This window comes from Helicoverpa armigera, chromosome 11, assembly GCF_030705265.1.
Source record: "Helicoverpa armigera isolate CAAS_96S chromosome 11, ASM3070526v1, whole genome shotgun sequence".
Classification (NCBI taxonomy): Eukaryota; Metazoa; Arthropoda; class Insecta; order Lepidoptera; family Noctuidae; genus Helicoverpa; species Helicoverpa armigera.
The window spans coordinates 12,452,241-12,524,329 of NC_087130.1; the positions used below are offsets into that span (position 1 = coordinate 12,452,241).

At 37.9% G+C, this 72,089-nt stretch overlaps 3 protein-coding genes, 1 long non-coding RNA gene, 1 other non-coding gene and 5 pseudogenes across 5 annotated transcripts; 7 read left to right on the forward strand and 3 right to left on the reverse strand.

The window, feature by feature from the left end:
- Positions 1–3,342: 3,342 nt before the first annotated feature.
- Positions 3,343–4,034, reverse strand: LOC110370150 (cuticle protein 16.5). Its single transcript, XM_021325882.3, is given in 4 exon segments — positions 3,343–3,386; positions 3,389–3,451; positions 3,454–3,784; positions 3,874–4,034. Coding segments are annotated over 4 exon segments (441 nt in total). The 5' UTR covers positions 3,892–4,034; the 3' UTR covers positions 3,343–3,357.
- Positions 4,035–12,674: 8,640 nt separating this feature from the next.
- LOC135117468 (uncharacterized) lies at positions 12,675–16,887 on the forward strand. Its single transcript, XR_010276928.1, has 3 exons — positions 12,675–12,761; positions 15,801–15,986; positions 16,605–16,887. It is a non-coding gene; the product is annotated as an uncharacterized LOC135117468 (long non-coding RNA).
- Positions 16,888–19,653: 2,766 nt separating this feature from the next.
- On the forward strand, positions 19,654–20,467 carry LOC135117561 (cuticle protein 16.5-like; annotated as a pseudogene).
- A 7,358-nt stretch (positions 20,468–27,825) lies between these two features.
- On the forward strand, positions 27,826–28,625 carry LOC135117493 (larval/pupal cuticle protein H1C-like; annotated as a pseudogene).
- Positions 28,626–29,428: 803 nt separating this feature from the next.
- LOC110370179 (uncharacterized) lies at positions 29,429–33,635 on the reverse strand. The gene is made up of 2 exons (XM_064036966.1): positions 32,869–33,635; positions 29,429–30,205 (listed from the first exon to the last, which is right to left on the reverse strand). Exons 1-2 carry the CDS (start codon positions 33,582–33,584, stop codon positions 29,524–29,526), a joined length of 1,398 nt encoding a protein of 465 aa, XP_063893036.1. The 5' UTR covers positions 33,585–33,635; the 3' UTR covers positions 29,429–29,523.
- A 1,887-nt stretch (positions 33,636–35,522) lies between these two features.
- On the forward strand, positions 35,523–35,997 carry LOC126056796 (uncharacterized). Its single transcript, XR_010276939.1, has one exon. It is a non-coding gene; the product is annotated as an uncharacterized LOC126056796 (transcript).
- Positions 35,998–38,179: 2,182 nt separating this feature from the next.
- LOC135117495 (uncharacterized) lies at positions 38,180–38,682 on the forward strand (annotated as a pseudogene).
- A 7,966-nt stretch (positions 38,683–46,648) lies between these two features.
- On the forward strand, positions 46,649–47,197 carry LOC135117494 (uncharacterized; annotated as a pseudogene).
- Positions 47,198–50,352: 3,155 nt separating this feature from the next.
- On the reverse strand, positions 50,353–51,570 carry LOC135116680 (cuticle protein 38-like). Its single transcript, XM_064036843.1, has one exon. The coding sequence runs from the start codon at positions 51,511–51,513 to the stop codon at positions 50,914–50,916; it is 600 nt and encodes a 199-aa protein (XP_063892913.1). The 5' UTR covers positions 51,514–51,570; the 3' UTR covers positions 50,353–50,913.
- A 13,770-nt stretch (positions 51,571–65,340) lies between these two features.
- LOC135117562 (uncharacterized) lies at positions 65,341–71,300 on the forward strand (annotated as a pseudogene).
- The last annotated feature ends 789 nt before the right edge of the window (positions 71,301–72,089 follow it).

The window sequence follows — 72,089 nt, forward strand, 5'->3', positions numbered from 1 at the left end:
GTTTGTGTTTTGTCTATAGATATAAAAGTAGAAGTATCGTTTAGTCAAGTTTACCGGTAACTGAGCTCATATATTATGCGAACTGTCGAACTAAAGCGAATTGTTGGTATGACAGTGATATATCGAGTGGCGAACGTTTACCAAAATGATTGACACTCATTTACTTCATGCACATTTATCAGGAAATCATTTACAATTTAATACTATATTATCAGGATAGTATTGTTAAACACGTTTTAGTCTATATTATTTTTCAGCATTGTACCTGTTTTGAATATAATTAGATATATTAGGAACTACCATTGTTACTTTTTGACAGACAACTTTTATGGTTGTGACTACATTCTTAAATTATAAACAGGTTGATGTGCTTCGTAACTTTGCGGACATGTTAATAAACGATTTTGAATTACAGGCATATTTATTTAAGGTTAGTTCAGAATTTCCACTCCACTGTGCATTAAAGCATTAAGATATTCTGTTATCGTAGTTGACCATTTAATTATTGGAACTACAGTATTTATTTTTCTTACAAAACCCCATATCTACACCATCAATACCTATTGATTGAAAGCAAGTAAACCTCACCGATTTCTGTTATTATTGTTTGTAACTTTATAAACCAGATGGTATGAATGGACAACCTTTAACTTTATCTACAATTGTTTACCTTGTAAGATAAAGTTTTAACATCGCCTCGGGTAACTTCAAAAGTTTCTATTTTGTGAATGAATTTACTATTACAAAGATTCCTAGTTATTTGTTCAGTTATTAGTACTACAAAGGGGGACCTATGCATTGGGTATGCATAGAAATAGTATGGGCTCATTGATCTAGCTTTGGTGAGGTCACAAGTATGACTATTCATAATAAATTAAATTAAAATTAAATTATTAAAGGAAAACATACAGTCATTTTTTTGTGCAGTTTTTGGTAACAGGCCAGAGTCAATACGCTCAGTAATGAATAATAGGCTCCTCCATATTACACGATATGTTATAACACCATACCGTGTACTTGAATTTTGTGATTACAAGAAATACAAACATCCGAATTCTGAACCTATTCTAGAATTGTGTTAAAGATATGATTACTTTTGATGAAAACAATAGAAAAATGTAAAAGATGATGACAACAAAATTGATTAGAAATAATATAATAATGACTACTTTAATTACTATGTTGTAACACATATCATAAAACAAACTGCAACATTTGACCTAAAAGGGCACTTAATGGTATACCGAATATTTATAGTTATATAATATTCCTATGAATGGGCATCAGTTGGACGTATTCGGCAATCAATGGTGCCCATACGCCACCTAATTGAGCATGCGCGAGTCCTGCCTAAGGAAAGTGAAACCGTCGACTACCAACATAGACGTAATACTTGCAACAGTATGAACTATATAACGACATGTAATACATTCATCGATACATTTCATCGTTGACACTCGAGTGACCGAGTTGTATTATCAAATCAAAATGTCCTGCATAAGATTAGTAAGTATTTTGTTGATTGGAGACAACTGAATCATAATTGCAATTATTGAACAAATATTAATAATTCTTTTTCTTTCTCAGGTCATTTCTACCATCGCCATCATAGCTAGCTGCAGTGCTAGTGGCATCGGTCACATCGCTCCTGCCTTCAAGTCCTTGTCAGTGGTGCGGTATGCACCATTCTACAACTTCCCAACGGAGTAAGGTCTATACACGCTGTGGCTGCGCCAGTGGCGTTACCTCCTCCGATTGCACGAGCTCCGGTGTTCGCAGCCCCTGCGCCGGTGTTCCCAGCTCCGGCCCCAGTGTTCCCAGCTCCGGCCCCAGTATTCGCAGCCCCAGCGCCCGCGCCCGTCTTCCCAGCTCCGGCTCCTGTTTTCCCACCACCAGCACCTGTATTCCCTGCCCAGCTCCCGTCTTTGCTGCTCCTCCTCCCGTTTTCCCCGCGCCTGCACCAGTCTTCCCGGCCCCTGCTCCCGTATTCCCTGCCCCAGTATATCCTAGGATAGCCCCTGCTTTCGCTCCAGCTCCTGTTTTGCTCGTGCAGTACCTGCATTGCCAGCCGCTCCGTTCTCTCCCATCGTGAGGCCTGTAGGAGTGCCGCAGCCAGCTCCGCTGTTCACTCCTAATTTCGCTCCCGCGCCTGTGGCTGTAGCCAGGGCTCCCATCAGTGTATCCCCTTCGCTCCTGTACCCTATGGCCCAGCGCCCGCCTTTAAACAATTTGCGTGGAAATGAATCTAGTCTTGTTTAGTTGTAATATAGTGTAATGATTGTTTTCTAGTTAATGTAGTCATTTTTATACCAAATTTTGTAAATAAATTATGAAAATTTATTAAATAGTGCTTTTATTTCCATTTGATATATTCCTTTATATATTTTTAAATTGTCATAAAACTCGTTAAAACAATAGCTAAGGTTCACTTTTGAACTTATAGATGAATCAATTCCCTCAGATACATAACAATTTAAAAAGTATGTAGGTTCTGAACACTTTGAAAAATATTTTAAATATTCTCTAGAAATAAACGTGTTGTTTGTTTAATTAATAGATCTTGATGCAGATTGCAAACAAGGGAAACACTCAAAGGGAAAATGCAATTAATTCCGCGCCCTCATTTCAAACTGTGTTGAATACATTTTTATAATTTTGCAACGAGAAACACGTGGCGTTTGGCACACTTTTGATTATTTTGATAGCACTAAGCAAGGCAGAGTGTCGAACGATAGCTTAACCCTAAGAGTTCAATATCCGACTAATCGAAGGGTCAATTGGAAGCGGGGAAGATTATTTTGTCAGGATCCGATGACAGGAGCTTTCCACGACAACTGAAGAGGGTATCTAGGTCGCAATTCAATTAGATAATAGATCTATCTCAAACGTTGAACTATTCCAATCATACTGATTGAAATTATGTTTAAAATCTAGATTTTCAGAAATTAAGCGCCTCTTCGAACTGATACTACTACTTATTTAATTAAGCAACTGCATCAAACTAAATAGAAGTAGGTAAATTGTTATTTTGTTATTAAATATGTTGTATTTATAGGTAAAACCGACTTCGCAGTCATTTTACTTGTAGGATTTACATTGACATTTTACTTGATTCTTCGACAAAGTAATCAAAACGTTCCCATATTTTTAAGTAATACCAAGTTTAATAGGTAAAAATGTTGTTATTAGGAAGCAGATTATCATAATTCATGTTATTTGGTATTTTGGTATAACAATGCAAACACACACATAATTTTATAACAACATATATTTCATATAAAAAGTATAAAAACATTAAATCTAATCTTTGATTCACGTCTTTTCTATAGGAAGGTCAGTCGAGTGTTCTCTTCTATTCTATCGTACGTATGCTGGGGCATAACCGAAGGAGCGGCGCGCACCAGTGGAGACGCGGCGTAAGGGTAAGGAGCGGCGGCATAGGGAGCCGGCAACCAGCGGCGTAGGCAGGGGCCGCCAATCCAGCGGCGTAGGGGCCGGGCAGGACAGGCGCAGGGCCCGCGAGGTAAGGTCCGGCTGCGTAAGGCCCAGCGGCGTACGCAGCGTAAGGCGCAGCGGCGTAAGGTGCAGCGAAAGGCGCAGCAAGCACAGGGTTAAGTGCCTTACTAACCACGCTGACCTGCGCTGCGTAAGGTGGGATGTTTTGAGGCACAGCGTGAGCATATCCTACGGCTGCCGGGGCTACTAATGGTGCGGCCGCTACAGCTGGTACCGCAACTCCACTGCATTCCGCTCCAATGGTGAAAGCCGCAGCGATCAGCACGATCTATAAAGCGAAAAGTGTATTAATATGTGAAACACATTCTATAGAAAACCCGTTAAATGGCAATTTTAAAATATTTTTTATGTACTCACAGATTTGAAAGAGAACATCTTGCGTGATTTGGTAGTAGACCTTCCTTAACGAAAAGAGGATGTGTAGTGTGCCTATCGAAAAAAAGTATTGGCTTTTTATACCTTGTTTATTGTGATTCAGATACCGTTTGACCAAATAAACATTTGACGTATTGCGGCCGGTCAATTGGGATTCGCGGAGGCGTGCGCGGAGAAATGGAGCACATTGGCAAACTTTTGGTTGTGAAACTTTTTCTTTGCCAATGTGCAATTTCTGCTGCAAGGCGTGTGAATACGAAGAAGCCAGATAATGTAGAACAAGACTTTACTCTAAATTAGAAAATTAAAGGATGGGTACCATTATGAAGATGACTGTATTATTGTGATGTGAATTTGTGAATAATTGATTAAAACAGTATTTGACGATACAGTTAATCCTTCACAAAACGAATACGTCTAATAGGTTACGCACTTTAAGCGAAGCAAATGCAAGTTATCTCACTATGATATGATTATAATTAAAACTAATTACCTAACTTGGAACAAGCACCAATTACCCAGAATCGAACATTATTAATTTATGTATACTGTGCATTTGCTACATACGATCTCACTGACCGATTTTCTTTCAAAATAAGTCATGAAAGACCTATATCAAAGATTTTCCGCAATTTGAGTTCTTCTAGACTACTTCCAATCATAGACACGTAACACAATTAGATTTCCCCTTACATGCAATTATGTGTATGACAATGTTTGTAACGTTCAAGCGAATTTCCCTTTTGACAGTTACATAAGGCACAGTGAAATTGGTATGCACAGAGTTCAAATTAGAATGCTCGGTCCGTCAACCAAGTCTGGGTCAAAATCAACCGCGAGCCAGTGGCGATGTCCTGCGCATTACTAAGCCATGCGTGGTTCGTCCATTGTATTGCTCAACGAAATCAACAGTAGTATAAAACGCGACGATGCCCAGGAGACGGCACAGTCCATTGGATTTTTCAGTGTAATCACTAGTGAGCAGTCACACAACCCAAGCAAAATGATCGCCAAATTCGTTGTGAGTGTTTTGTTTCAAACTTATCTAATCGTGAATTTAGTGCATTTTGTTTTCTATTCTTGAAATTCCGATAACTCTTAAGTAACTTTGTGCAAAACAAGTACCTACTCCATTGTTAAGGTGGTCACATTATTCGCCATGTTGCTTTAATGCGTTCGAAAGTCACATGAGTTATCATGCTGTTGCTCCGAGGCATCCAAAGAAATCTTCGAATGTTTCACCCCATTTGTCTATTGGAAATACTAGTAATGCGAAACAAATATTGTTGCTTAGGATACGCACTATAGTTGACTTTCACGCCTACTTAAGTTCTAAAGGCAATCAACAATTTAGGCAGTCTGAATTACTATATTAAATTTGATTTACAATAGCTAATTTGATGTTTGTTACAGGTTGTTTTCGCCCTCGCCATCACCACCGCCAGCGCAGGCGTGGTTGCTCCCGCCGCTCTGGTAGCCCCAGCAGTCGCTCCCGCGGCGTACGTGGCTCCCTACGCCAGCTCATACTCAGCGCACGCCGTGAACCACGCCGTGGCTGCCCCGTCGTAACAGCTCCCTACGTAGCAGCTGCCCCATACGTCGCCGCCCCCGCTCCCCTCGTCGCCCCCTCCGCACCATACTTCGCCAGATACTTATCCGCCCCATACATTCTATAAACGAATTTGGTGATATCATTGCCTAGTGACTTGCTCAGATTATATGCTTCCTAGTTAATTGTATTATGTATTATTTTGATATATGAATTTATACATAGCTTGTGTTTGATTTTGAAACTCCTTGCCACACGTGTGTTTGCAATACGCCTCGCGTTGATTAATGATTAGACGCTGACCAGCAACTGTAGGTGCACAGCAAAGGCAAACTAAAGACATATCTTTGTACTTACGTGAGTTAGTCTACGTGCACAAGTTTTGTTTCCCCAAGGGTTTCTTTTATTGTTTATCTACTTGGTTTAATTTCTTTCACAATAGTTACTATGATACCTCTAAAATGTCTTTATAAGTGTGTAACGTTTACGTATGTTAAACTCGTTGGATTTTGTTTCTAGTTTAGTACTTCATTGAATATTAGAAAAGAAACATTTTACTAGGTAATAATGCCATTTCATAACATACTTAGTTACTCATAGGAACATAGGATGAATTTAATAACTAGTTTCGTTATAAGAGTCCAAGAAGAACTACAAATTATTATGGTTTCTTTTCAAACTAAAATAGCCTACCTACCCGCCTACATAAGTATGTACCAACATTCATGGAAATCGAATCCGTCTAAAATTCCTTAACGAGTTAAAAACATACTTACCTATATATAATTTCAATGTCAAGGGTATAAATTGAAGGACGTTAATATGGAGAATTATCCTGATCGACATATACTTACATTTCGATATTCCAATAAGTAGAAAGGTATATCTAATAAGTCAAAGGAAAATTACAGGTATTGTCAATAAGAATCCCGACCTTACAGTGTCTCCAAGGTTTAAAAGTAGATACTTATTTACCTACTTATAGCTACGTCTTATATTTCGCTGATTAGTCATGCAATAAGCATGTACAGAAATACAATAACATGAAAATGCAATAAGCACAAACATACTACGTAACAATGGGTCGGACTGGAGTGGCAATACATTCAAAAGTTTTTCACACATCAACTGACCAAAGTATCTATGTCAAATTATAGTTAGTAAGATTTAAGGTTTGGTACCATAACTATATCTATATATTATTTGAACTATTTAAAATTAATTTCTTGATGTGTGAGTGAGCGCCAGATTCGTCTTCATCAAATGCGAACTGTTAGAATTTCACTTACAACACATTCTTTCAGATTTCCAATGCACATGTGCTAGGAATAAATTGACGCAATAACGTAACCCATATCTGTCTGTTTCTGGACATGACTTTAGACATACAATAATTTGCTATATGTACCAGATCCATATCATAAATAGTTCAAATCTTACACTTATATCGCTGTACCGGTAATTCAGTAGGTGCTTTGCAATTTAAACTGAATCATATTAACATAAACAGATTAAACTTGCATGGGCATTAAACTACGGGCCAATTTCACCGACAAAATAAACAACAGTTTTTCCTAAAACAACTGATTACTTTGAAACTTGAAAGTGAAAATTCATAGTTAGGAGTTATTTTAAGAAAACTGACGTATTTAAGTTAGTGAACTTGGGCTTAAGGTGCATCTACACAGTGCAAGTAGCTTGCGCATATCGAGGCATATGCGCAGGTTACATGCATTTAAATACGTGACGGACGGGTTCAAGACTCGCGCATTTACGAAAGCAAAATACCCACCCGCGTGCTCTTGTCTTGTTAACTTGCTCCAGCATGCCTCGTGTAGACGCACCCTAAGGTACAGATGTCAGGTGGCTAGTCTCCAACTACAGTGTACAACTAAAATTACGATAAATTAATTATTTCGCTGCATTCACACCTGTTTGCACGAGATACTTGTCCGACATATCAACACAGATTATCGTTATCAGTAGCTTAGGACCCACTTACTATGGTAATAAATGGTCTCAATATTTTACGCGAAGTATGGTATATAGCCTATGGGCACAAATTAATGATTTTCATTTACTATGCTTGTGTGAACTTAAATGCAGATAATTCGAGATATGGGTCAGTGATTTTTAATTTATTAGAAAACAGTTTTAATCAGTTAAGTTCTAAGTAACAGCCGCAAAATTTGAATGTTCACAAGGTTAAGCAACCCTTGTCGCAGTCAGTCTTTGGATGGGTGACCATCTTAATATGACTAGTTCCTCGTTTATTTACAGAAGACTATGCACACTTATAGAAAAACCAAAATAAATATTTATCTCGCAAACCCTACTTTAAAATAGCAGACCGCAATAATGATCACGGGTACTAATTATAAAATGCGAGTATTTCTGTGCGAATAAAAGAATTCTATTTCTGTTGTTACAAGTTTAGCTGACTTTGGTTTTGCGTTAACTTGGTAACAAAAGAGAGCTGGTTCGCCAATCCATTGTATTTGATAATAATTAAACTTTTATATAAGTTGAAGGTCGGCTAATTCTAAGTTTAAGTTAGTCTTTATTTTGGTCGTGTAATCAGAAGTTTAACAAAAAGTTTGAAGAGGATCTATTTTGTTATCTATTTTGAACATCAGATATGAAACCTCTTATAAAACTATTGTAATGTATGACGTATGTTAAGCCATTAATTTTAATTAAAAAATAATGTGACGCATATTGTTCTTGTTTAATACAAAAGTTTTGATTTACTCAAAAAATATAATTAATTATAAACTCTATTTAAAGGTGAGCGCGCATTTATTCGAGCTGAAAATGTCTCGAAAAGAATTCATCGTATTTGTAAGCCGAATCGCTGCCGAATCAATTCTAGACATTCTGACAATTTTAGTAGGTAGAATTTTTAAGATTTAACATAAATTAAACGTCAGAATTAGATAATTTTTTCTATTAACCGACTACAAAAAGGAGATTCTCAGTTTGAAACGTAAGTTAAGTAATCTATGTTTGAATGTAGGTATGTTTGTGCTCGATCATCTAATTTGATGCGGTTTTCAGAATATTTGCTTGACTTATTAGGAGAACGTTTAAGGTATATATTGAAGTCAAAGTTTTATTTCGAATTTCGTTAATACTCAATTCATTCGGGTTTCGGTTCGTATAAATGTGCATCCACCTTAACTTATATCATTCTTAGTAATGGTGCAGTAGAATGTGTCATACGATTCAATTCCAACTGCACAAGGTTGAGACACCGATTGTGACACATAATTGAAGTTATTTAATACTTTATAAAAATAGACGGGAATTTAAAACAGTTTTATAAGTTAAGATCTAGATTACATTCTATTATTAAGTTTACATGGTCTTTGTAAAGAACCTAGAAATATTGATTAATAATACGAGAAGTCAAGACACTTTTGAAAATGTGTGTAATCTATTCCATTACAATAAAGAGGAAAGATGGTTTTATTTATTTTACCCCTTAGCCTCCAAAACTACTGAACCGATTTGAAAAATTCTTTCAATGTTCAATGTGTTGTTTGCGAGAACGGCGTGTGGCGAGTGGAACGGCCAGGCAGCCACTAGTTTTATACAAATGTATACATTTAAGAGAACTACTGACCGTACCCGGATAAAATATGTTACTCGGGGACAATGTAGCTTTCATTATAATACGCACAAATACTAATTTTACATGTTTTGTTTCCAATTAGATATCAGACTGCAATCAATAAAACGGATATCCAACTAAAATGTAGTTTTACCTTTCATAGTACCCGAGTACCGCGGTATGACCCGTTATTCCCGTTAATAAAGCTTAACATACCGGCAAACATAAATTCATGTACACTCTAAATTATATTCAAATCAAAACAGACCTAAATGCGTCATGAAATCATGAGCGATACATTAATTGTACCTGAATTTACTTACACATGTTACTATAATTCAATTACTATGTTACATAGTCAGGAATATAAACTATGGATATATGAAAAGTGTCCGTATCTATCAATATATTTAAACTTGATGAGAACGCCATTACTCAAAAATGCACTTGAATTGATTGTATTATTTGATGTCCTCCTAGCCAATTATCGTCCGCGGTGCTGTTCTCATGTAAGGAGACAGGACAGGACAGGACATACTATGCAGGACCCGGGAATCGAAGCCGAGACCTCGTGCTCAGCAGCCGCGCTTGCGTCAGCTAGACTAACGAGGCAGTTAATTAATACATATAGGTAGGTATTAATTTAAACAATATGTACCATATGCTAGAAACAGATTAGATTATAACAAACAGAAGCTATAGCTGATAGATTGATAGATCGACTTAACCATGCGTCGCTTGGCACTTCGCATATTGTTGGCACTTTAAAAAATAAACAATAGAAAAGCATAAATATTTTGTCTCTATGCGTAAATTCAACAAATCAAGAGAATATTTACAACCATCATTAAAGAACCTTAGACACTAGATATCGTTTAATAATGCAAATGTCTTCGCGTAAACTTATTGATATTCGCCTGCACTTAGACTGGATGTCGACACTTATCAATTAGTTCCGGAAATTAACTTCCTTTCTACACAAGGAAGGTAGTATCATAATATTATATAGTTTGTGTTTTATTAATTTCTACATACTTAAGTCATTAACTGCCAGAACAAAAGATCATATTTTATGAATTTGAATTTATAAAGTTTTACGTTATTTCCTTATTTATTTTATTACAATAAACATGTATGTACCTGTATAAGGTCTATAACAATATTATTATTCATTGAAACTGTACTTAATTAGGCCTGATAAAACGACGCTTGAACTTCCTATTACGTTTATTGTTTTTTTACGTAAATAACTTGTTTTACGTTACAATTTAATTAAAAGAAGATTACCATTTGTTTTGGTAATTAAAACGTTCATATGTTATTTATAGGTTGTTTTACGTCATTATTGTATTTGTTTACATTTAAAAACAAAAAATGACTTGAAGTGGCCCTTATTGACGTTAAAAACAGGTTCCATAACTCAATTTTGAAGTAAAGAGGTTTGAATTGAATGTTTCATTTTGATTCTATTAACGAAACGAGTTTGTATATTTATTTATTAGATCGTATTAGTTGTACAAAACCACTTGATCATACAACATTATTTGATTAAAATCTCGTTTAAAGTTAACGTATACTGCGGTAATTGACACTAGATCTAAACATGTATGGTATAATTAAGTGTTGTCATGGTGATATGAAATGATAACGAGTCAGCTGACCGTGTGGCATAGAATAGTGTCATTGAGAACGCCCTGCCCTCCTTAGCAAGCATTGAGTAGGCAATTTTCATGTATGGACAAATAAATTTTAGTCAACCTATATTAACTACGCCTGTATGCCGCTTGCGATGTCTTGATCCTTGATACATTTAGAAAAAAACTTTCATTATTATAGTTTAATGTAACAGAATAAAATTTAGAAGCAAAAATATTTTATATAAAGATTTTTAATGAAATAAAATGGTTTACTAGATGTAAACGATAGAAGAAATGATGATTACAGTTACAGTTACAGAAACACCACATCTTGTTGATATTTAACTACTAACATACTTTGGGTGAATTTTCTGAAAACAAGAAACACCTGCAAAGATTCTGCATTTTTGAAAATATCTCCTTTCTTATTCCTGTAAAACTCTCTGAACTAATAGTAAATGATAAAGTATCAAGACCTATCAGAAATATTACTGTTTTGAACATAACGTGTGTTTAGAATTAAAAATACATCTAACTGAGCAAGCGTTTAAAGTACCGTTAGAGTCGTAGGTTTAAATCGGAATAGTTATTTTATAACTTTATTATCAATAAACTAAACTACTACTATCATAATAAGCCCGATTTTAAAGGAAAAAGCTTCATGTAAAATACAAACAAACGGGTTTTATTTTCAAAGCTTAACTTCCCAAGACTGAAATTAATATAGGTACATCTAAAGGCTATCTTCACATTATTTTATGTTTGTTTTCTCATACTTATTATGTGTCAATCATCGTTTTTGTCACCACCTAGAAATAGGCATCAACTGGACTCCCAGAACATTCGGATGTTCTACAATATCTACATACAAATCTCTTTGACAGGACCTACATGGAGGAAACCTTACCATAGATTCTATAGGCGGGAACACAATGCTTAGTCTATGCCAGACAGCGGTACATACGCCATTGAATGATATCAGAAATCTATTCCGGAGAACCTATTGTGTAATGCAAAGCTGCCATTTCCATGAATACGGTGAGATAGATAATGTAATAACTTGTATTGTTTCTGCAAATATTAATTGATTGTACCTATTTCTAAATGCACCGTTAGGGATATCTGAATGACTAAAGCAGTTGAGATAAGATTAATTCCATTCTTTGTTATTGTTCTGTATAAAATTTTTGATACGGAATTTCTTAGCCTGAGAAATTAATTAGTTTGAATACACAAAACTTAATTGTTTTATGACCAAAACTACGTATAAGTTTTATGTGCAACTTCATAAAATAAACCGGTGTTACGACTAAAACATACATGTAATTGTGTAGCCACAAAAATTTACACATTGTAAATCACTATTAGTCTTTTGAATTCTATTAAACGGACAATATCATTTCAACTAACTGCCAATAAACTGACAATGATACTTTGATAAAATTTATTACTCTTACACAATTTGAAAACGAATACCAGACTTTATTGGACAACTCGTAGGTATTATTGATAGCTAAGGAAACGTAGTAACTGCCAAACTGGTATCCTTTTTCATTTCGTAAGCTCCAGATAGTGTTTCCTATTGAGTTACCAATTCTTTGTTTAGTCAAATACGTGGTATCAAACAATGATGTAATATTTCACCAATATTACAAATAACATTTCAATGTGAATAATCAAACCAGACTGGAAGTTAACTGCCCACTATGTCGACTTGAAAGGGCCGTTACGAAATTGGCGTTCTAGCTTATATTATGCCCAAATATTTAGGCACTAGAATTTGAAACAATAAAGTTTCACAATGTGTAATTTGGTTGAATAGGTTTACGTAAATAGATTTTGTGGGTCTTGGAAAAATTATTTTTGTTTGAACTTTCCTGCTGTCTGTACGTCTATGTTGTCGGTAACGAGTGACCTAGGCCCAGGCTATGGGTAGGGTTAGACGGATTTGGCCGAGCCATGTGTCTTAGAGGTATATAAGCTACAGTTATCGGGCCCTTAGTCACATTCGCTCCTACATCCTCCTTCATCACTTCTAAGGAACCCCCATCCCTTCAAAATGTACAAGCTGGTAAGATTTGGCTTTTTACTTTCATGTCAAATAAATATCATCCCTTGCGTTGATGACTTTTACTTTAAATAGACAAAGTTTTCTCTAATGTACCAGTAACAGACTTAGATTTTCTTCTTGAAGAAAATGAAATCGCTGACCTTTTACTACTGGAACAATTTCCTTATAAGTCTAAATATTTTCACCTTACCCTTAGTTCATTTAATTTTACAATCATCGTGACTCAAATTTTGCACTAAAACATGCCTACTTACATTTCGTAAACATGCTTCCTAAACGGACAAAGGTGCTTCTGTGTACTCCAATTGTCCTCTAAAGGCGACAAGTTTCCATGAATCATTGCTACCTATATTTTTAGTTTAATTTTTCTGCATTGACATTCTCTGCAGCGGCAACGACCCACCGAGGTCGGGACAGTTGCCACCCGGTACTTGAGCGCCACGCTTTTTATGTACCAAATCGTTAATCAGTGCAAACAACTCCGCCCAATACAATATTATGTCAATGTTCATTATAAAACGACCGTGAAAGAATTTATTTGTACCATAAACTTGGATAGATTTTTATAGCTTAGTGTCTGCATGCAAAAATAATGGATTAAATTATTATCTTTATTTTTGTTTTAATATATTATAAGTAATATGTCTTACTTTTATTAACACCTGGGCTAGTTGAAAATCGTTTATCGAGAGCGGAATATGTCATTAAATATGATTTAGTTATGATCGCTCCAATAACAATGACGTAATTCGATTAAATTGGAGGTATCCAGACTATCTATAATTATTGTAATTGAATAGGTATAATATAAGACAATATAATAATAGGTACTGGTTCACGCCGAAGTGTTCTAAAACAATCGATTTTTCTTTGACATCCTTAATCTTACTTGTTCTTTTATTTGCTTTATGCGATATGCAATTTGCATATTATTAAAAATCATAAATGCTGTCTGAGTAAGACCATTAAGTTAGTCAATCATTTCTGTCGAAGGCTTTTTACAATATGATTTTATTTTATGTCTAGTCTTAATTTCACATAACTTTGCAAATATACATAAAAATATATAAAATTGATTTATCGAATTCCAAACGCACGAATTAATCGTGCGAATAATTTTATTTTCATTGAAATCAATTCGAAAAGATTTTACACGGATAAAACAATTAGCAACAACCTTTGTGTAAACTATTTCCTGTTCTTTGTATAAATAAAGTTTGTATAATAATTTAGTAAAAATATTAAATATTCTACACTGCCTTCTGAATCACTAAAGTATCTTTTCTATAAATTGTTATTTATCCATCATTCACATGCTTCCCGTGAGAACGAAAAGATCTACTCACACTGGTATAAAAATAAGCCTACAGCCTTCTTCAATAACTAGCTAACACTTTTATTGATTTTAATGATTCAAATGGGTCCAATATTACTTGAAATCAGCGCAACTTTTATCTTTGTTCTTTTACTTTTGTTGGTTTTCGTTATATTTGTTGGCTTTCTTGTGATTATAGTTTCCTTTAACTTTATTGATTATAGTTTCCTTTGTTTTATTATTTTCCAGATATTTTCAAACGGTTTAAGTTTTAACAGACAAACAAAAAATCTTCTTTATTGTATTAATGTAGAACATCTGTTAATAATTCGCCGTAGGATGTATTACTCATAAAACAAAGAATCCATGTCAAGAACCAGCCGTCAATGGTAAAGCAATTATAACGAGGCGTCTAGATATGACTTGTGGTCTAGTTTAGTTATCGACGACCTCCTACTCACGCCCTTTGAGCGTTAACTGATGTACTCGCGAGATCTATTTATCTGTGATATTTAGAACATCTTAAATGTTACTAAGATAAGTAATAGGTAATCATTATGTCAATGCATATAAGATGTATACAGTCGTGGTGGCTTGGAGTTAAAAGCACCTAGCTGCCTCTCAATACAATTACGGGGTTTGATTCCAGGTGCCAAAAGAGCTAGTGTAACTTATCTAATTGTCTAAGCTGTTAGAACATAGACACCAACGACTAAGGATAACATGTTGAGAAAACCTGGAACTTAATGTCTGAAATTGCCAATCTGCATTGAGTAAAAGTAGTGATTAACGCTCATTTCTCTTTGTACGAGAAGAGGTTGCAGATACGCTGAGGGGCAATAAAAATATGTTTCTTTAAGATGCTAAATGGGTTAAAGTTTTTGGCGCAAATGTTTAGATATCTGATTTATCATCAGTATTTTCTTTAATAAGTAGTTAAAACCACTAAAGTTACCGCAGAAAATCAAACTACATACTTACACATTCCGTCAAAACAGGGCTAACAAAAGAAAATCAGTTATATAAGAATATTATAATCGAGTGTTTGTTTGTGTTAAGCATACGGGAGGCGCGTGCGACTTCCCACAATAGATCGGACAATAGGCATCATTACGTCTTGCCACGTGATCTCTTTTGTGCCTATTCACGGCTTCTGTGCCTAGCTACTCTTTGAAATCTGCTCAAAGGAAATTCAACTATCTGTCGCGATATTATACGAGCTTACAATACATTTTGTTCAATAGCAATTGTTTTATTGTGGAGTAACGTAATCTATTATTGTGGTACTAATTGTGTTCTGTTTTGGTTTTAATAAAACGTAATAATGTTGTTGTAAGGCTGCTAGGGAAGTTATTGTTTATGATTTAGTTTAGGTATAATTTTTATTAAAAGAACAAAGACTGGTTCTTTCTACAACATTATTTATAGTGTGTTTTGATAGTAAAGAAAAGACGAAGAATATAATAAGTAAGGTACTATGATTGACTATTTAATAATCACTTTCACTCATAATGTTTATTTTATGTAACCTACCAAGTAAATACCTTGTTGTAAATAAAATTGTTAGATACATTTTCTTCTTCCGTCAAACAGGTTTGAGAAAACTCTAACGTTAGGGCTTTTTATGTGATAAAACCTGTAGCTTAATCTCCAAGAAGAAGACGCTAGATACTCATAATATTTAAATCATCCTTAAATCAATATCTCCCCACCACGCATTTCAGGTTATCTTCTCCGCTCTTCTGGCCGTAGCCGCCGCCCCCGGCTACATAGGCGGGTACGCTGTTCCATCGCCGCGGCCCCCATCGCTGCCGGTTGGGGACATGGGGTAGTTAGCGCCCCATCTACAGCGCCCCGCTATTGTTAAGACCGCCGTACCTGTCGCCACTTCTTATGCTAACACTGTTAAGGTATGTTTTTCATTTTTTTTTTTTTCATTTCATTAGTTTTCACCATAAAAGTTTTTCGAATAAAGTTTCCATCTTCATATTCTACTATTTGTATGTTGGTCAAAAGAGAGCTATAGGGCTACTGAAATAAATATGAACCTCTTTTGGGATGACCGAATCAGTTCTTCTTTAAAATGCTGGACAAAAGTCTTGAATGAAACCACTTCTCATTGTTCATTTTTTGCGCGTTGATGTCTTTTAACCTGAAAAGTTTTTACTATTCCGTGAAACAAAACAAAGCATATTTTTTTATATTAATTTAGTTATCTCATGCATTTATTCAGATTTCTGGAATAAATCTCGACGAAATGTTTCTTTTTATCACCAAACTGACATCATTGTTGTCTGTTGCCACTATCTGGTCCTCATATTTGATCTTCCTCAGGTTACGGAGTATTCAATGTAAATATTTTCCTATTATATGAATTCTGTCAGCTTCAATACCCTTCTGGGTACTCTTGCGGTTATCGGCCATCAAAGGATCGGCATTTTTGACGCCGTACATATATTAGTTTTAGGTTATTTAATTTAGATTGTTTTAAGTATACATTTTATTAAAAAATAATGTATATATTCCAGCTGGCATCCCCGCGCTGGTAGCAGCCCACGCGCCCATCGTGGCTGCTCACGCGCCGCTGGTAGCCGCCCCGCCTACGCGCACGGCTGGTGATCAGCCAGCATCAGCCAGCATCAGCCGCAACAGCCAGGCCTATTCCGGATAGTGCAACAGTCAACATCTTCCCTGTATTTATTATTAAATAGCAATAAGAACATTCGGAATGACAGATTGGAGCAAAATCTAGCTCTCAAGAGTTGGAAACTTGTGCCATGTTTGGAATCGTAATAAAATGCAGTAAATTTATTTTGGTTTTCATTAAAAACTTATAATTACACTATAGGAACTTGTGTAGTTTAAAAACTATGTATATGCTTGCTAATATCTGTGAATATGAAATTTTGATGTTTTATGATTTGCAATATTCATTATAACGAGCACCAATTTCAGCTGCGGATGTTTACATTAAATACACTTACATAAATTATTCATGACAAAAAATATCTATTAACGCCATTAATCTTCACATAAAATTCTTCAAATGTGGCTTTGATGTCTATATTGTGCTAATATGTATAGTCAATCCATTATTCAAATACTAAATAAAAAAAACATTAAAAATCGAGCATATAAAATTCATCCAACTTCACAATCCACAATCTATCGTTATCAGCCGATAGCTTGAACACATGTCAACCACTAATCATACGCCTGCGCAGCTCACAAAGGAGCCGATAACCGCCTCCAACCGGTTATGGCTTTGCGTATCATTTTACTACAGTAATTAGTTCCCATTGAAAAGGTCGCTTGTTTCTTTTTGTGATGATTACCGGGTAACATTTCGAATCCGTCAGGTACATAATTATAGCCATAGACTAGTTTTGGTCTTGGATTCGCTTACCTTTTAAAGGCTTCATGAAACCATTTAAAAGTAGGATGAGTCTGATTTGAGAATGACTGCCATTTAGGTATATGTAACTGCAAAATGATACTCCCAGGAACTTAAAGTCCGATTCGAAAAAATCATTCAGTGCTAGATAGTCCATTTGTTGAGGGCATTAATAGGGATCTTTTATCCGAGTCTGTCAATCCGATCACATATACAACATTATTCCATATTATAGTTTAAACAAATAAGCTAAATGGATCAGAAATAAAATGAAGCAATAAAAATAATGGAGACTACTTTGAGCGCCTACTCTCATATCAGAGATCTTTTCCACCTGCTTTGTACGCATATAAAGTACTTATACATATTGTTATTAATTTATATAGGATTGTATGTATATGCAGGTTCGTTGGGCAGTAGATACGGCCGTCAGATTCCGCATGCCACACCGTGCGTAATGTCATGCTGTTGACACTCATGATACATATATTACTAGAGCTGTGAGTTTGTGTGACAAGAAGTTCATTGTCTGTGACCTTGTCTTTGTATTTAGTTTTGACTAGAATATATACGATCATGTACCTACCTTTTAATTTTGCACTTATATGAAAGGGATTTTAATTAACTGGCTCTGATCATTTTCATTTACCTGTTCCCACAGTTTCTGTAAGGGTTTGAGGAAAGTACATGTAACGAGAGCAAACTTTATTTAAAACTAGTTATTTTCCGCAGGAATCTTCTATGCTCACACAAAATATATCATATGTTATTTGGGGACAGTTTACATAACTGCTAAAACTGAAAGAATTTCAAATCGGTCTATGTATTTAACCTATTGTCTATATATCTAGGTATATTGATTTTATTATTATATCATCAGCTTTTAAGTGTCCCATTGCCGGGCACAAGCGTCTCACAAAGTCTGAGATTGAGTATTTAATCACCACGCTTACTCAATTATTTTAGTACAGAAGTAGAAAACGCTTTTGCCTTTTCTATGACTAATTAGCTAAAAATCCTGCATATAATTTCAATATTTATTCCGAAGACACGTGTATCAACAACTCTATACACATACGCGTGAAGCCTACGCCCAAGTTGGTCAGAATGAGCATGAAAGCGTCCAAGGCCGAGCAAACCTTAACATTTTGTTTACCGGCCACATTGACGCAAAAATAAAATCAAGTTTTATTGCGCTCCCACCAACACGTTACTTGTACCTACAATATCTCAGGTTAACATTTACTGCCCTATTTTTTATTTTATTTTCTTAAACCCATAAATAGCAGGTTAATATACAATGTATGCGTTTCAATGTATAAGTTGCTGTGCATGAAATATGACTACAATTTATGATCTAATTTAAAAAGGATGAAAGAGGGCTTGTTGAAGTTGAGCAGCGCTAACTCTTATGGTCTCTGCCACTCAGGTCCATAAACTTCTCTATCACATAAGAATCTCCTTGTACCTCCAAAATATACGTTACACGATTTATTGTCCAATTGTCGTGAGCATTTCATCATCAGCTCCTAACAGTCCTAGATCATTAAGAAGCTTAAAAGTCTTGGGGGCATTGCCTTAATGGGGAAAATAATACTAGGTACCTGCGTTCTGCAATACAGAAAGGCTAGAACTAAATACAAAGTTCCATCTCTACATTTTATACATTAGATAGAAGTAATTAACAGATAAAACGCTACCAGGATTTCTAATAATATGATATCACTCAAAATTCATTAGAGATTTTATTTAATTGGTTCTAAATTGTCATGATTAACTATTCTACAAATAGATAGCTTTTATATAATTGGCTAAAGTAAAAATAATACTTACATATCATTCACATAGCATACGACTCATCGAGATTATGCATAGATTAGATTACATCAAAAGAAAAGTCGCATTCAAATTTTATATTATTAAATATATGACTTTCATGTTTTAGTATTTTCGGATGTTTCTTAAGGATGATGAAGGTTTTGTAATATCAATAATTCTCTATTAAATAACCATACTGGGCCAAGTATGCAAAATATTAATATTTATTCTTTTGACTTACATTATTTACAAAATAATGTAATAAAAGTTACTTATTGCGTGTACTGTACGAAACTTGTCGAACTTGACTTTCATTTCAGGACATCGCGGGCAGTATAAAACATTCGCAAACCAAAGAAAGCATCAGTTTCATCTCATTCCCTTGTCGTTCACATCTGAATATACACAGACCACGATGAACTCGCTGGTGGTGTTCTTATCTGTGGTGGCGCTCGTCGCTGGCAAGCCTTCGGGGCTCATCGGCGCACCCATCGCCTACTCCGCACCCGCTGTGTACGCAGCACCTGCCCTCATTGGAGCATCTGCAGTGTCAAGCCAATCCCGCCTGGACATCAAGTCATCGCCTGCAGTAGTAACCACATCGGTTGAGCAACCAATTGTGCGCGCTGTCGTCTCCGAGCCCGCCATTGTTGCTGCGCCCGCCATCGCTACTGCCGCCATCGCTCCTGCCGCCGTGTCCAGCCAGTCCCGCCTCGACATCAAGTCTACGCCCGCCATCACCAGCACCGTAGTGTCCGCGCCCGTGGCCTACAGCTCCCTTGGCCTACAGCGCGCCCTGGCCTACGGTGCCTTCGCCTACAGCTCACCCGCGCTCTTGAAGACGGCGTACGCTCCCGCTCTGACCACCTTCGCTGCCCCTGCTGCCATCGCTGCTCCCGCCGTGCCTTTGGACACCCCTGAAGTGATCGCCGCTCGTGCTGCCCACTTCGAAGCTAAGGCTCTGGCTGGCGCCCATTTGATCAGAAGCGGTCTGCTCCCCTGCTCGCGGCCCCTTCTGTCCACCCCGATTGCCTCCCTGTGATCTCCACTTACTCCACCGCCCCGCTGCTGTCCACCGTGCACGCTGCTCCCTGGCGTACTCCGCCCCTCACCTACCCGCCCCTTGATCACCAAGGCTTACAGCGTGCACCCTTTTTTTTTTTGTTGTCGCTGGGCTAAAATGCTATTACGCATCCCCTTCCGTCGGGGACGAGAGGGTATGTGGGACTCCCCGGTAAAGACGTTCCCGGTATACCCACTAAAAGGCCCAGCGGCACTCCGACCTCGCCTGAGTGGGGGGGGTCTGGGAATCTATGGCGTCCAGTCCCCCTCCGGCGATTGCCCGCCTCACGGCAGGCCCTCATGCCTCCCCACGGTGAGGAGGAATCCCTATGATGGCCGGAGCACAAGGGGCAATCCTTGTAATGCAGGCGGTGGCACCCCCGCGCCTGTCGCCCGCTGATCACCCCCCAGGGCGGATGGGGACGGGCGTTGTGTTCGCCGTCTTCCACCCCTTCTTCGTCTGCGGTGCGGCGCCGCGAGAGGGTCGCTCTCCCGCACGCGCTCCGCTGACTCCTTCTGTGTCATGACGTCCTCACAGAAGGAGGCCACCGCTTCCCATGCCTCCTCACTTCGCAGCATGGCAGAAATCACGCTGGGAAGTGAGAGGTCGTCCCCGACCACTGCCACCAGGGTGCGGCGGGGTTCAGTCCATGATGGGCACACCTCGAGTGTGTGCTCTGTCGAATCCACCTCGGCTTCGCAGTGATGGCACTGTGGAGTCTCCTCTCTCCCAATCCGGTGCAGGTACGATCCGAAGCAGCCATGCCCGGACAGCACCTGCACCAGACGCATCGAGAGGCAGCCATGCCGCCGATCGAGCCAGCCGTTTAGGACAGGCCCGATGGCATCCAACGTCCGGCGACCGAACGTTGCCGAGGCAAGATCCTCGGCCCAGTGGCCAGTTATTAAATCCCTCGCTTCCTCCCGAACTTCTTCCCGTTCTATTGGGTCCGGGTGCCGGTCTAGTGCCCTCTGCGCCGCCTTCCAGTCGTACACTCTGGCGAGCACCCAAGCCTCGAGCTCCCAAGGAGGGGTTCCCGCCAGAACGCACGCCGCCGCAAAGCTCACTGTACGGTACGCCCTCGCCACCCGCTGCGCAATGACCCTTTGTGGCCTTCGGATGGCACCGGCGTTTCTCCGTCTGCACAGTGAGTCTGCCCAGATTGGGGCCCCGTACAGGGCCATACTCTTGAGTATGCCGGCGTATAGACGACGGCATTGATCGCCGGGCCTCCCGATGTTCGGGAGGAGCCAAGAGAGGGCGCCCGCGGTCTTCACTAAGCGCGTCGACAACCCGCTGAAGTGGGCGCTGAAGTGCCACTTGCTGTCGAGGACTATGCCCAGATATTTCATCTGGGGCTGCACTAATGCGGACACCCTCCACATGGATATGAGCGTCGGGCGGTTGGTGCTGCCGAGGCCCGTGGAAGAACACGGCTTCGGTCTTTTGCAGCGCCACCGTCAGCCCTAGGCGGGAGATTCTGTCCACCACTAGTGAACCGCCCGCCGAGGCCAAGCTGGCCGCCTCTGCAAAATTTCTCCCCGGGCAGTCAGAAGAGTGTCGTCTGCATAGCAGATGACAGACGATGCCACGGGGAGGTTTTCCAGAAGAGCCAGTCGAATCCGATGTTCCACAGGAGTGGCCCCAGAACAGAACCCTGTGGGACACCGGACTCGACGCCATGGTAAGCGTCACCACGATAACGGGGAAATTATTCCTCGGTTCAGATGTGATTAACGAAAATGGCTTGTAAATAAAAACATATAAAAAATCAATGACTTTTTATTCTTTTATATTATTTTTAATACAACTGTTTTTCCTATAAATGGTCGCAATCTATCAAAATATAGGTAGACGCGGCATATTTTGATTTTAAAAGGCATTTGATACCGTTGATAATGATGTACTGCTAATGAAGCTGGCAAAATTGGCTGTACTCAGCACCTTCTACAGTTCTTCGCCAGCTACTTGGAAGACCGGCAGCAGTACGTCGACTACAACGGCTTCGAATCCCAGCCATACTACACCAGGTCAGGCGTAAGCCAGGGCAGCAATTTGGGTCCTCTGGAATTCATTTTAATGATAAATGACTTACCAGAGGTAGTCAAGCACAGTTTATGTTTATTGTTTGCAGATGACCTCAAATTGCTGCTCGAGGTCAGGAGTGAGTCGGACTGTGAGAAATTGCAGGAAGACATAGATAGAGTGATTGAATGGAGCAATCAAAATAAGCTCTATTTCAATACAGCGAAATGCTCAGTGATGACGTTTACGCGCGCGAAGTCTACCTTAGCCTACAACTACAATGTGGATAAAGAGCCGATGCAGCGAGTTTCGCAAGTACGAGACCTAGGTGTACTAATTACCCTGATCTTACTTTCCGGGAGCACATAGTTAGGATTTGCAAGAAGGCCTATAGAAACCTGGGTTTCGTACTGAGACAGTCGCAGGGATTCACCAACATCACTACCCTCAGGGTGCTGTATGACGCTTTGGTAAGGAGTCACCTAGAGCACAGTGCGGTGATTTGGGCGCCTCATGAAGCGAAATACAGTGTCATGCTTGAACGAGTACAAAACAAGTTTACCAGACACTTGTATTTCAAACTTTATGGGTGTACCCATTTACCCGCTGATGTATCCTACACTTTTTGTACTGGGTATGGTAGGGTACAACCAACTAAGAGTGCGCAGGGAATTTACACTCGCGGTGTATGCGGTAAAACTCCTGCGAGGTTTAGCGCACAACCCGGGTGTGCTGCGTCACCTGCAGCTGTGCGTGCCGGACAGGTACGTGTGGAGACGGCGGCGGCCGCCACTGCTGGCAGTGCCGGCAGCCAGAACCAATCTGCTGGCGAAGGCACCCCTCACCCGCACAATACGGGTATTAAATGAAGTGCATGCGAGGATAGATTTGTTTTCGTGCAATCTGAGGGAATTTGCAATAATATTGTTAAATATTATTAGTTATAGTTATTAGAAGGTTTATTATATTATTTTGTTGTAAATTTTGTGTTAATTTTTGTATAGTTATTTTGATTTTCAGTTTTGTTTTGTTTTGATTTGTGTTAGATTTAAGTTAAAATTTTATTATTTATATGTATGTGTGTAGGTATTATGGACACCACTATCGAATTAGTATTACACTGTAATGATAGTGTGTATGTTTAAAAAAAAAAATACATGAACAACATATTAAATCAAATTGAAACATTTTCATCACACTGGGAATGAAGATTTATATTGTCAACAAATCTCAACACCAATACATAGGTAATCAGTACTTCTCTGTCTACCTAGATGTTTGATAAAGCACTAAATAGAGATACGCACCAATAACAATAGATATAGACAATACTAGAAGTTAGTAGTGCTTTATATCGTTATCGGCACGGATATCGAGCCATGACCTTCACCTGCGCAGAAGCGATTTACTGCCTTATTGCGTTATGCGTACGGGTGCGCAAAGCGATCCCCACTCTTCCGCCGAGAGCCCAATATCCGTGCCGGTAACTATACAAGCACGTCCAGTACGAAAGATGGAACTATTAATTTTCCTAATACATGTTTTTATTTCGTTCTCCGTATTGTAAGAAATTACCTCATTTTACTTGCTTGAGACCAAAATCATTAATGTTCGGGTATATCGCCTAAAACTGCTACTCAGCTGCATCCGATCACACTGGAAGCCGGCTCCAACATAGTTGGGAAAAGGCTAGGTAGATGAGCATTTGAGCGAATTTATGTCCTTGTGAAGTAGTATGTAGTATTAAACATTTATTTTTATATTTTAAATGCAAGTGTAAATAGGTGCATTTTAATGAAGCTACCAATAATTTGGACGTCCGATTTAAAAAATGTTTGGCTTTGATAGTTTTGATTTGTTTTCCCATATCTAAATTAAGTTTTTATAAACGCTTTACTCGGTGCTTAATCATTGCGTGATTCGATTGATATGAAAACAAATGAATAATAAACCCAAAAATATCAAAGCAAAAATAAGTGGAATCTTATATTTGAATAGGCACTAAGCAAAGATGAACAATCTTGATATGACTTATTGTTTACAAACTTAGTTTTAAATAAAATGGAGAGTTTATGGCGCCACTTCTTCTTCCCAGCAAAAACAAGGGAAGTGGTAAAGGTTTTGATTTTCGAAAAATGCCGATTAATTAGCCTATTTTTAAACGGTTTTATTTAGCTCACCCCGTTTGTTTTATTATTTATTCATTCTTGGGTCAAATTTAGAAATTGAAATTTCAGTGCCTTCCTGTTGTCAGATTGATCTGAAATTTGGTACACACCTTTATTTCCGATGACAATACAATATAGTAATATCAATAACATTGCAAATCCAAGATGGCCGCCGGTACAAAATGGCGGATAACGTAGGTTTTATCAATCCCGTCAATGTGGGTATCAAATGAAAGTGCTCAACCAGTAGAATACAATGTACTATATAAAATTCAAATCCAAGATGGCGGCCTCTACAAAATGGCGGATAACTTAGGTTTTATCAATCCCATCAACATGGGTATCAAATGAAAGGTCTCAACAAGTAGAATACAATTTAATATGCAAAATTGAAATCTAAGATGGCCGCCGCTACCAAATGGCTGATAACAATTTTTAAACGATTTTATTTAGCTCATCCTGTTTGTTTTATTCTTGGGTCAAATTTAGTAATTCAAGTTTCACCGTCTTCCTGTCAACCGATAAATCTGAAATTTTGTATACACCTTTTATTCCGATGACAATACAATCTAGAAATATCAATAACATTGTAAATCTAATATGGCCGCCGGCACAAAATGGCGGATTACATATTTTCCACAACCCCTCAATATGGGTATCAAATGAAAGGGCTACACAAGTAGAATACTGTCAGCAACAGCGGGGCCCAACAGGGCCAAGGCCTGCCTGGGCTGCGGGATTGTTCGAAAGAGTTACCGTGGCCCTGGTACATACAAGGCCTACGACGAACCATTTTAGTCAGTAAGAGTCTGGCACTCCCTTACCGCTGCTGACCCAGGGAGGGGTCAATTGATGATTTTGGCGTCGTTAAAAAACGACTTTTAAAAAATTAGATTGTAATAAATTATCAGATAAGAGACCGTGTAATAATGATGCACTAAATGAATTAGATAGAATGAGGAATATTCGGTAGGCATTTTTTAAAACGTGGGGCCCCTCTGAAATCTTACCTATGGCAAAGCATATCATTATACTTTGGTAGATCATGAGCTCGGCGTTCGCTGGTGAAGCCGCTACGGCTGATTATTGATTGTCAAAATCTCCAGTTACGATTATAGTAAGTCGATGCAATCCACACCTATTATACCACTAGAAGAAGGTACTACAGCAACAGTTAATGGGCCCCACGTTTTTATTTTAGTCTAATATGACCAAGACCACCTACGTAGGTTGACAGGTAAGTAACTATTTTTTATTTTCTAGTTTTCAGTGCACATAAGATAAAACCGTTTGACTTAAAAGTTTTTACCGATTTTTATAAATAAATGTTTTTGTCATAAAGACAAAGGAAAACTATAAAAACAATTACTTAATTGAACAATTTTCTATGAATTTGTATAGAAGTCATATCAAGATATTACGTGCCTTCTCAAATGGAGATCGAAAACAATTTACTTACTGCAGGCTGTATTACCTATATTATTTGACATTTAATTGCCACACTAGGCGGTGTTCATTTGTTTTAATTTAGCATACCTACTTATTAAGCTACAGAACTTAACCTTCATAGGACCATTTCAGTAGTTTATAAATTGTGACAAATGCTAATCTGACAGCGTCATTGTCAACGAGCTTTTGGCTGTAACAAACAAAGCTCGAAAATACACTTTAGAATGTCAAGTTTTTATGCAGTAATTAAATTACAGCTGCTAAGATCCTGACATTTATGTGCACAATGCCAGGATTGATGCTATCATTCACACTTGTGCTACTTAGATAACAAAGAGTGACATATTTGATGGACTATAAGGCACTTTATGAAAGCTTATGAGCGCGAGATGTAGATGAATGCATGACATTTTCTACACTTGGCTGTTAATTTGGTGATGTTGACAGCGATGCAATTTGACAAATCATTATATTATCGTTGTGTGAAGCTGCGTTAGTTATTTTTATATACAGATTCCTTTTCGTGGGCTCAAGACCCTATCCGTTTTATTATTCTGCTATTTACTATTTGAGAGATATCTAACAAATGAAAAACCATGAGATTCGGTCCAGCGGCAGTGTTTCTTGAATTATACCTAAGACTTCGCACAAACACGACTTTGTGTTAAATATCTGTATCTTAAAACAACATAATTTATTAACTTTTTAAAATAATTCTATCTGTCCTTTGTGCTATCTGATTTCATGATCTTACATACAGATTTTAAATAATGAACTTGAACAAGTTCGATTGACAGTTATCGCATTTCATGTAATGAAATATAATATTCAACTTCTTGATTAATGTTTCAATGTTGGATTTTAATGTTATAAACTTTCTTGATTTATTTAATATCAAGATAATGAAAGGACTTTTACAATGTAAGTTTCAAATAAAATCTTCAACACTTCTGAGGGCTAACCTTAGCTAATATTTAAAGAAGTATGTATGTACTTGTTTATGTACTTTTCTAACGCATGTTTCTGCTCTAGTGATAATGAGGTATTTTGCACTTAATTAGCCTTGAGCTAAAAATAGAAGCCTGTTATAATGTTAAAATTAAAGTGTAATTAAAAATAAATCATATTAGACTCTGTTATAGTTTTCATACGCAGACAAAAATAAGCTGTTAATAGAATTGATAAATATTGATACAGTGATTGAATTTATTATTAATATTTACATGGAAAAATATTAAAAGCTAACTGCATTATGCAAAGCAGATAAGAAACCTAATGATAGAAATAAATAAAATTGAAATAGATACAACTTTCCAAACTCCAAGGTTTATTTTTATTCTTATCTAAATGATTTCCAAAGAACATGCAAATAGTATGGTTGTTAGATTTTCTTATAGATATTTTCAGTGTAGCTCTATTTGATGAAATCATGTGAACTACCAACTAGGTACACCTAATTACGTTTCAGAACTGTACCTGTAAGAGTATATTGAATATCATTTTAGAAATTGATTTACAAATTGTATTACCTGACATACCTATATACATTATACATACATACCTATTTACATATATAAGTATGTTACTTATTCTTAACCAGCCAACTAGATACTTACTTAGGTTTCTCTATTCACCTACACTATCTATCTAGGAAGGTCTCAAAGAATCATAACCAATAATGTAGGTAATGCACACCTTGGGCTTCACGCGACAATTGGTATTATCTGTAAAATGATTCCGGAAGCTAACACATGACAAAAATCTTTGCTAACTAGTATTAAAAATTAGGTGGCTTAAATATCAAAGCACAGATAGTGGTTTTGAAGGTTGTTTGGGCAGCACATGTTTTGGTAATGAGTACTTGCTCAACGCTTCGTATAAAAGGATCCGTCACAGCGTGTTAGACATCAGTTGATCCAACTTCTTCAGTTCGATAACAACACAGACCACTTCAAAATGTACAAGCTGGTGGTGTTGCTCTCTGTCGCGGCGTTGGCTGCCGCTAAGCCCGTGTTGGCGCCTGCAGTCGCCTACAGCTCCGTGGTGCCGGCGACCAGCTCGGTGTCTCAGTACAGCTCCAGCGTGGTGCATGGCTCCCCGCCGTGTACGCCGCCCCCGCCGTCTACTCCGCCCCTGCTGTCTACTCCGCACCCGCCCTCACGGTGCCTCCAGCCCCCGTCGCCCTCGCTCAGGCCCCTCACCCCGCTGTCGTCCTGATGCCGTCAACGGAGTGCCCTCGACACCCTGAAGTCGTTGCTGCTCGCTGCCCACTACCAGGCTAAGGCCCTGTCTGGTCTCCACCATCTCCGCAAGCGTTCCGGTGTCGCCCCGTGGCCTACAGCTCGGTTGTGTCCCCGTGTCCCACTCAGCCCCTCGTGTCCGCCTACTCTTCCCCGCTGTTGTGTCTGCCTACTCCTCTCCCGTAGTGTCTGCCTACTCTGCCCCCGTGGTGTCCGCATACTCCTCTCCCGTGGTGTCTGCGTACTCTCCCTGTCTTACTCCGCTGTGTACCCCAAGGCCCTCAGCGTGCACCCCTACTAAGTAATATAAGGAAACCAACCTAGACCTGTACAGCCGCCAAAAGCAATATGTAACGAATTATCACTGCCGAAATAAACGATTATAATTATTACTTGCATTCTTTTATTTATTATCATGACTTCTAACGATTTTATAAAACTTGTTTTCATTTCCTGAATTGCAGCCTAAAACGTTTTTCTTATTATTCTTTTCTTGCAGTACCTACTTGAATTTTGCATTGAGTGATATCCAGTAGTATTGTTGTAACAGCAATCAGATAATAGATGCCATCTCATCATCTCATTACAACAAACATTTAATTAAATATGTACACAAATGTCTAAGCAAACACCAATTTATATAGACCATTCAATAGTCGGAAATCATTATTATACACTTTTTTCACAAAGAAATAAGTACGTGAAAATATGTCACTCAATACGAACTAGAATGTTTTTGTTAACAAAAACTCTGTAAGTATGACCAATTTAATAGCTAAGGTTATGCATGCCTTTTTACTCGATTGCGGAAACATAATTGCTCCCCAGTATGAACATTTAACACAACGTTTACAGTTCAAGTGTTAATAAAATTAGCTAGAAACCTAACTTGAAGTAATTAGATTTTATTACTCAAACAACAATAACAAGTTAAATGTTCTAGTAATCATAATAAATAAAATTATTTCTGATCGCATATCAGATTTATGCTGCTAAAAGTCATCCTTTTATCTTGCTTTGCTTATTTCCTTTTCCATTGAATTGAATTTTCCATTGGGCCCATTACATACTTGTTTAGTTAGATACAGCACCTTTTAAGCTTTCTTCTTCCTCCAGTGTAAAAGAAAGCCCTAATTAACTATTCATTCAAATCCATCACTTCATCATAGGTTTAGTTGTAAATAATACCAAAAAGTTAATATCACATCTTTATTTGCAGATTTATAGCTACACAATACATTTTCATACCTAATTTACAAAACCAATCATTTTCTTTTAAATATATCGCGACTAGTGGTGTCCATAGCCATAGCCATGTCCGTAGTGTCCGCCTCCGAAGCCACCGTGGAAACCGCCTCCGAGACCAGCTCCCAGGCCTCCGCCGATACCTCCTAAGTGGAGTCCTGCGGGAGCAGCAGCCACCACGGGGGCGGCTACAACAGGCTGCACTACTGAGGTGGCAACCACAGCAGGAGATGAATGCACGTCGAAGCGAGACTGGTGGGACACAGCCACCGGCGCAACGTGAGCCACCGGCGCAACATGAGCCACATGAGCCACCGGGGCTACAGCAGCCACGTGAGCAACGTGCGCAACTGGAGCTACGAGATGAGGAGAACGCTTGTGGATATGATGTCCAACTCCCTTGACCAACAAGCCATGGCCTCCGAGACCACCTAAGCCTCCAAAACCAAGTCCGCCGTGTCCGAGTCCTCCATGACCGAGTCCTCCGTGGCCGAGTCCGCCATGGCCTAGTCCTCCGTGGCCAAGTCCTCCGAAACCAAGACCAGCATGGCCAAGTCCTCCGTAGCCGTATCCTCCAAATCCATGGCCACCATAGCCGTGACCGGCGTAGCCAGCCACCACCGGCGCCACTACAGCAGCGTGGTGCGCCACCACGGGTACTGCGTGCCCATGACACAGGGCCAGGGATGCGAACAACACTACCACACGAAACATGTTCAACTGATTACTTCAGGATCACAAATCTGAGCGAACTGCAAGAGTTGACTGACATTCAAACATTAGGGCTACCTTCTTATACCCCAAAAGCTGAATCAGAGTGACAGGATCAAACTATTAATACATTTGTCGTGCTATTGAACACTGTTTGTGATTGTTATCACAAAAATTGGAATTCACCATTTTATTTGAACTGAATTGCTTTTACCAACACAAAAGATAAAGTACGTGTTTATAACAAAGTTATTTACAATAGTCCCTGAATTAGTTTTGGTAATAAACGCGTAGAAACGGAAGTACATACCGACGAATAAATTAAGTAATGATTCACCTATGGTTATGAAGCAATAGCGCATCATCTTGCTAATGAATGACGTTTGTATAATGCATCTCAATCCGGCCAGTGCCCGGGCCGCAGTCACGGTGACGCAACGACCCGTCCAATAGCGCCGGCCGAGAACTTGAACCTGCGCCCGCACAACACGTAACATCTACCGTTATGCGGCTATAAAATAACATCTCATCTGCCTTTCGTACTCACTTCAAGGTTAATGCAAGAAACAAGATGATTACGTTACTTTTACTTGTGAGTGCAATGTGCGAAGTGCGTGGACAGATAGTTCCTTTGATTTACGCGGCTCCGAGTGCGGTGTCTCACCAATCCAGAATCGATATTAAACATAGCCCTGGATTTATAGCAGGGCCGTTGATATACAGTCCTGCAACAACGTTGTATGCCAGTCATGAACCCCAGATAAAAGCTCAAGAAACAATCCTTACTCCAGTGTTCACAGCAGATACGATATTAACACCGGTGGCACTAAGTTTTTCCACAACCTACCACTAGCAAGAGCCCTGGAGCATCCCATTTCAATAGACAAAGTACAAGAAGAACAATTACAAAATGATGAATTAATGGAAGAGAAAATAAAAAATATTGGTAAAGAAGTTATAAACGCGATAGTTGCAGAAGGAGTTAAGCAAGAAAAATAAAGCTGAGGAAAAACCATCCACTGGAGATAAAAACTACATCATAATTGCATACGATGATAACAAACAAGAAGCAAGCACAACAGAAATAGTACCTCAAATGGAAGTCGCTACAGAATACGTAGAATAAGTGTTAATGTTAAAAAGTAAGGATGTGCTCGTGTTTTAAATGAGTGAAGGTTCACGTCTTATATTTTGTGCCTATTTAAATCTGAAGTGACTGTTAATATTAAAAGTGTGTTGTAAATGTTATTTATTAAACTTATTTATACCAGCGTTAAATTCTGTTAATTATTTCCTGTAAAATTTTTCAAAGTATACAATTCAATACAAACAATTGCTTTGCTATAGCTTGCGTTCAGCAAAAGTAAAGAAAAAGCTGAATTTGATGACTTTGGCTATGTATATCATACATATTATGTAAATCTGAGTATGTAAAGCCTCTGGCTATCTTACATGTTCACTGGTGAGACGGCAAACGTTAAACTACGTCAGTCTAACTTCATCTACCACTGACGATTTACGATTTACCAACAAGCAAATGACGTAACACAACTACGTCAAATTGTGACCAATATTTGTGTACAATAATCGATAATATTCGAACAACAACAAAACCGCCAACATTTGTGTTTGATGTTGTTACAATACAATTGAACATGCCTATTGTAATGGTTAAATAAAAATCCCTTTGTTGAGAAACTTGAGGAAATGTGTTAGTACAATACCACGCGTATTAAATACACGTGAGCGCTTAGAGTATCAACACACTGGAGACTAAATAGTCGGCCGACAGTTGACCCGATGCAAAATGATTTGCAAAATCTTTCTTTTAAGAAAATCTTGACTTCAATCAAAGTTGTTTGATAGCGGCTAAATACCTGATCTTTGTAATGTGCGTACTACCATTATTTATATGCGTCTTCATACAGATTTATGAGTCCAAACATACTATCGGCCGATTAAAAGTTTGCAGTTTGCGGGTTCTTAGGGTGCATTACTGCTGCTTCTTACGTCTTGTAGGCAAACGTGAGCTTGTAATAGGTACACTAATAAATTCAGCTAACCTTGATAGATTTTTGGTTCTAGACATAATTTTTCCGCCTTTCAAGAATGAATGAAGAATGAAAAGTTGCCACCAAAAACATGTAACCTATGTAAGAGAAAGTAACTTTTATGATGACAAAAATACACTTTAATAAAGCTTCCTGCTACAAACAGAAAAAAATAGGTAGACTTGGGTAGGTATTCATGGTACATATTAGCACTTGTACTAGTGCGTTAATCAAATGGATGACTTAATTAGTCATTACATCGTTAAATACCTACAAAGAAATGTAACACTGATACATGATACTCCTGCTTTAACCATATAACGATTTTCCCTTATACGGTACAACAATTTAATGGTTGCAATATTTTAAATTCCACTCGAGGAGAATTTATTGCCTTGATAAATAATATAGATAAATAGTATCGTTACAATATAATATGGTAGATAGCATAATGGGATTATAAATAAAATCAACATGTAAAATCCAGAATGTATTTAGTGTGTGATGAACATTATGTACATTTAAACCACTATTTCAAGTATGGACAATTTTAGATTCATTGTATTTTACAAGGGGTGGGGATTTTAGACAGGTTTAGACATTGCGAATTGTGTGTTGAATACTCACTTAGTACAAATGAGATACAGCGAGCGGGCTGGAGTAGGCAAGGGAGTTGGAGTAGGTGAATGGGGCAGCATAGGATATGGCAGAGTAAGGAGTGTGGGTTGCCTGCAGATCAAATCTTGACTGATGGGAGTAAGAGGTAGGGGCGACGAAAGTGTTCAACAGAGCAGCAGAACGCTTCTTGATAAGGTGGGTGTAAGCAAGAGGCTGGGAGATAGCAATGGACTGGGAGAGCAGGGGGGCAGCGTGTGAGTAAATAGGGGCGGTCGCGGTGTAAGTGGAAGCTACAAGAGGAGTAGTGGCGGCGTAGGTGCTGGGCGCGAAGTATGTCGTTGGGATCAAAGGTGCGGACCTCTTCTTGATCAGGTGCACGGCGGGCACGGACGCGATGGGTGCGATGGGCGCTGGCAGGATGGATGGGGGGCTCTGGATCAACGGCGTGTTGTACGTAGTGGCAGCCAAGTAGTTGGGGTAGAAGGTAGCAGGAGCGGCGTACGTCAGGGGGAACTGCGGAGAACGCTTCTTGATGAAGTGAGTGTAAGCCAAAGGTGCTTGGTAGAAGAGCGGCGATGGGTGAATCACGCTGCTGTCCTGTCGGGTGATGGTGGTCACATCGGGAGTCACGTAGGTCGAGTACTGAGTGATGGGAGCCGCGATGAGTGCACCGGGCTTGGCGGCCGCCGCGGCGAAGAAGGCACACAATACCACCAGCTTGAACATCTTGGTCTGTATTGTTGTTAGTTGCTCGGATGAACGACTGATGCCCTGACAATGAGCAGCTTCGTATTTATAGAAAGTATATTCACTAAAGCTAAGGGCGATCTCGTTTTGAAAACCGGTGCAAGTTGGCTGTTCAGGAAGCTGATATTTAAAATCCACGAGGCCGTCTACGAGCCTGGCCAGTTCATCATCCTCTTAATGCTCTTATTGCGATACATATGCCAACAAAAGTAAACCAGATGAGACACCCCGAGTGCAAAATATCAACCTGCTAAGAAATATGTAGCGTATGGTAATCGCGTCTATATTTAGCTCACTGGATATAAACATAAACGTCACAATAAATTGGGGTACTTAAAATGGCTAGAAGAATAAACGAGGGGTTTATTTTCACATTTGTTATAAAACGAAAACCAAAATAAATACCGTGTCCTAACTTTACGCTCTACGCCTTTCTTCTAACATATTCCATATAATGTTGATGACAATTCTGAGAATCGTTTCGAGGGAACCAAAACAACATTTAAGTACGCTTTTGTACCAAATGAGTATCACATTTACATTGAGACAGACACAGTATTGTGTGTATGTACTGTTGCGCGGGTCTTGTTGCTACCTCCTTTTCGAAAGAGACACACGGCGTATGAGAGCCGTGTCGCCAAGTCGCGTATCAGATATTTTATTATTTATATAAAATATTTTTACATCCCCTTTCATAAATCATCCGTGTGTTGGCCATTTGATTGAATAGCAATTATGTATTGTAGATGCCATGCTGTAGTTATTACCTATTACACTAGTACCTAATGGAACCGCCTGTCCAAATTTCTAAGTTATTGCTAATCTCTTTAAAACAGGAGTTAAACGTGACAGTTAAAAGCTATATATAGAAAGCCCATTTTCGTCAATAAACTCGGTAAACAATATCTTAGAGTTTTAAATAAAGACTAGAGTCTTTATTTTCAGACTTAAGCCCAAGCTTCATCATTCATCAAAACTGTTTAATGTATTTCTAAAAAGCACATGATAAAACAAAACAAACTCCAAAATGGATGCAGATTTAATAATAGAAAGCTGACAAATAAATGTCACCAACCGACCAACCATGTAATTACAATGTGCATTATTTCGATAACCACAGTATCTGGCGCGGACATCAACTCGAGCCATAACTACGCTCATATTTAATCTACATATGACTACTTAATTACTTCATTGTTTACAAACTGATAATGAATGATCGACTGAACTTTATTTACTCGCTCAAAGTTGTCCCTTCAAGGTTAGCGCAAGTGTTCCGGCAACGCCTTTACGGGCCTATTCTCTATGTGCAAGGTGGTAGGGACCAAACAACTGTTTTAAAATAGTTTCGAATCTCTTTTTAATTACGAAAATATGAATTATGTTTATGAAAGCTTTTATTCCCAGTTTGCCAAATAGGTACGCAGTTGGCTCGGTGGTTCAATATTGTAAATAATGAACAATACATACCAACAGCCAACAACATATATTCACAAAATGCACTAAAAATAACTTAATCAAATTATTTTTGCATCTCCTCACCGAGATTGATTAATTAAACCTGGTTCACGCAATTATTATCACGTAGAATGTATGTTTGAATATCATATAACTTAATTGCTATTTGGTGAAAATTCGAGTCAAGATTCCTTCAAACTTATTTCAAATTCCAAATATTTTTACCGTGTACCTAATGTGTGCATTTTTCTTCAAAAGTATATAGCACTAAAATACACGTGCCAAACGCTTTGTGCATATGAACTTTGTTTTCTCGTAGGAAAGTAGTCCTTTCAGGGCCGGCGTTGCATTCCGGTATCGCCCATCAAGTTAATCTTATCACACTAGTATATAAGGCGTCTGTCAGTGGACAAATGCATCAGTGCATCTGAGATTACAACACAGACCACTACATCCAACATGTTCAAGCTGGTGGTGTTGTCTTGCATCGTGGCCGCGGCCTCAGCCGGCGTGCTGGCACCCCGCGCCCCTGGCCTACACCGCGCCCATCGCCTACAGCGCGCCCATCCTGGCGCCCTACGGCAACCAGGGCGCTGCTCGCTCCCGGCCAGCCCGCCAACATCCTCGCCGCCGACGGCAGGCCGCTGGACACCCTGGACGTGAACTTGGACCGCTCTGCTCACCTCACCGCCAAGGCGCTCGAGGGTGGCGTGCACCTGCTCAAGAAACGCTCGGCTCCCTGATCGCGCCCATCAGCCGCGTGGCGGTGGCTGCTCCCTGATCCACAGCGCGCCGCTCGCCTACTCCGCGCCTCTCATCGGCTCGCGCCTGGCTGTGTCCCCTCGCCTACTCTGGAGCGCACATCGCTTACGCTGGCTGGTAGATGTTCGTTAAACTGGACCGATTAAAATAAAGCTGATTGTCGAGAAAAAAACACTTTTATTTTCTTTTACGCCCTGTGTTGCATAAACTGTGATTAATTGGCTAATTGTTGTAGTTGAATTCTAAGACAATCAACATCTGTATTTATTTCAATACCTATTACGTTTAACTGGTGAATACTCATAAATACTCATAATACATTACCTAACTGTAAAATCAAAATCAAAGTCATTTATTCAAAGTAGGCTGAAAATCAGCACTTTTGAAAGTCTTTACAAAGACAGCCCCAAAGCGCCCGCTCTTCTCCACTTCCTATGTGTTTTACTGGGAAAAGAATTAGTGTAACAAACTCCCCAGCTACACAATTCTGTCTGTATGGTTTGAAGAACCGTATACAAAATATTAAAAATATCATTATACAAAATTGTATGCATGTATATAAAAATCAATTAAATAGTCAATAATCATGTTGGCTGGTACACACCTTAACCATGCCTATTATGCCCATGAAAATTAACAACATAAGCAATGAAAACGCTGAACTAGGACTACAATAATGGTGAGCAGGAAGTACATACCTTCCTACAAAGAGGTCGTCTGTAGCAATTAATTACGAATAAGTATATTAAAATAGCTATAAATATCTTTTTACTATTGTTTTACAAAGTAATTAGGAAAAAATATTATGAAAGTCAAAATTACGAATTTCATAATTCTGAACTATACTTTTTCCGATTTCAGCAAATCTAAGGACAGTGATCAAAATAGTCCAAGCATTGTGGCACTTTGATTAGTATGTCATTCGACAGGTATCGTCTTTAACTGTAAAAGAATATAAGTACTTAATCTAAATACATAAGAAACAAGACAGAATATTATGATGCAGACAAAATACTACTACTTACTTTTAAGCTACTCTCAGAAAAGAGCAGATTTGACATTCACCTCACAGCATCATAGGAATATGTTTGACATACATAACTCAGTCATTCTATGTTAAAAGCCAGCATAAAAATGTTGATTTATTTGGGATTTCAGAATACATCCTTAAGTCAAAATAATAGTACATATGTTTTATTTCCTTTGTCAAGCATAGATTTCGTCTCGTCATAAACTTATAGGTTACCATTCCTTGGTATTAAGTAGGTACATAAATTAAGATCTTGGAGATATCATACTAATTGAGATTTTCAAAACTATTTTATGCGTTCGGGAGATCGGCCAAACTCCACAAAAATCTGCCCATTTTGCTTTTATAATCCTAATTTTCATATTTCTGTTATATAATATACATCGATAATTTGTTTTAATACTTTGAACGATTGATACGTCGAATATATGAAAATCGGAAATCTGACACATCCATTAATGACCAATCTTATACAGTGACATTTTGGTATCACAATATTAGGGACTGCTTACATGGCATTTTAAGAGTCGCAATCCATTGGCCTGTATACTTACCGAACACCGCAGATAAATGTTACCGTCCGTCATATCTTCAGCTAATATACACGTATTATGACTGAAAATTATTTTAATCACCTCATTTTCCCTAAAACAACTTTACTTAAATAGTTCTCATTTCTGTTGTAAATATTTCTGTAAATATCTAAATCGTAATTTAGGTGATCCTTATGCTCAATTTATAATTCCATCTTTTAATACACATATATTTATGAATGGTTAACGAACATCTAATTACCTAACACATCGGAATCAGTTTTACAAAATATGACGTTTGTTACGTAAACCATTGAAAACTAAGCTTGCGGTTTTCTTTCCATTAGCATAATACCATGTGTTAGGGAAAACTCGTAAGTTATATAATAATCATTCAGTCCAAACCACTACGAACTACTTTATTTATAGAATGCACCAAAATAACTATTTAGTTATCTCGGACATCCTTAATTGTAGGTAATGATCACTTGAAACCTGTTTACGTGCTGATGGTAATGGTGGAAACCCTTCACCTTCATACTCATTTTCAAGTTAGAATTATCCTAATCGGAAGTCTTATGACATTATTATTCTTTTTGGCTAAGTAGATTACAAAAAATATAACACAAAAACACGCGTGCCAAACGCTTTGTCCATATGCACTTTGTTTTCTCGTAGGAAAGTAGTCCTTTCAGGGCCGACGTTGCATTCCGGTATCGCCCATCAAGTTAATCTTATCACACTAGTATATAAGGCGTCTGTCAGTGGACAAATGCATCAGTGCATCTGAGATTACAACACAGACCACTACATACAACATGTTCAAGCTGGTGGTGTTGTCTTGCATCGTGGCCGCGGCCTCAGCCGGCGTGCTGGCACCCTTCGCGCCCTGGCCTACACCGCGCCCATCGCCTACAGCGCGCCCATCCTGGCGCCCTACGGCAACTACAGGGGCCGCTGTCCTCGCTCCCGGCCAGCCCGCCAACATCCTCGCCGCCGACGGCAGGCCGCTGGACACCCTGGACGTGAACTTGGACCGCTCTGCTCACCTCACCGCCAAGGCGCTCGAGGGTGGCGTGCACCTGCTCAAGAAACGCTCGGCTCCCCTGATCGCGCCCATCAGCCGCGTGGCTGTGGCTGCTCCCTGATCCACAGCGCGCCGCTCGCCTACTCCGCGCCTCTCATCGGCTCGCGCCTGGCTGTGTCTCCCTCGCCTACTCTGGCGCACACATCGCTTACGCTGGCTGGTAGATCTTCGTTAAACTGGACCGATTAAAATAAAACTACTTGTCGAAACTACTTACTTTTTTATTTTGTTGTACGCCCTATATTACATATTGCCTGTAGGTATCATTTATTGGACAAAATCTGCACTGATTTTGATACGAGATTTTGAACAACATAATGAATGTAAACAATACATCCAAGGCATCTATCTGGTACGCAAAATATAAAGAACGACTAAACGTCAGAGGGACAGTATCTAACTGTACCATCAGAGTTTCCAGCGACATCAAATACAGAGTACATTCGTTATAAAAACCACTCAAGAGTTTAATAAAAATAGCTAAAGATATCTTGTAAAGAACTTCTTATTTCTATTGTTTTAATCGAGTAGTTACACTATGTTATTACGAAAAACTTTATGTCGAATGTCAATATTACCAATTGCAAAACTTCTAACTAGATTTTTTCCGATTCTATAACATTTTCAAGAATTAAAATTGAATATTCATTCACCATTTTCAGCAAACCAAAGGGCGTGGTCAAAATGGGCCACATGTTGTTGTATGACCAATATATCGTTTGAAAGATATCGCATTTAACTATAAAAGAATAACGATTAAAAATAAGTTAATGCAAAGTAAATTACACAAACGGTGCTTAGAAACCCAGCTTCTAACCGACTTTCAAAACAGAATAAAATTCAATATTTAGCTCAATGCAAAAAGAAAACTGATGCATAAATATTCACCAATTGCGTCACCATCAACTACATATGCAGTTATGAAAAAAAATTATTGGTATAATTTTTTTTAACACTAACTTCTGCCTATGGTTTCACCCACTTCCCAAGGGAAATCTTTCCCGCATATGGATAAAAAGTATGTTATCATGACATACATAAAAGCTATATTTCTAATAAGTTTCATCGAAATCCATTATTTTAACATACCATCATCAAAACACAGATGATCATTTGCAATAAAGATCTGGTATCGTACTAACTGACATTTTCAAAAGGCTTATTATATTCCTGGTGACTAATAAATTAAAAGTCGACAAATGTTGGCAACAAATAAAATAACTTGCCAGCGATTAAATATTTTCGCGACTATTATAATATGTAAGGTTCAAAATTAAGGGTGTTATAAAACTAAAACTAGCAGCTGCGTTTGGGTAGCAAATAAACTATACCAGTCAATTGAAATATTAGGTGAGGAGCTATTTATAATGACTTGGCGACTAATAATGTTAGTTGGGTGGCAAAGATAATATGTTACCAACTATTTCGTGCCGACTAAAACCCAGTTTCAGGCTTCGCTTTGTGGATAGCTCTAAATATTAAAAGGAGTACAATAAAAGGAATAAGAGTTAATTATTAATATTGTGTATCATAATTTAATGAAAACGGCGGAAGGTGCGGTGGTATTATCTCACTTGGCGCACTATGAAGACGGTGGAATTTAATTTGGATTAATTTTTAGCATATTGCCATTTATAACCTTCAATTATAAACAACATTGTATTAAAATTTAAGTTAGTGACGAAAACGAATCGCTGCAAAACCGACTCCACGTAGTCTTATCTGCCCTACCCTAGAGTGCAATTCAAAACAGCGTAGGCGCGGAGGGCGAGGCGGCCTGCGAGCTGAGGCGCAGGTAGTTTTAACGCTCGCCGCCGCGGCTGAGGCTGGCCGGCCCGGCCGGCCAGCAAGCCGAAGCTGCGGTGGTGAGCGTGAGAACCATCTGCGACTATAAGCTCGCATGGGACCGCCGGAGCCCGCAGCGCCGGGCCGTGACAGCAGTCATGCTTGCTGCATGTTGCATGCTTACTTCCATGCTATTCACCTATAATTTTGAAAATAACAGCCGCAAAATATTTTTCTTCATGCCATTTTAGACTTTATTTAAAGCTATTAAAAGTCGCACAATATATTTATAATATGAGCTAGTTTATATTTATTTTTCATCCAAACAATTTTAAATAGAACCTGATTTGTATTATTTATGAATGCCCATTTTCTATTTTATTGTCATCATTAAGCTTTCGCTTAAATATTAAATTCAGTTGCCAAAAGAAAAACTTGATGCTAGTTTAAATTAAAACGGACCTCATAACTGATATATTAATATAAGACAATTAGGGAATCTTCGGAAAATAAACGAATGTGTTGCTCTGAAAAACATAGTTTTATTTTAACATAAATTATCACATTTTTAAGCACTATAACAATAGAAATTACAAATTACCTGAAAAACATAGAAACGACATTAAAAGTTTATTGTTCACTGCCGATTCCTCTTCCTATTATATTATTTAGTTTAAATTATTTACGTTACGTTTACTTAGTCTCGCCATATTTCCAAACCACCCGTCTGCTTTATCCACAGTACCGCCATCTAAAGATAATGTAGGTAAAACAGGAACTGTTTTACCCACAGACATAGCTTAAAGAAGTTTTAATTTCTTTACATCTCCTGGCAGGGCAGAAAATTTTCCCAAAATTTTCTCCACACCTAATCCATATTCATTCAGGAACTGGAATAAGTTTTGTGATGTGGAATAAGTTGGATTCTAATTTCCTATGGCCTGTGTTTATTTTATATATAGTATTCAATATTTTCTCTTCAATTCTAAAAGGACCTATCTTTAGCTCATCCAATTTTCTTCTGTTCAACTTATGTCCATTCTCAACATATACCATATCTCCTGTTTTGAAACTATGCTGAGTTCTATTTTTGTCTACTAACTTTTATTGTAATTGTGCGACTTTACCGTATTTTCAAATGCTAACTTTCTATCTTTAATCCAGTCATCTGTTGTTTTAGATTTTTTTAGTTCTTTTGGCAGTAATGAAACCTCTGTGCCATCAAGAAGATATCTTGGGGTGAACCCAGTGACAGTATGCTCAGTATCGTTATACTTTTCTACACAGATGCGGGCTATTGTTGTCCATGCCATTTTATTACTCTCTTCATTTATCTTACATCGGATTTTATTCACCAGTGTCTGATTCAGTCTCTCATTTAATCCATTTGAAAATGGTGCGTTTACAGCGGTGAATATCAGTGGAATGGATTTTTCACTCAGGAAAGATTTAAATTCCTTAGAATTTATTCCTGGATATTGGTCGCTTAGAATCATGCCAATTTCATTGTGATTGGTTATATTACTGACCAGTTTAATAAAATCCTTGGCACTTTGTGTCTTTGATGTAACTATATGTGCGTATCGAGTGTAATGGTCCACTAGCAGATGGAGATATCTTTTCGTTGACCGTGTGCCTCCAAAGCAATACAATCTCATATGGTTTTGAAGGGCCCCAAGTGTGACATTAAACCATACTTCACTTGTCCTCTTGTTTTATTTTTTATACATATCTCGCATCTCTTGCACAGGTTATTTATATTTTTTGTTAAATTTTTTGCTGTATATATTTTCCCAATTTTATTTTGTATTTGTTTTATTCCTATATGGCACATACTGTTATGTATTTGTTTTATAAGCTTTATACTGAATTCTTCTGATAATATAATTTTATCTTGTTTATTACATTTCTTGTAATATATGTTGTGTCTGTGTATTAATTTATTCTTATTAGTCTGTATATCTTCATTCTTTTTTTGATCCATAACAACATCCTGTAATTGTACAATATTTACAATTTTTAATTGTTCGTCTATATCTTCTTTTGCTTCCAATACCGGATTCCTGCTTAAGCAGTCAGCTTCTAAATTGTCTTTCCCTGGCGCATATTTTATTTTGAAATCATATTGAGAGATAGTATGTGAGGTCTCCTAATTCTTCATCCGTCCTTGACTTAATGTTCATATTTTCCAACGGTTTGTGGTCTGAGTATACCGTGAAAGATTTTCCTATCAGCCAATACTGCCAATAATGAACAGCTTCTTTAATGGCTAAGCATTCTAAGTAAATTGCCTTTTTTCTTCTGCGTCTCATTCAATTTTTCGAAAAATATGCTACTGGCTTTTCTACTCCATTTGGCTGTATTTGCTTTAATATTGCTCCAATGCCTTCCAGTGATGCATCTGTATAGATATTTATTGGTAAGTCTTGGTCATATATTTCTAAAATTGGTTGTGAACATAGTAGTTTCTTTATTTTATCAAATGAATTTTGACACTCTGCAGTCCAAACGAATTTTTGGTTTTTCAGTAAGTTATGTAGTGGTTTTAGAATTATTGTACATTTTGGGATATATTCATGATAAAAATTTATCTTTCCTAAAATTGTCTTATGTTTTTCTGTGTTCTTGGTATTGGGAACTCTTGTATGGAGATTAAGTTATCTCTCAGAGGTCGAACTGTATTGTTTTCTATTATATGTCCAAGGTATTTTACTGAACTTGCAGCAAATGAACATTTTGTGAACTTTAATCTGAATCCTTCATTACTTATAGCTTCCAACAATTGCTTCAAGTGATTAATGTGTTCACTGTAAGTTTTAGAGAATACCAATATATCATCTATAAAATTAACTGTGAATTCGGTTAGTTTATGTTTTCTTAGTATATTACTTAATATTCGTTGAAATATTGCCGGAGATGTCTTGAGTCCGAATGGTAAACAAGTCCACTGGAAATGTCCTTCTTGAGTTACGAAAGCTGTTTTTTTCCTGTCTTCAACCCTTAGTGGGATGGACCAAAACGCCGAGTTGATGTCTAAGGTTGAGAAATATTTGCAGTTTCGCGTTTTCGTCACCAGGTCACTAATCAACGGAAACGGTTGAGCTTGTGGTAACACTATCTTGTTAAGTTCTCTAAAATCAATACACAACCTGGTCTTCCTCTGATCTTCTTTTTAAATGCTAAGGTGACAGGTGCGGCAAAAGGACTGTATGATTCTTCTATCAGATTTTCTTGGAGTAATTTTCCCACTTGCTTTTCTATTTCTTTCTTATCTTCTATAGAACATCTGTAAGGCCTCTTACTGCAGTATCTATCAACTAGCAGATCAATGCGTGCTTCATAGTTTTTTACTCTTCCTACATCATATTTGTCTTTCGCAAAACTTGTCTTGTATTCATCAATCAAATCTTTTATTTCCATTTGTTGTTGAGTGTTTAAATTTCCCATACTCATCTCAAAGTTCTCTTCTTTTACGTGTTCATTGAAGTTTATGGAAACCTCATTATTATTTAGCTCTTTCTTTGAACTATTATTAAAAATTAGTTCCTTATTTGTAGAGGTTTCTTCTTGTTTCTGCGATATCTCCAAATTTTGGTCCTGAACCAAACAAAATTCTCTTATCATATCAAGTCCAATTAAGAAATCATATTGAAATTCGTTGCCATCCACTATGTAGACATCTACATTTTTCTCTATATCTAAAATCTTTATCTTTATTGTTGTCAAGCCTCGAGTCCTTTTTACACCATTAATTGTCACTAGATTTGCATTTTTGTGATCATCTCTTTTTCCCTGTTTTATATTTAACAATTTGGAATTTATCAGTGAAACATTAGAGCCGGAGTCATATATACCAAATATTTCCATACTCTCATTTAGTGTTAGCTTGACTCTAATTAATGGTGTAATCACTCGTTTTTTTGATCATCGTCATTTAATTCAATATCCAACACAGTATTGTTCACATTCTTGTTATCAGTTGGTTTAAACCAGCATTTTTCTTCTGGATGGTAGCGAACACCTTTATTTAATTTTTTACATATTTTGCACGGATTTTTCTCATATTTAATGTCAATATTTTTCTTGTTTTTGGCAAAACTCTTTTTGTTCATTGCATATTCTTGTTTGCCAATTTCATTGCATAAGCTTGCAGTGGATGTTACTAGTGCTCTATCAATTTTGTCCATGACGTAATCCGGCAACCCTATCGCAATAAGATTTGTCAGCGTTTGAGTGTCAATATCTTTGTTTACTTCCAATAAAAGACGTTCTTTTTTTGTGGCATATTCTAGCAAGGAGCCTGCTTGGTATCTAAATGTATATGCATATTTTATCTGAGACCATCCCTTATTACCATAAGTTTCACAAAAATTGTTTTTCCACACGCTCCATTCTGACTTAATGGTGAATTTTATTATCATACTTGTGTACCAATCTAAACACTGTTTCTCAAGAAGGTGTTTTAAAATTTCAATTTTCCTGGCATCCTGTATTATTTCAAACCTTTCACATTCAGCTTCAAACTCGCTAATCCATTGATTCACATTTGATGTTCTTCCCGAAAACTTGTCTAACACAAACTTCTCAGCTGTTTTTATTAGATTTTTATGCTTAGATTCAGCGCTGTTGTTGCTACTATTATTAGAAGGTTTTGTTTCCACTGTAATTTCATCTAGATATTGATTACCGAACTGTACGTTTTCGCCTTCATCCAAGTAGATTTTCCGTAACTCGTCAGTTAGTGGAATCCATATTTTCCGTGTCTGGTGTCTTTTTAAGCGAATTCTTTATTTTCGCATAAATTTCTAAACTCGCTATAGCAATATGTTAGTTCGCATTTTGAATTCGTCGGGTATATCGTACTCGCATCCATCGGGTGTTTCAATGGCGGTTATGCAAATCAAATTTGTTTTACCATCACTTGCGGCTAATACCGCGAAAGTAAATCTTAATTTTTCCATTCTTCGTTTTCAACCAGTAATGTCGTTTTATAAGACAATTAGGGAATCTTCGGAAAAATAAACGAATGTGTTGCTCTGAAAAAACATAGTTTTATTTTAACATAAATTATCACTTTTTTAAGCACTATAACAATAGAAATTACAAATTACCTGAAAAACATAGAAACGACATTAGAAGTTTATTGTTCACTGCCGATTCCTCTTCCTATTATATTATTTAGTTTAAATTATTTACGTTACGTTTACTTAGTCTCGCCATATTTCCAAACCACCCGTCTGCTTTATCCACAGTACCGCCATCTAAAGATAATGTAGGTAAAACAGTAACTGTTTTACCCACAGACATAGCTTAAAGAAGTTTTAATTTCTTTACATTAATATGCTACCTTTTACTTATTATGATACTCTTTTTAGCTGCCAACCCATTATAAATGGTACCCACTCTATTATTTTTAAAACCTATATTCGTCTTACTTAGTCGCCGCGTTAAATACATGCCTTTTCAAAATATGTTTTCTTTGCTTTCTCATTATTTCAAATAGAAAAACAATACTTGTACATGTGCCATTAGCAAGTACAATTTTTACTAAATGACACATAAATATATTATTATGCTAAAGGGCTAGTCTGATTGCTTACTTACAAATCTGTCCAATGTCCTTTTATAGTCCCAATTTTGTATTTCTGCGTAAAAATCCTTTTGAAATTCGGAATTCTTAAAACATTTGATACATCGAATATGAATGTCATAAACCTGATACAGACAATGTTTGACTTTCTGTTTTTACAGATTAAGCAATCGAATGTAATGATGACATAAGATACTCAGGAACTACATACACGGCATGTCAGGATCAGTTATCCAGGGGCCCGGTTACAAATTCCTTTGAAAAATTACCGTGCGTCATATCTTCAGCTGGGTTATCTATCATAAAAGACTATGAATAATTTATGCTACGAAAACACCGTATATTAATCCTTGCAGAAAATGGCCTTAATGTTTTATTTATTCCATATTTCTAATATGGTCCGTTTAGGGAAACTCATAACTTATATAATATCAATCAGTCCAAACCATATAAACAATGAACTACTTTATTTATAGAATGCACCAAAATAACTTCTTAGTTATTTCGAACCTCCTCAATTGTAATGATCACTTGAAACGTGTTACTGTTCACGTGGTAATGGCGCAGATCCTTCGCCTTCAGACTCATTTTCAAGTTAGAATGATCCTAATCGGAACTCTTATGACATTATTATTCTTTTTGGCTAAGTAGATTACAAAAATATAACACAAAAACACGCGTGCCAAACGCTTTGTCCATATGAACTTTGTTTTCTCGTAGGAAAGTAGTCCTTTCAGGGCCGACGTTGCATTCCGGTATCGCCCATCAAGTTAATCTTATCACACTAGTATATAAGGCGTCTGTCAGTGGACAAATGCATCAGTGCATCTGAGATTACAACACAGACCACTACATACAACATGTTCAAGCTGGTGGTGTTGTCTTGCATCGTGGCCGCGGCCTCAGCCGGCGTGCTGGCACCCTTCGCGCCCCTGGCCTACACCGCGCCCATCGCCTACAGCGCGCCCATCCTGGCGCCCTACGGCAACTACAGGGGCCGCTGTCCTCGCTCCCGGCCAGCCCGCCAACATCCTCGCCGCCGACGGCAGGCCGCTGGACACCCTGGACGTGAACTTGGACCGCTCTGCTCACCTCACCGCCAAGGCGCTCGAGGGTGGCGTGCACCTGCTCAAGAAACGCTCGGCTCCCCTGATCGCGCCCATCAGCCGCGTGGCTGTGGCTGCTCCCCTGATCCACAGCGCGCCGCTCGCCTACTCCGCGCCTCTCATCGGCTCGCGCCTGGCTGTGTCTCCCTCGCCTACTCTGGCGCACACATCGCTTACGCTGGCTGGTAAACATCTTTGCACCCTGGACTTGCTAAAATAAACGAATTACCGAATACGAAAATAATCTTTTATTTAACACGTGTGCCATGTGCTTATTTACCCTGTTTTTCTGACTGACGGGGAACAGAACAGAGTCTATTTATTAAACAGTGACTTTACCAAGCAATGTAATAAGTTTTTTGTATGCTGTAACTATACTCACATTCCAATCACAGCCCTATCTTTTTAGCATAAATCCTGATGTAGTCATTGTTGAAAATATTAGTTTATATCAACATTATATACATTTTGTTTGCTTGTAGTTACTTGCAAATATCACTTCTGATCCGATTTGAAAGAATATTTCAATCTTAAATAGCCCTTCTATCAATGAAGGTAAAACTATATCGAGTTCTTTTCATTCAGGTGGACAAAGTAAAGTTCCTTTGGGATACGAGTGAAACCATCAATCATCACCATAAATCATCACATTCAACATTCAGCACCCTTTTCTAGAACAAAAAATAATCGCGATCATGTAAATAGGTTGTGCTTACGAAAACAAATACCGGCAGTAATTGCTTTGTAAAAATAAATATCGATATCACTTCTGAATGTTAATTGACAGCTACTAGTAGACCTTCAGCTATCGGATGTCAGCGACACGTAATCGAACGACTTATTGCGTTTGAAATGGATATTGTTTCACCGACCTAACTGTAGTATGATATGGGATACTAAACTGAACAGTTTTGTCACTTCCATTACGTCAGGTCTTGACAAATAGCAAATCATATGTTAGAAAAGAAGTCCTGCAGACACAGCGCTAGTCTCCATGCGATAGCTCAGTAAATACGTACACAAATATATAGTTCCACAATTTTCCGCGGGTCTTCTTTCGTGAAATGGACTCTAAAAGGAATGTAGAGACTAAGTTTTTAAAAATTACAGATTTGTTTTACCCCTTATTTAACCTTCATAATTGTGGATCTATATTTCTTCAAGGATTCATTTAAATTCGTTCAATCATGGTATTAAACGCCATCGATCCCATATACAATAGAAAAGCTATTGCTTGTCACTTGGCGATAGAGGGTTAGTAGTTTCGCACCCACTTTATTTAGCTTTGTAACTTAAGTATGTAACTAACGCATAATCCCTAAGTGGTTGAGTCTTCGTCATATTTCTAAATTAAATTTTCAGAAAATTCTCTACATCTAAGATGTGATTACATATGCAACGATCAAGCAATGTTGAAATTGTAGTTTTAAAGCCCATTAACAACTTGGACACAATCCTAATAGATGGCTTTTACAGAGATAAAGTTTGTAGTGTTAACATATGGTCTGAAAAACTGAAATTAGTATTATTGTCTCTGTTGAATGTGTTATGCCATCAATATTGTTTTACGTGCTCACAAAGGATGAAAAGTTATTTACCAGACAGTGTTCAGTTTTCACGGAGATCTTTTACTAGTCAATTAGTCAAACAATGTACCTTCAAAAGATAATGTCTACAAAGGTAAGGTTGTCTGGCTCAGTCTAAACTAAAGGTTAGAGTTCAAATTAAAATAGTTTTCACCACTCACGGTAGTCAAAAGAAAAAAAATTACACCTTTAACAGCTAGTAATGTACATTTGTCATCTTTTATTTTTATAAATAGCTGTCTCCAGAACTACATACGAGTATATAGCTTTGGCCAGACAAATGTCATCAGCCTGTAGATTAAAACCTATCTATAACTAAGCGTTCTATTAATGACGACGTATGATAATAATTGATGAAAATAAAAGATTTGCTTAACAAACAACAAATTGATGTTACTTACTGTTTATGAAGAACATAACATTAAGGTCACAAGACAATACCGCAATGGATTGCACAACTTATTCGCTAAAACAATGGGAAACTATATTGGGAGAAAAATATACAAAAAGTACATTCCAATTTGATTTAATACATGAAGGTATTTAGTATTTACAGAGTGAGCAGCACATCTGCGCTACACTATCTATTTATGCCACAATTTACCAATGAGCGTAGTGAGCGATGGGTGCTGCGTAGGCGACGGGGCCACTGCCAGGCGTGAGCTGATGGCGGGCGCGGTGTAGGCGAGTCGCGCACCGTGGACTAGGGCGCAGCTACCGCCACGTGGCCGACCGGTGCGATCAGGGCAGCCGAGCGTTTCTTGAGGAGGTGTACGCCACCCTCGAGCGCCTTGGCGGTGAGGTGAGCAGAGATTACCATGATAGGCGTCGTTGGAATGCATCGTTGGCCATGAAAATACCACTTTTCTCCGAGAAAATAATTCATAAGAACAAAGCAATTAGACTTAATAACTATCGCAAACAATATTACTAGGTACTTAACGAAGCACTAACAGCGTTTTATATACATTTTCTAATAAATAAATAAGGCAATGTCAATAATTATCTTTACTTAAAATTCGGTAAATCCGGTACACAGCACAACCTCATATATTTCAATATTTCAGTCCAGCTACGATGACCGAGCTCATTATTGACACGCTTTTATCAGGTCGAGTAGTATGTAACTCACTGTGCAAGGGAATTTCCGGTAACAAATTTTTCGATCTTCCGTAAATATATAGTTCTGCTGACAATAATATAGTACAATAGAACTGATCTGATGTTGGAGACGGAACATATGAAGTGAAACTTCGCGATAGAACATCGTATCATGCTAAGAACAGGTTGTTATGTTTGGATTCGCTGGAAAAGTCTTGTAATGTACTTTGACCAATTTTACGTGCATGTAGAAAAGCGTGCTTTCTAGGGTTTTAATAGATTTTATACGATCGTAAAACTTGTGTTTTCTAAAACACCCCAAAGTGCAATCTTTGTGTTTTATATGTTTGTGTTTGTTTCATATAATAAAGTTTTAGTTTTGGAATAACTAATTGAAAAAAGTATCTATACATTGGTACACTACATGTACCTACACAATTAATAAATTAATTTGTTAATCTTTTACAAATTGAATTAGTTAAGTGATCGTGAAATGGTGTTGAGTTTGAATTATACTACGGCCTTTTAATAGACTGTCAAAGAAGGATAAAACATTTTTGCATCTTCGTTAAGGTAATGTTGCTATATTGGAAAAAAAAAACAAATAAAAATGAGCTACTCGTTATAGAGTATTCTCACCGAATGCAATGACAAAGGAGAGCTGAAAACTCGACTTTCAAATGGTTGAACTTCAAATTATAAAAATACGTAACATGACGTAAAATTTAATTTTGTACAAGCTAATACACATATACAGGTAAAGAAGAATATTATCGGTTATAGTTTTGAACATAAACAAGCCCACCATGAAAGTTCCATAGACCCAGCTTCAAACAAGTTTCTAGCAATAAGGTGATAATTCAGAAGACAATGCAAAAATAAACAAGCTCACTCGAGTATCGAAACAACTTTTAAGACCCAGAATCAGATCAAGATGGAGATCAGAAAGACACCAACATTTGTAAGGAATTCTTGCAAAATTGCAAGACTTCTCGTAGAGAATGAGATACTACGATTTAACCCACACATAATAAACAAACAAATATTTTCGCGAGCTCAATTCAACAATTTTCCGGCAACCACAGATACCATACCTACTTAGCTAAGAAGCATTTTGTTTTGACCGCATTTTTAGTTTCACCCTCATATCTATTATCACATTCAAAAGAAAAAGGATTTGTTGAAAGAAAAATGCTTTTACGAGTAACTCTCTTTATAAACTATAGGCAGATATATTGTCGAATATGCTAAACTTTCTTTACACAGTATTTCACCAATGAGGTCCCAAGACGCCAGCATGACCCAGGGGTCCCAAGCCCAGAGGAGCGACTGGTGCGCGCCAGCCGAGGTGTGCAGCGGCGGGCAGGGCGAGGGCGGCGGGCGCCAGCGCGTGCGCGGCGGGCAGGCCAGCCCACGGTGCGCCAAGGAGAGGAGCAGAGCGCTTGCCAAGCAGATGTCCGTGCCCTCCGATGGCAGAGTCTACCACCCGGGCGGTGTAGTGCACAGCGCGGTCGGCGTTCACACTGAGGGTGTCAAGGGGCCTGCCGTCTTGAGCTATGATGCTGGCGGGCTGGCCGGGAGCGAGAGACACGGGTCCCCTGTAGTTGTGGGCAGCACCACCAAGGGGCGCGGCGACCACGGCAGGACCGGCGACGCCGACAGCGGGTGCGTGAGCAACAGGAGCGGCCAACACAGGAGCAGCAAGCGGAGCCGCGAGAGGAGCCACCAGCGGGGCGCCTAGGTGAGCGCCCAATCCCCACGGCGCTCCCAAGCCTAAGCCCAGAGGGCCGAGGCCGAGGCCGAGTCCGAGTCCGCTGGGCTTGGCGGCCACCAGGGCCAGGACGGAGGACAACACCACCAGCTTGTACATTGTGGTCTGTGTTGTTTTCTTAGCAGAGAGCAACTGTAATTCTTACCCTCTATGCTGCAGCTTATATACCAATCAATTTCGTAGGCGTATTCCAGATACCTTTGTGACGTCAGCAAATATGCGGCTAGGCGTTGGCCGTAGGTCGCCGGTGGTTAGAAAAGGACCACGGGGCGGCGCAGGCGCCAAAAGCAGTGTCCGCCGGCGCGGGCTTCGAGATAATGCTAATTTCAACTCTAAGCAAATCGGTATACATATGAAATTGACTCCAGATTCGCCAGTACTTCCCTGTTCACCTTGAACGTTGATAAAGGGCCGTTCACTTGAAGTGATTATCTGCCTCGATGTGCAAAAATTCTAAATTACCCTTCGTTCTCCGTAATAGTAATTATACCTATACGCTCGTGTAATAGATGATCTCAATTAACTCACCAGTGTATACGTAGATCATAAATTAAGAATTTGGTACTGTCAGGCACACGGAATACCTGAGTGTCAACGACTTCTTACTTTAATTTGTACAATTTGTGAACTCACTTTAATTTAAATGTTAAATATCTTGCTTTTGACGTAACATAATTTTACAGGAGAACAATTTCGATTATTCAGAAAGATGTAATATCAAAGAAGTAATAACTACGCTAAACGCTTACAAATTATATTCGTGAAATAACAAATTGAGTGATAGCTCAATTTATCAAAAAGAAAACGAATAATTTAACACAATCAACGATTGCTGCGTGGGGTCTTTTCTTTAATTTTGTTGTACCTACAAACCTGCTGTTTTATAAGGTGTCAGGCGAATATTTTTCCATATCACAGCTAAGTCTTATTGTAGGTACCAAGAAAAATATAGGTCAATCAGAAAAATGCTAGCAAAGGCTGACTGCCAAGGATTTGAACTTGCAGATGTGCTTTCAGGTCAAAACAATTACTGTGATAAAGAACTAGTGATTTCTAAGAAAAGGTAAATTTTCACTTAATAAAATCACATTAACCTTACGGAACGACTCATCCTCATCTGTCAATCATTAAGGCTTTTAACTTTAATTTCGTTATCGCATGGGGCAATGTAACATTCACAATATGTATTGCTTTGTTGAAAATGAATTGTATTTTGCATAAGCGTTTTATTCACTAACTTTTATTTCAACATGATATTATATTCCCCCATTATTTACCTAATCGGCAACCCTAAAACCAATTTAAATGAACGATCTTCGAATAAACAAACAATTTCTAAAAGATTTGTGGTAAAGGCTACCATCTAATGGTCTGGTCATTGAATCGCCTAATTAAACCCTTTCATAGGATGCCCGCAGAGGTGAACCCAATATTAATAAAACGCACAATAACCACGTCACTTTGATTGAGTGTTTTGACCAAAACGTGATAGTGTAAGCAATGCTTTTAACTTATAATTTCAAGAACTCATGTTAGAATGGCATGGAAACTGAACATGTTGAAGCTATACGTTACGAAGATAACCTACATACCATACATGTATGAACGTTGTTGCCATACATTACGTTCACCCATACATGTAAACGTTACACATACATACATGTGTTACAACGAGTTTCGTGTTTTTGCCCCTATGGCTAAGACGACCTTCCTTCTTGGCCTTGTTGAAATCGAAATTGAAATCAAGGATGGTTTCAATGGAAGAAATGTTACTACGAAATAGGTAGTTCTTTGTTTAATTTTGAGTGTTGTATACAGTTGTAATAAGGTTTCGTTTAGAATGGAGTCCGAGAAAAGTAGGCTTACACTCTGAGGGGTTGCGAAAGTCATGCGCAGCAGTTCTCGTGACTCTTCTGACAGAAAAGCGGGAATTAGACATGACGGTGCAGTTTTTAGTGACTGCGAGTCCCGCATAAAACTTATTTTTCCCGACAGGTGTACTTATGTATTACCCTCGCTAAAAGGGCTACAATTCTGTTTATTTATTTTAAATAATAAGGTTGCGAGAGAAACAAAGCTTACATCTATTTAATGTAGAAGTAACATCGTATATCAAATATATCCAAAATTAAAATAAAATTTTAGCGAGTAGTGCTTCATCATATAAGTCAATGACTTCAACCTTTTAATTAAGACATTATTGAAGAGTCTCAATGAACTCCACTACTTCTCACCTTTCCATGAAGTACTGACGACAATAAAACGATAAGTTTTAATTAAAACGAAGTCTTTGCTGTTAATTAATTGACTATGTTCACGTGAATGAGAGGAAAGCGATTTTACGATTTTCCCTACTTCAAAAAGTCTGTAATGTTTTCCTTAAAAATGTTACTCTTTTGGTATTTATAAGAGTACTGTAGAGATGTAGTACTGAAGTAGATTAGAAGTAGGTTTTATTGATTATAATTGATACTGGCCGGACAATGATATAAATAGATATAGAATAGTTTTATATGTTGAAGTATGTCACTTCACCCCAGTCAGCGAATAAACGCTAAGTTAAAGTTTTCCAATCTTTTAATTGAAATAACCTGAAGATCCCCGGTTCTAGCGCGCCACGCTACAGTACCATGTGCGAATTGTGAAATATCATATTTATTATATTTTCATCATAAGTCTGGATTGGATGGAGTCTGTGTTATTCTACTCAATGCAACCTTAATGTTAACATCAAAACAAATTCTGGTGATATTTTACAGTATACCAGTTCTACAGCCCATTGGAAATTTAAATATAATAATATGTCTTTCTATCAACATTTAACAACATTAACAACCGCAAACTGCATAACATTACAACCTTAGGTATCCTTGCGCATATTGAAACAGCGCCGCGGGAAGTGGGGTTGGCCGTTTAGCTGATGTAATTGAAAGTCAAATTACATCATTGTTATAGCCTTTATATAGAATAATAAATATCTGTATAGAATTTTATCACTAATTACATCTAAGACTTATTTTAGTATCACACTTCCTATTTGCGACCTAATTGAGTTTTACTTCCCGCTTTTTCTCAACTCTAAGATCGCACGTTAAAGAATCCATCCAAGTGCGAAATTTTAATAAGTAACATTCCGGAACATCTGTCCAGGGAGCATCGCGTGCGAACGAGACCAAAGTTCAACGAACGAGGTCCAGTGACGCTCGCGTGTCACCAACTTGCGTCTCAGGCCGTGCAGCTGTCACCCGCAATATTAATAGAACCTATCTCGGAACTAATACATCAAGATGTTGGCGAGAGATGTTACACTTACACCAGACTCGTTGATAGTACTATACGTAAACCTACAACGTATAAGTTATAGGAAGCATGTACAAGCAGAACATTAGTGCTTTATATAAGTACAGAGGTATTTTTATATATATTCTATGAAATCAAATGTTAAAACAATACCTATTCATTTGAATAAAATTCTGTAAAGTAAAACAACTTGGTTTCGCAGAATATATTCTTCACTTTGAATCCAGTTAATACACGACTTTGTTCTTATATCGGTTCTCAGAAAATATTGAATGATTGTAATACTAGTCAAACTTCGGGATAAAGAATTATCATTCCTTGGAAAAACAATAATGCTGTGCTTACGATTCAGAGAAACTGATCACGTAATCCAATATTTGGCAATTACATCCGATTACTGTAATAACATTGAAGTTATGTTATGTTTGTTGTTTAAGGCGAGCCTGAGGCAGTCGGTATTGTTGTTAAATTGCGTTGTTGGCGCAACATTTGTTTATTTGTAAACAACAGTTTGGTTATGACTCGCTCAAACCCACACACATTATCTATCAATCTGATAGAAAAAGTTTACATCGCTCATGGCTAAGTAATAGCCGCTCGGGTCGATCGATCATACATAAAGCAGCGCTTCATCATCATCAGCCTATCGCAGTCCCCTGCTGGACATAGGCCTCTCCAAGTGCACGCCACTGTAATCGATTTTCAGCTTCTCGCATCCCATAAAGTAGCGCTTAGCGCGGTGGATCTGTGGTTGAGTTCCTCCGTGATATGCAAGGCACGTTAAATTATGGGGTTATGGCTGTCATTCGAGCATCTTTGGCATTCTTTTCGGGCAATCATAAAGTTTAACAACCAGTCCTATGAAGGGGTATTGGGTTGCACAGGTAACAGGGTTGAGAAGTTCATTTAGAGAGTCGCTCCATGTTAGCTTTGTCGCAAGTTGCCAGCAATCCAAACTATCCCTGAATAATAACGCACATAACATATTAATTTTAAAGGAAAACACCATTTTTTTAACTATAAATAGCAAGGATTACTGTAAGCTATCGGATTAACAGTACAATTGATTTCACCCACTCGTAAATCATTTTGTATAATGAACATAGGAACCGCAATTCGTCCTACGGTAGGTAGTGGTCAAACCAAAGTCAGTGACAATATTATCATGCAATTAAATATTCGTTTGCAAGCTTTGCTGCTTTATAAATGTAGGCAATATTTTTTATTTTATCTTTATCTACATGTTTGGTGTCAATTGATATAAATGTCACATCCTAATGTGCAATATCTATAAAATGTGGTACCAATTACCGATCAGTACCGCTCTAACGACTTGCTCAGCTACTTATTATCCAATCAAAGCTTGTCCATTTTCGTTTTAATTACAGTGTACTAAACAAAAATCAACATTGAATAAACTGAAGCAAGGCCTTCGGTAATAACAAATAGCATTCCGCGTCGCCATGACTGGACGCCATTCTTGTACAACTATCTCACATAATTATCATAAAGTTAACCCACTTTGTACCGCGAATACTATCATTTTGTGGCTTTTAATTGTAGTGTACCGTTTGAGGGTTAGAAGCCTCGAGTTATTTACATAAGTATGGTTTTACGAACCTGTCTTAAGTTCAACATCCAATCTAGTACTAGGGTTCAAAGAAGTTCAAGCTAAAAGTATCCAAAGTATGAATACTCAAAGACTTAAACTATTTGTGTACTCATCGGATCAGTCCTATTGACAACACTGAATAGGTAACATATTAACTATCACATTAGCAATGTTAGATCAGAAACCCCTAAATTGTCGTATTGACCAATTCGTTACATTCACAACGTAATAAGGTATTGTGATTAACTAAAATAAGTTCTGCGAAGCTTATTGATGTCCTCAAACGTCCTAACCGATAACGAAGTATTGTATGTCTGTTACATAATTATGATAATGGATATAGACATTATGATCAGTGCGTAACTGTCTGGTTACCCCGCCATATAATACACACGTACATAAGTATGTTATCTGTTTGATTAGTGTTATAACTACGGACAAAGGTGAAATTAAGTTAATTCTAATCTATTGTTTAATGACTGTTTGTTAGTGTACTTCTATGTTTAATGTTAGGTTCTATATAATTCTTATATCTTTTTAATAAGTTGTAACTTTTCTAATTGAAACGTTTCAAATACCGGTACTGCAAAAGACTGTCACCTTCCTCAGATTCCTAGACTTAAGAGCTACAAATACTTTACATTCCAGCTGACTAACACACATACAACATCCATTCAGTCATACATTTCCGATGTCAAAAGCTCTCGATAGCAAATCATCGAGTTGTGACAACAATCGAAATATATTTCGAGCTGGACTCGTTTCGCGGGGTAGGCGAGTGCTTAGCCTATGTTACTTACTACCTGTGTTGTCGTGGCTTGCCTTGATCTAGTAAGGCTTGCGAACTCGGCTAGCGTCGACCATAAAAATATCACGCGATATTGCTGTTAACACGGAATTTAATGTTGCTATTTACATAGGGAAGCGATAATGCTGTTTGTTTTAGTGGTGCTTTATTTGTTTTCAAATTTAATGTTCGTGTACCTGCTGTTTTGAATGATTCGTGGTAATTTTGTCTCCAAAAGGAAACATCATCCAAAAAGTAATGGGCTAGGCACAGTGTTGGAGAAACCCTGTCAATTTTCCTTTATTTTATCTGTACCAACTATTCCTGTAATTCTTCTCAATTTTACTTCTTGGTTTTACCTTCAAAGTTTTTGTTCAGATACTGCCATGCACCTTTCTAGTACGTCAAACTTAATAGTGCAAAAGTCGCTAGGCACAGTTCTCTACTCAATTAAGCGTTTAAGTGAAAAGTTGTGACGTCTACAAACACGTCACGTCTCACAGTTACACAAGCCTTTGTGTAAGGTGCTTCCCTTTAGGAAATATCACTAGCGGCCTCGTATCACACTTATATTAAAATATATTTTAAATGTATTGAACTACAAGAAAAATAAATGACAATCGATAAGTTATGAGCTCGTTTCGTCTCGAACAATTTTACCTTACAAAATATAAAGCAACTACATTGAACCCTGACCTTATAAAAGATTACTTAGTACTACAAAAACAGCTTCTACTCAGTCATAAAAAAGATTTACTTTTATTTCACGAATTTCCATATAAAAGCCTTTTATCGTCTATCTTATCTGCAGGCGCCGACGCGCACGTAACAATAAATCGCGCTTGATATCAACAATGAACACTCAATGTTTGCCTTAAAAGGCCGATTGCTTTATGCTACGCTTCGGTGTGACAGCGGGACGCTTTATGCAAACGTGAGCGGTATAACGTATTGTTCGAATGAAAATGGCAACTTAGTTGAGTTATCAGATCGCTCCAGTTTACCACAAAGGTACATTGTGCATTGAGCACGCCCCCGCGTCCACAAGAACATCTATTCTCTTAATAAGTAGCACAATAAAACTTTATGTTTCACGTTTATCGCGATTAGCAACTATTTCTTAAGAGAGGACTTTTTAAATATTATTTCAATGATTTTAATTGTACTCAACATGTTACCAACTTAGAAGGATGTTATCGGCAAACCTTTATGTTTAGGTTTATGAGGAACTGACTTCCAAAAATTAGGATGAATTCACATTTCTTTCTCATTTTCACCTTTTAGCATATGACTTATGAACTACATTTTCTACAGGCAGAATAACATATCCCTTTGCCCAGTCGAATATAAAGGAATTCGTGGAAACGCGCCACATACGACTGTGTTGTGTTCCACGAATTTTGTAATTTTCTCAATGACATCAACAGATAAAATATTTGTGTGGTTTTGGTTGAGATAAAATACCATTGAATATAATCGAGACACCGTATATTTTATTTCGGAAATAATTGGTTTTAACCGTAAATATACGACACGTTAATAAAAAAGGGGAAATACTAGTCCATTATAATACGACACCATCTTATAAGATAAAATAGATATTGTACATATTGGCAATGATTATCACACAGATACACAAAAATATCACAAAGAAAGATTGGCATCGATTTCAGTTTATTATTTTTAATGTACTTTTATTCATTATCACCTTGAAATCCAAATCAAGATATACATAATGTAGCTGTATATGATATTATCATTATCGGATTTAGTTTACTAAATTAGGTTTCAATTGACAACTGTAGTTTTTCATCATGCGAGAACTTTTAGATACATAAGTATTAGCTATCTAGCAGACAACTTGACTACTAGCATTTTTAAAGAATTGGCCTATGGTGAAAAGGAACATGTTTGGTCCATCTTGAATATTAGAAATTAATCAAACATAGAAAACATATAGTCATTCCATATACAGCAAAGTGACAAACTTATTTTTTTTTTAATTATTGATTGATCTGCATGCATCATCACTGTTTATAATTATCATATCTGCCTGATCAAATATGGCAGCATGTAATTATATACATATCAACAAGTCACTTGAACTTTTCATACAAGTGTCAGGTTTTGTGTTTCCTTTTATATGTCGAACAGGCTCTTTCACTCGCGTCAGTCCTTTTAATTAATTAATAAGTTATTTATAACTTCATAGGCACAGCTAAAATTTAATGTTCAAAAATAAAGCCGTTTATTAATCTCGTATTAACACTTCAAGTATAATTTTACGATAGATTGCGTTCGAGAGCTAAGTTTATGCAAATTTTAACCAACCCTACTTGCCTTGCTATGCTGATAGTAATTAAATCAGTCCATTGCCATTAGATTTTACAGCTCTCAAATCTAAATCATTGGGTAATAGAAGTTAATTGTATTATTATTTTTACATATCGGGACAAAAAGCAATTAAAAGTAGAGTACTTAGTTGATAAGCAATCTTTTCAATCAGTCTGTGAACTTACACAACGCGGAGATGACGAAATTGATTGGTAACTTGCATCAGGAGTAGTTAACAAAAGCTCTGTTCCAATAGCTTGAAAGTGCGAACAAATAGGTTACTGCTTTGTGGCTAACGAAATTACTGGACATATTATCACATACAAAGTATTTCCTCATTACAATAAATGCATTGTAGCCAAGTGCAGACTTGTCAGAAGTTTCTGTGTCACATTCATCAAGTAACGCTCCGTATAGGTCCACCAAGTGAGAGGAACGAAAATTAATCTTAAAACAATATGTAACTGTGCTTCAACTTGCATTATGTCAAAGTATATAACACTAGTACCTACACATTCTGCACATATCTATGAAGGCGAGTCAACATAAGCTGAATATATGTGCAGTGATCATTGTATCAGGGTTTGAAGAACAACACCTTATTTATAGAGCAGATCTAATAAAGGTTGTTTAACAAAATTTTGCTGATGAAAATATGTCGAGCTTCACCATACCCAGGTATGAATAACAGAAGCATGTCAGAAGCATAATGATGTTACAAACTGAATTTCAAATCGTAAGTTTAAGGTCCGTATTACGAAAAACGGTGTTCCAAAAATATCACGTTCGCTCCATTACAGTCGTTTTGTTAGTTTATTACTAAGATAACAGTTGCACTTTAGATGGACTCCATATATAGACATATGTAAGTACACAGAGGTCACGTTTCTCCACTCACGACTAATAGCCTAATCCGTAAATGTCCTTTCTATATCACATACTATTTATCCTGTCCTTATATAAAAGTTCCCATTTCAGTTCTGACTGACCTTAAACTAGAGACAATGTTAAGTCCAGCTTATCTTTTAAACTATCTTTAAGTATTAATTTTTAATGTCAGTGTGGACAAAAGTTAAGAGGCGTCAAAAGTCACAAGAGTGAACAGGTATTTCAAGGCGCAAGTTTTATTGGAATTTCACGTTAAAGCCGTTTTCAGTTCAGTTTACAAAGTCAAGATTTTGCAACTCGGTAGATCAATCAGCTTTTCAAAGTTCTTAGTACTCCAGGTAACTTAACGTCGACCTTCCCCATTAAACTTCATCCTATTCGCGGCTAGACCATAAAAATAAAATTCTCTATTTAGCCTGGACCACTTGAGAGGCCTATGTCCAGCAGTGGACTGCGATAGGCTGATGATGATGATGATTTGTTTTCCCACTTTTACTTTTATGTAAATTATCAACAAAAATGGAAATTGACATTGTTTAAAGTTCATGCTCTAAGTTACAACATTACCCCGAAGTGCATTCAATTATCATTACATTAACGCCTACAAAACAGCCATACTGAGAAATCTATATACCTCAGTACCTACTCATTAATTCACAAAGATATCCTTAAATGATTGGCATTCTGTAGCACCTATATCCTGATTCCTAAAATACCGGTCTTAATATATTTTTGCAAGAGTTTTTACATTACAATCGTCGACCACATAACGCCAGTGGAATGATAAATGAAAATGCTCTGTATTTAACATACCTACTCGTGTTTTTAACAGTCTAAGCACATGCGGCATACATACACAACTGCAGTTTGTATATGCGTAGTTTGCAAAATCCGATTTAAAATGCCCTATAAGGAAAACGCTTATCTTTTATCACAGCCTCGAAGTAATAAGTTTTTCAAAATCATTAAATAATTAGTCATGAAAATATTTTGTTTCGTCGAAACGTTTTATTAAACATGAGCAAGTCACTTTATAATAAGGAAATCAACTAGAACCTTAAAGGTTTCCACTGAAAAACATGTTCTTTAGTAGATGACAACATGACGATGACGACTTCTTAAAACCACGTTTTATAATAAGGTGGATGAGGTTTAAGAACGAGTTGATCTTAAAATCTTAAAGTTTATTAATCAATTCTTTTGTTAAAAAGAAAATTAGAAGAATTTCATTAACAAACTGTGTGCATTACCTACTCATCCTAGTTCCACAGCTTAATTGTGTCAAGTTATCAGTCATATTTATAATTAAATTAATTTGTAACACTAATTGCATGCAGTTCGTGACAAATTCTAGGCTTAATCGTAAAACAATTGTAATGCTAAAAGCGCAGACACAATAAGATAAATGCTCACAAACTTACCTAGGCTTCACGGTCATCATTTATTGCGTGCTTCAATGACTTTGGTCAATGGCGGTATTAAATACTATATGAATCAAAATGTGAATTAAATCGCATGCCTTCTGTATAGTATATATTCTGCTGAAGTATTTGTATAATAAACTTTATATCAAATCTGCGTACTAAGTCTTTTATATATTTTACTAAAAAATGTTGTACATCAGTATATTTAAGCTACATGTTGGTCCCATACAATAGAAGGTTGTCTCTTAAGAACATATGCAGACCATGGCTTCTATAATATAAAATAATAATAATACAACATTCTGATTATCCAACACGGGAATCAAACTTGACGCTTCTGGTCCACTTCTCAGCAAAGATAAAACTTTAGTAAGACATGTTTCTCCCTCCTAACGGAATTCAATTCATTCAGAAAGTTGTGACACAATTTAATTCAACCTTTAACAATAAATCAATAAATAAAGAAAACTATGTTGCATAAATTATGTTAACCTACCAATAAATCACGAAAACCAATGCCTTACTACATCTTAAATAGGAACGATAACTAACGTCCTAAGTTATCGGATCTTGCTCAAATGGGACGGAACGGGCCCATTTTAATGTCATTGACCCGAGGAAAATGTACACACCTAACGGAAACGCAATATTAATACATTTTGTATAGAACTGAATGCTGGAGTGCCAACTTCAATTACAGTCAGCCGAGTGACATTTTGTGTTATGTTTTAAACTGGCTTCAGTTGGGGTCGATGACCTCGGGTACCTTATCGGAAAGTCCGGGATGTAAATAATGCAAAACAGGAAAAACAGCTATCTGGATGTAATTCTTGAATGTACTCCTAGGAAGGTCATCTTGCTATAAAGTTGTCAGATTATCAGTGCAATTTTATTGAGTATCCTAATTCTTTTACAGGATAAGGTATTGTTTTGTTACAATATTAATACCATTCCAATATACTAAACAAATAAATAATCGTTGCTGAGTGCAAGTACATCGGTATTTATGTCCGGATTGTTAAACATTAGCCAAACAGTATAAGTTATTTCTTCAAACTATTTCCTAGCTACCCGCAAAATATATTGACTAGGTACTCCAAATACGTTTAACAAGCTCCTGTGATTATTCCATGGAGACGAAGTAAGAAACTACACTTCCTGTGTCGAACTTACTCGCCTATAAATAAACTCGTATATGTGTCGAATAAAGTAGAGGTAAATAAACATTTTATTTCGGGACTGCCAGAATTAGCTCCTGCCTTATTTTAGTTCACGAGAAGTCATTCAAGTCAAACTTATTTATCCCTTCTAATATAATAAATGCGACAGTATTAATTCTGTCTTCCTGCCTGTCGAGCTTCCACATAAAACTTTTGAACCGATTTAAATTCCTTTCCCACAAATAAACATCTTCAGTTAATTTATAAAATGCATTTAATTGGTTTAGACATTATTCTAAAATAACTCGAAAAGGATACAGGCTACTTTTTATCCGGGAACGAAACAGTGGTGGACCCGCGGGGAACAGCTAGTTACTCGTAACTTAACTCTACAGGATCCGATTTTCCCAACTTATCCAAAAGGTCTTCCTTGTCACCTTCACCAAGACCTGTAGATAATAATTTTCCTTAGGTAGGTATCAGCATTATTAAGATTAATATAATTTCCGACGATACGAATTATTGGTGAAAAAACAATTAGCGTAAAATCCGATTCGGTAATTCTATTCAGTCAGCCCGCATTGATTGTTTCAAGGTGAACGTATTTGTTCTAACGCTATCTATATTAACGTCATTCTACGGCCATGTAGGGTATGTACCAACCTAATCCTATCCTTCCTTATGGCGTACTGTATGAAACAATAAAACTAATTCCATATCTATGAAATGGCAGCTAATGTGTGAGAATATTGTGTCTAGCAATTCTAGAAGATTTAACTCGAAAGTATAGGTAACAATCCTTGCTTAGGTGGTGCTAGGTATGGAAGACGCTAAAATGTGAAGAAAACCTGTGTGAAACTTAGGAATATCGTAGCATTACGTGCAATATCAATAAGCTTGTGACATAAAATTAGTGACGGTTATTCTAATTCTGTTTCAAATTGGTAAACTCCTAATCATTCCGTTATTTGTTTTTAAGCTTATGCTGAAGAAACTTAGACTTTTTATATTTGTTGTTTTAACCTGTTATACACGTGTACTTAGCTGCTTATGTACTTACATGTGAACTATTTTAATCTCCATAGTCTAAGAGTATTTCCGCAAATTTTCAACTAAGAACAAAAATAACTGACGCAATGATATTTAAGAATAACTAATTAGAATAGTTTAATATCCTTTATCAAGTATATTATAATATCTCGTGTATGAGCCCATTTACGCTCAATTTTAGTATTATAATTAATTCTACGAAAAACAGTGCAACTAAACAATAAATTATTATATTTTTCATTGCGTTGTACGTTAAAATATAATATAATACATAGTCCATTCACTTAAGTTTTAAAATTAAATCCTTCCTTTTCAAACCTTATTTTAATGTTACATTGATATTGACACTTCAAATATGGTATTTCAATGCTATTACTGATATTGCAAGGAGGTGAATAAAACGACCAAACTATCGGGTTTCTGATTTCTTTTTATAACTTCTTATTTAGGTAAACTAGCTTATATTCAACACGGTGTTTCCCCTAATTTCAAGCCTAGAAATAGCTTCTTGGAGTAACGAAAATGTGTTTGTTACATGCATCAATACACACTATTAATTATATAATAAAAAAAATGGTATGAGATTAATGAATAAGTTCAGCATATTGTCAATGTCCAAAGTTGCAAAGATATCGATCGTATGTGCTATATTGACAACAACACGGAACTAAATGTATTAGTAATCGAGTAATTCCTCGTGTTCTTGGACACTACTCCGCTTGACTGGGCGCGAACCTTTCATTGTCCGCCGCCCGGAGCGCGAGCGCAATGAATGAGCTTCAAGATACAGCCAAGCCAATTGCAACTTAATGTTAAAGTACTAAGAGTGATTTTAAACTATCAAATGGGAGTCAGTTACTTCTCTTTACTTTTAAAACAAAGAAGCAGCTTTTGTAATAATAGCACTTATAACTTTATAAATCTTATAGGTCATGCAAAAGCTACAATTGGCTAAGTACTAATAGATTATTTGCCACAAAATTAGAGTCAAGGCACTTTCCCAATGCTGCAATCCAAAATGAGTCAAACGAAGGCTGAAACACTTTCGCAAATTATTGTTAAAGTAATTAAAATATGGAAACAGAAGATCCGTTCGCGATTTTCTAGCAGTTATTATGTAGAGCAACGTCATACATTTCGCTGTCATCGTCGCGCACTACATACTCCGACCACGAATTTCTTCTACGATGTAATGTTTGACCGCCGCATGTGCGCGAGGTCAAATTATTGACAACTGACATTGTTCTATGTAAGCAACGAATATACTTACGCCTGAAATTGCTTTACCGTTTAATTATATCCGGTCAGTATAAATATGAGTGTATGCGAGTCGAATTTATCAGTCGACCGTCTGCGGTTTGAAGTGATCTAGTTCGTCAGAAAACACAGACCACGTTCACAATGAAATCGATGGTGGTGTTATTCGCTGTGATGGCCGTGGCTTGCGGCTCCCTGGTGCCGCTGGCGCAGCACCGCGCACCACGCGGCGCTCGTGCTGGACCCGCACGGCCGGCCGCTCGACACCGCCGAGGTGATCAACGCCCGCGCCCTGCACCTGCAGGCTAAGGCCCTGGACGGACACTACGCTCCCTCGCGCACGCTGCCGTCGTGCCCTACGCGCACTCCGTGGTCGCGCCCGCCGTGCTGGCCGCGCCCGCCGCCGTCTCCCACCAGTCGCGTGTGGACGTGCGCAGCAGCCCCGCCGTCGTGAGCTCCGTCGTCGCCGCTCCCGTGCACGCCGCCTCTCTCCTGCTGGCCCACTCCGCCCTCGCTCACTCGCACTACCTGAAGAAGCGCTCCCTGGGACACCTCGCCTACGCCGCTCCCGTGGTCGCCCACGTGGCGCCCTCCGCCGTGTCGCACCAGTCCCGCGTGGACGTCGTCTCTAGCCCCGCGGTGGTGTCTCACGCCGTCGCTCCCGTGGTGTCTCACGCCTACGCCGCTCCCGTGGTGGCGCACGCCGCCCCGGTGCTCGCCGTGGCTCCCTCCGCCGTCTCCCACCAGTCCCGCGTGGACGTGCGCAGCAGCCCCGCTGTCGTGTCCCACGCCGTGCACGCCGCTCCCGTCTACGCCGCCGCCGCTTACGCCGCTCCCGCGTACTCCGCGTACGGCGCTCACGCCGGACTCCTGCACTCTGCTCCCCTCGCCCACGGCCACGCCTGGTGAACAGCGAAACTGACGAACACCTAAGACTATGAACCTAAGATGATGTAAAAATAATAAAAAAAAAGTTATTTATGAAATAAATAATAAGGGAAACCCTACTTTTATGTTTTAATTGAATGCAACCCCAAATGTATAAGTTATTTATATTTAAGATGCATCATCTGAGGGCACGGCAGTGCCCCAGCCAAGACTCGAGCAAAACGGGCACGGCCGTACCATCTTTTCTCGAAGCGTTTCGCGGCTATTTCAGCCCCCTGTATCTTCCATGTGAACAAAGCTAGGAGTTTAGGTTTTCGATGACCAAGAGTAAGTATTAGAACAAGCTCAGTCTCAAAATTACAAGACATTTGAATAAATAGTTTACGAGTTATGAGCGATCAAAGTTACACCATTTTGTCACTGACTCACTCACTGACCGATCATCAAAAGTCTAAGGTACTTCTAGCAAACTTAGAACCTTCAAATTTGGCACCAAGATAGGTTATTAGCTACATATAAAGGGAAAATTATAAAAACCTTAAAACTTAATAAAAAAATAGGAAACAAATTTATATTTGCGGTTTTTCAAGAACATTGTGTATGAATTTTGACTGCATTGATAACTTTGTTATTTATTTATGTACAAAATGTTACTATTCGTTTTATTGTTACGTAGCACAATATACCACTATTGTTATTATGTATTAAATATACATACATATGAATAAAAAGCTAGGTTAAAATGAAATGAATAATGATAAAATCTTTCATATTAATGCAGTGCAATCAATATTGCATGCTGGCTCGATAGATGGCGTCGTCCTGGTCTAAATCGCGCTATGGTTTCGTTACATAGCTTAGTATAAGTAGTACTTTTAAAAAATCTAATAATTTCATGTGATAGCGCCATCTACCTCTGAAACAAATCTCTTTTATTCTAAAACATATTCGATTCAAAAATTCGAGAATTTCAAATTTTTAAGTTTATTTAAACAAAATGTTGTTTACGTGCTACTTTCGGTGTACATATTTTTAGTTTGTTATATATTTAGTTAGTTGCATGTTAGTTAATTTAATTTGTTATATACTTAGAGAAGAAAGAGACCTACAAAAATAAATTAGATCCCACAAAAACATTAAATGTAAAGCCAATCCTCTACGCAATCCCTCCACCGTAAAAGTTTTGAGATCGCATAGAAGCCAAGTCTTGTTCAACTTTATTTGTAATAATAAATCAATATTTTGTGACTATATCAATAGTTTTGTTCACATTACAATAATATTGTCTTGGCCATGAGCACAAGTTAAAAGTCGCTCCTTGAAATAATGTATAAATACCATTGAATTGATAAATTCTATATGGGCATGATTTTACGATTGGACTGATTATGGACTGATTGGAATTTGAGATCACCATGGACTAAACATGCGCCATAGTACATGTGCAGTTCATTGATGTTGGATGATACTGCCTGTCGGTCATTTAGTAACAATTGAATAAGCTAAAAGCATTTAATTCTTTGATATTAAACTTAATGTTTGACTTTCACCTCTCCAAGATATGCTGTATTATATTTGTAGTTTATTACACTATATTGTGCTCATGGCCAAGTCAATATTATTGTAAAGTGAACGAAACTATTGATGACGTCACAAAATATTGATTTATTATTACAAATAAAGTTGAACAAGACTTGGCTTCTATGCGATCTCAAAACTTTTACGGTGGAGGGATTGCGTAGAGGATTGGCTTTTTACATTTAATGTTTTGGTGGGATTGTATTTATCAACAGACTACTCTTATATGATTAAAGCTTTATTTCATAGCTGATTGGCTATGAAATAAAGCTCTGATTGGCTATGAAGTAATGTACCTATACCTTACTTTATTAATTTAAATCTGATCGGTGGTACTTAATAACATGAAATTGTTTCAATAATTCATGAATTTAAATTGATATAATTGCAATCCCAATTCTTCTGGATCCCCTTTGAAGGTATGATGATGATGATGACGTATGCGATACATTAAATATTCTATAATATTCACGCCATGTGATACGCCGTATATTATGGGCAGTAAGATTATTAAATTCCAACTAATTATTTATCACCATGGTTTGATGGTTCAGTGGTGGATAAATATCATATTATCAAATTATCCTAAACTAACAAAATAAAAGGGTTTATTAAACTTTTACGATCGAAATATTCAATGAGCTTGACCGATTAAGCAATTGTCATTAACTTTTAGTAAAGTAAGCCCTGGAAATGTCTGGAAAACACAATAGGGTTCAAGTAGAGAGTTATTCTAAGTGCGGTTGCCCTTATCTATGTATATCCTGAAAATAGACCAAATGTCTTATCCAAAAATACAAAATTTCTTTATAGGTACATAAGCTTCAAAGCACCTTGATCCTGTTTGAAAAAGCATCAACGTTACCTATCGTTTAAGTTATTTCAGACTTTTGTGACTATTACTTATAGAAAATCACTAACACTACATAGTCTCACAAGCTAACGTAGCTACAAATTGTTACCTTGCAGATCCAGTTAGATGGTAATGGTTGGTAATTAACGCTCAGTCCTTTTCATTGTGAAAGGAGGCCTATGCCCAGCAATGATGATGCTGATGGCAGCTAGTGGTTGCAATCGCAAGTGCTGCTCACAAGGATGAGGGTCCAAGATTCGACTCCCGGTTCGGACCAAAATCACTGTTTAAATTAATCACTAAGCTAGTGCAAACGAGATTTTAGAAATTGATTTCCAAAACGTCCAATGTACTTAAATTTTAATATAGTCTTCATGTTCCAAACCACGTACTGAAACATCCTTCTTGGCAGTCAGGTATAAGGCGAATATGATGAATACATAGTATCGGCCACGGTATCGAATCTAAAAAACGATAACCACTTTCGCTTCCATTATTCTAGAACTACATATTTTATTCAAAACTTAAGTACATTCTATTTTATTGAAAGAACCAAATATTACTGAAATTTAGTTTAATTAGTTCAATTTGGTTTCCTGAATCTGATTTTTTTACTTAGATAATTCAATTCAATTATATTTTTAACTAACTATTGTAAATGTGGACTCAATTTCTATTCCCGAAGTGAAATACTTAAGAATGTGTAGAAGAACACTTACTTACATAACAATATGCAGTTGCTGTGTGAATTAACTTGAATTAAACATCATAGATGTTCAACTTTAATAAATGAGTCAGTATTATATCGTTATACACCGCTACAAACTTAGTAAAAAATGATGAATGAATCGAATTCAAAACAATTTTCTATAAAATTTTAAATGTTGATCTTTGTATAGACAAAGATCAACATTTAAGATTTTTATCATATTTTTTAAAACAATAGTTCAAAAGTTAATGGGACACACACACACATTATTTTCAACTTTCGGATCGTTTCCGTAAATACTAATAATCGAAAAATTATATAAGTAAAACCCTACTCATATTTAAATACATATTCAACGATATATCACACGATATTTTTCATTCCAACCCTGGAATGAAAAATAAAATCGCGGTCGACTTTACGTGAAGGGGCTACCCTTAACTTTTATTTTGCACTTTGTCGGCATGATTGAAACACATTTTGGTACTTAATTTCAGCTCTCTAGTGCTAGTGCTAACAGTCACTGACATAAAGCGAGGACGGACGGACATACAGACATGGCGAAACTATAAAGTAGTTAAGTACGGAACCCTAAAATGGTTTTCATGGCGTAAGAGACAAAAGGCTATTACAGGTTTTACGGATAGCGGTAGGATTACACAATTAAGCTGATATTTCAAAAATATATTGAAAGTATTAGGTTTCACTTACTGACTATAAACCTAAATACTTTCACTAGAACAGTATAGGTTAAAACTTTAAGCCCCTAGGTATATTAGCAATAATTATTATTAAAACATATAACCCAAATACAAAATTTGATTGAAACAACTTGAATATGAGAACTTTCATACAGGTATATATGGTTGTCAACTCTAGTGTAGGTACTTTCTTTTTCTCACATAGGTAACAGGAAAACTAAACCGGTTTTTCTAAAATAAGACAGCAACGCAAAGTGTACACATTTCCTACGTATTTTTGTTTGACCGCCACACACTCACCGAGGTCATTGCAAAGCTAGTGAAACAATGTAGTAACGCATATACGCGTCTGAAATTGCTTTACCTTTAATTTATATCCGGTCAGTATAAATATGAGTGTATGCGAGTCAAATTTATCAGTCGACCGTCTGCGGTTTGAAGTGATCTAGTTCGTCAGAAAAAACACAGACCACGTTCACAATGAAATCGATGGTGGTGTTATTCGCTGTGATGGCCGTGGCTTGCGGCTCCCTGGTGCCGCTGGCGCAGCTGCGCACCACGCGGCGCTCGTGCTGGACCCGCACGGCCGGCCGCTCGACACCGCCGAGGTGATCAACGCCCGCGCCCTGCACCTGCAGGCTAAGGCCCTGGACGGACACTACGCTCCCCTCGCGCACGCTGCTGTCGTGCCCTACGCGCACTCCGTGGTCGCGCCCGCCGTGCTGGCCGCGCCCGCCGCCGTCTCCCACCAGTCGCGTGTGGACGTGCGCAGCAGCCCCGCCGTCGTGAGCTCCGTCGTCGCCGCTCCCGTGCTGGCGCACGCCGCCTACTCCTCTCCCCTGCTGGCCCACTCCGCCCTCGCTCACTCGCACTACCTGAAGAAGCGCTCCCTGGGACACCTCGCCTACGCCGCTCCCGTGGTCGCCCACGTGGCGCCCTCCGCCGTGTCGCACCAGTCCCGCGTGGACGTCGTCTCTAGCCCCGCGGTGGTGTCTCACGCCGTCGCTCCGTGGTGTCTCACGCCTACGCCGCCCGTGGTGGCGCACGCCGCCCCGGTGCTCGCCGTGGCTCCCTCCGCCGTCTCCCACCAGTCCCGCGTGGACGCGCAGCAGCCCCGCTGTCGTGTCCCACGCCGTGCACGCCGCTCCCGTCTACGCCGCCGCCGCTTACGCCGCTCCCGCGTACTCCGCGTACGGCGCTCACGCCGGACTCCTGCACTCTGCTCCCCTCGCCCACGGCCACGCCTGGTGAACAGCGAAACTGACGAACACCTAAGACTATGAACCTAAGATGATGTAAAAATAATAAAAAAAGTATTTTCAAATAAAATAATACTCAAAATAAAGTTTAAATTTTATTCACCTGTTTAAAGTAATAAATAAGAAATAAGTAAGGATTTACCATGATAATAAGAAACGATTTTCACAAGCCATATGGGAACTCAGAAGAGTCTAATAATAATAAAATCGTCATTTCTTCATTAAAACTGAGGTTGTGAAATGTAATGGAATTTAAACGGAATAGGATTTGCCAGAAATAGCCCAAGTTTGAACGTGCATAATATCTGGTTTAGCGTGTCACAATCCGCGCTTATTTATTCAAACGGGAGCCTGACTGTTTGGCAACTGTTCATTACATCTACATTATATTTTGTATGTAGTTCCTGTTACTCAGGAGTTAGGCTCTCCTAAACATACATATTTATGCATTCATAGTGTACTTTGAGTACATTGATCGCAGGCACTTCGTCAGTATTATATTTATCGGCCTATTTCTGAACACACTGGATTGCCAAAAAGCCCTCGTTACATACAGAGAAAGTTCATTATGATTGCACCATTACATATGCAAATATATTATAATTCTAGCAAGGATTTGAAGTTTAGTGCTACTCGCAAAATAACATAGGATATTTATGCATCTTTAGAAAATCGTCTGTCTCAAAAATAAAAGTTCAATTTGTCGAAATTAGTAAATCAGAAAAACCTTTTAATTATTCCTTTTAAAATATTTCTTAAGGTCATAAGCAGATAATATGGAACACAAATTATTTATACAGTACATAGAGGAAAGGGAAATAGTTTCAATTAGTACAGCTAGATCTTCATCTTCTCGCAGTAAACAGACTTGTAAG

What these genes read in the sequence shown, in the direction of transcription:
- LOC135116680 (XM_064036843.1), bottom strand. Translation starts at nt 51,513, where the DNA reads ATGTACAAGCTGGTGGTGTTGTCCTCCGTCCTGGCCCTGGTGGCCGCC.
- LOC110370179 (XM_064036966.1), bottom strand. Translation starts at nt 33,584, where the DNA reads ATGTTCAAGCTGGTGGTATTGTGTGCCTTCTTCGCCGCGGCGGCCGCC. An exon ending in GCTGTATCTCATTTGTACTA is followed by an intron (nt 30,206 to 32,868) that starts AGTGAGTATTCA and finishes GTGATCCTGAAG; the next exon opens with TAATCAGTTGAACATGTTTC.